Source organism: Neovison vison, chromosome 6 (genome assembly GCF_020171115.1).
Source record: "Neovison vison isolate M4711 chromosome 6, ASM_NN_V1, whole genome shotgun sequence".
NCBI classification, from domain to species: domain Eukaryota; kingdom Metazoa; phylum Chordata; class Mammalia; order Carnivora; family Mustelidae; genus Neogale; species Neogale vison.
Genome location: NC_058096.1, coordinates 214,923,878 through 214,991,375, shown reverse-complemented (window position 1 = coordinate 214,991,375; position 67,498 = coordinate 214,923,878). Strand labels below are relative to the sequence as shown.

The following is a 67,498-nucleotide window of genomic DNA, read 5'->3' as shown; positions in this document are numbered from 1 at the left end:
GTGTTCCAATAAAACTTTATTTACAAGCATAGGTGGGGGGCCAGTTTTGGCCCTAGAGCCATAGTTAGCCAGCCTCTGGTATATACCATGTTTTAATTGCTTCATCTGTTTCCTCTATCAAGTGTAACTACCTTGAGGGCAAGGGCAAGTTTTTCCATCTCTGTGTCTTCACCATCTGGTCCACTGCCTGTGCAAAATAAATGATTGTCCACAAAGAAATGAATGGGTAATTTAATTAATTACTTGCTCAGTTTGCACTTAAGTGAGAAGTGGGAGAAAAGCAAAGTTGAGTAGTAGCATTAGGGCATGGCAAAAGATGCAACCCCAACCCTATGCATACAACACCTTCGGGGAACCCCTATAACTATAGGGGTTCTGGTTATGGCATTCAGACTGTTTCCTGAGAGCAAGGTTTTCTTTTGGGGTGATAAAAATGTTCTGGAATTAGATAGAGGTGGTGGTTACACAACACTGTCAACGTCCTCAGTGCCATTGGATTTTTCATCTTTAACTGGTTTATTTTATGTTTTGTGAATTCTGGTTTTTTATTTTTAAAGCAAAAAAAAAAAAAAAAACCTACAAATTTGAAAACTTCGCTGTAAAGGAAAGACAAAGGCTCCCTCTGGCTGCTGTGTGGAGAATACACTCTACAACCAAGCCAGAGCAGAAATTGGACCCTTCTAGATCCTAGAGCGTCAATCATTTTACTTCTGTTATTTCTGAATTATTTCTTGGTTTGGTCTGGGTGTTACTGTGACTGCTTAGCTTCCTTGGTCTTGGGATCTGCCCAGCAATAAGGGTGCTGCCACTGGGCAAGTTGGTGGCGTCCCCTGTTTGAGGATCTGAGAGGCACTGCCTGAAGTTGGATGTTCGTGGCACTGGCTAACTCCCAACGAGGGCTTGCTCTGTACCAAGCACTGCCTAAACCCATTTCAACTTGACCGTACCACGAGCTGGTGGGCTGTTTCATCATTATCTCTGTTGCAGCAGACCCTCTGGTGACCCACGTCCCCTCCCCGAAGCCCCCTTGGCTTTCAGCGTAAGGGGACAGTTCCTACAAGCTCTGAGTCACCTCTTGGTGACAGTATCACATGTCAAGTCTACCCCACACGGATGCCCAGTTCCTACCACCCCTTCCAGCTCCACAGGGCAGCTTAAAAGTGGGGACTAAAGAAAGTGGGTGTACAGATTGCAGATCACATCGGCATAAAGCATGTCTCCTAGTAGGATACATTCAAGCAGACTGCTGTTCACCAGATGTGTCTCCCCAAAATGGGCCTGTTGAAAACTAACTCCCAACATAATGACAGAGGTGAGGGCTTTAGGAGGTGATTAGGTCAGGAGGGCAGAGCCCTCGAGCATGGGATTTGGGTCCTTGTATTTTAAAGACAAAAAAGTAGGCAGTGGATGCCAGAGGCTGGCAGTGGGGAGGGGACGGGGAATATGTGTTTCACAGGGACAGAGTTTCCATTGACAAGAGTCCTGGAGATGGATGGCGGGTACCACTGCATGACAGTGAGAATGCGCTTCATACGGCCAAACTGGACACTTAAAAATTGTTAAAACGGTTAATTTTATGTTATATCTATTTTATCGCAATTTTTAAAACTGATTTTCCAGGTATAAAACTAGGGTCCTATTTCTGCAAGCAGTTGTAGTAAAAAAAAAAAAAAAAGTGGGGGGGAGGGCACAACCTCAATATAATTGTGAGAAAAACATCAGGAGGGAAATTCCACAATATACATGGTCAGAACGCTTCAAAAATATTAAGATCAGTAAAGCCTGGAGGCATTCCATGGACCAGCAGAGACAAGCAGATGTGACAGCTAAGTGAAACGTGGTGTCCTGGGTGGGCTCCTGGACCAGATACAGGAGATAGAGGACACTAGTGGGAAAGCTAGCAAATTCTTAAGAAGGTCCCTAGTTTAGTTAGTCGCATTACCCCGGGGTAGATTTCTTGGTTTTGAGAAACATTCTCTGGTTACGTAAGATGTTAACACATGGGCAACTGGGTTAAAGAGTCTGCTGATCTCTCCGGACTTACCCCTGGACCTTTCCCATAAATGTAAAATTATTTCGGGCGCCTGGGTGGCTCAGTGGGTTAAGCCGCTGCCTTCGGCTCAGGTCATGATCTCAGGGTCCTGGGATCGAGTCCCACATCGGGCTCTCTGCTCAGCAGGGAGCCTGCTTCCTCCTCTGCCTCTCTGTCTGCTTGTGATCTCTGTCTGTCAAATAAATAAATAAAATCTTAAAAAAAAAAAAAAAAGTAAAATTATTTCAAAACAGGGAGTTTAAAAAGAAAGCCTCCAGGTTTCAACCCTCAACCAATGGAGAATGTGATCCAGTGGACAAAAGTCTGTGGCTCCTGTTTTCAAGTGTCTGCTTGAGCTCTCCCTATGGCTCTACTGTTGGGAGAAATCTTTGTCCTGTGACACACAGCAGTGACCCCAGTGGCACACCTTCTCTTGGCTTTTCCTCCTCCTTTTTTTTTTTTTTTTTTTAAGATTCTATTTATTTACTTGAGAGTGAGACAGAGAGAATGAGAGAAAAAGCATGAGAGGAGAGAGGTCAGCGGGAGAAGCAGACTCCCTGCCCAGCAGGGAGCCCGATGCAGGACCCGATCCCGGGACTCCAGGATCATGACCGAGCCGAAGGCAGTCACCCAAACAACTGAGCCACCCAGGCGCCCTGGCTTTTCCTTCTTGGTCAGTCTCCCAGCTCTCTTCCTCCTACTCCTTGGGGTTACGTCTGGCGAGGACCGCTCCCTTACCAAACTGTAGGGAGGTTTCTCGGAGCTCTCTTCCTGTCTAGGCCTCGTCCTTGTCCTGCTGAGCCCAATTTAGTAAGAATGCCCTGACCCTTGACACTTAACAGCGTTCCTCCTAGGAACTGTCCATCCACTGATTCCTCTACCTTGCCCATTGGCTATAAATCCCCAACTTCCCCTACTGTATCAGGAGTCAAGTTCAAATTTTTCCGCCCTCCCTGATTGCAGTCCTCTTGAATAGTCTTCTTTGCCTGTTTAACATTGCCCCCATGTGGGCGCCTGCATGGCTTTTTGGGTTAAGCCTCTGCCTTCAGCCCAGGTCATGATCTCAGGGTCCTGGGATTGAGCCCCGCATTGGGCTCTCTGCTTGGCAGGGAGCCTACCTCCCCCTCTCTCCTGCCTCTCTGCCTACTGTGATCTCTCTGTTAAATGAATATATAAAATCTTTTTTAAAAAATCGCCCCCATGGGACTTTTCTTTGGCACCCCATGAGGAAAACAAGGCACAGAGAAGTTAAGGAGCTCTCCCAAGGTCACACAGCCAGGAAATGGAAGAGATAAAGCATTGGCCAGGTGATGGCCCAGCACCAGAATGCGCCCTCCTGATGACCATACTAGCCCACCTCTAACAGTTAAAGGATTTTCCATTTTAAATTTCACCTACTTAGACCCAGTTTTATATCCCCATAGCTCCCTAATACAAACCCAAACAGTGTTCTTCTGCCAACTTATTTGAATAACGTGTGTAAAGCAGAGAAAAGTGACAGCTTGAAACGACTCTAATTTTACTTACAAATAATTGAGGTTGATTCATGCTGTTTTCTCCAAGACCTTCCCCCCACCTCCAAAAAAAAGAAGGAAACGGGTACTCTGATTGGTGTTACACAATGCCAACTCTGTCACATCTATCTGTTACAATTTCTACAATTCTCCCTCGAAAGCAACACTCAGAAGCAGTCAGTGGCAAAGCTAGAGTAGTAAATGAGGGATATTCCAAGAGAAGAGAAAGTTCACTTTCTAAAACAGATGGAGAAAGAAAGTTCTGTGTTCAGTGTTAAGAAGTTCAGTAACAAGCCAAGAAAGAAAGGAAGGGAGGGAGTGAGGGAGGAGAGAAGGAAGGAAAGAGAAACACTAAGTTGCTATAACCGACACCTCCGAAACAGGGCAGTTTAAAGAACACAGAAGTGGGTGGCTGGGTGGCTCAGTCGTTTGAGCATCTGCCTTTGGCTCAGGTCATTATTCCAGGGTCCTGGGATCGAGTCCCACATGGGACTCCCTGCTTGGCAGGGAGTCTGCTTCTCGCCTTACCCCTTACCCTGCTCATGATCTTTCTCTCTCTCTCTCTCTCTCTCTCTCTCTCTCTTTCTCACACTCTCTCACACAAATAAGTAAATAAAATCTTTAAAAAAACTGAAGAACATAGAAGTATCCATCTATGTCAGGTGATGGCCCTCAGATGTGTGAGGCAGGGGTGTGTGCTGTGCCCCTCTGGTCCCGTGGGGCCCATATTCTTTCCATCTCCTTGCTCTGCTACAGTGTTCAACTCCTAGGGCTTCTTTAACAGAGGGCCATGTACTAGATGGCTTAAAACATGAGGAATTTCTCTCACAGTTCTGGAGGCCAAGAGTCTGAAGTCAAGGTGTTGGCAGGGCCATGCTCCCTCCAAAAGCTCTAGGGGAGGATCCTTCCTGGGCTCTTTCCACTCCTGGTGGCCCCAGGGGTTCCCTCCACATCCACTCCAACCTCTACCTCCGGCTCCACATGGCCTTCTTCTCTCCATTTGTCTCCGGTCATATTGGACTAGAGCCCTCCCCTTAAAGACCTCATCTTAACTTGATGATATGTGCAAAGCCCCTATTTCCAAATAAGGTCACTTCCAAGGCGGGGGAGGGGGTTCCCACACCTACAACCAATTTTCTAATTCTTCGGACACCAACTGGGTGTCCAATGATTCAGATGAATTCTGACACTAACTACCCAGAATTTGCGTCAGACCCCATGAGTTAAGGGCTCAGTCCCACAAGACTGTCCCCACTTTGGATCCCAATCACAAGTCCCAAGTTTCCCATTCTTCTGAAAAACCGTCTAGAAATTAGGAGTTCCTGCAGTGCCCTTCTTGGGTCAGTAATTTGCTGGAACAGCTCATATGACTCGGGGAAAATGATTTAGTTACTATTACTGGTTGACTATAAAGGATATCATGGCTATAAATGAGCACAGATGAAGAGGTACACAGGGTGAATTCTGGAAGGGTTCCAAGGGCAGGGGCTATGTCCTGTGGAGTTAGGCGGCACCGCCGTCTTGGTACACACATGTGCTCACCAACCTGGGAGCTTTCCAAACCCCGTAATGTAGGGGGTTTTATGGAGGTTTCATGACGTAAGCATGAGGGATTAAATCACTGGCCATTGGTAAGGGCCTCAACCTCCTGCCCCTCCTCCTTCCCCAGAATTAAGAAGGATGAAGATGAAAGTTCCAACCCTCTCTCTTATCATGTGGCTGGTCTTTCTGGCAACCACCCCCCACCCTGAAGCTACCTAGGGCCCCCCGGCCCCCAGTCACCTCATTAAATTAAAAAAGACACTCGTCACTCTGGAAATTCCACCAGTCTTAGATGGGTCTCGTGTCAAGAACGAGGGACTAAAACCCAATATTCTAACAAGAGATGCTTCTATCACCGCTATCACTCAGGAAGTTGTAAGGGTTTTAAGAGCTCTGTGCCAGGGACGCCTGGGTGGCTCAGTTGGTTGGACGACTGCCTTCAGCTCAGATCATGGTCCCAGAGTTCCGGGATCGAGTCCCGCATCGGGATCCCAGCTCCACGGGGAGTCTGCTTCTCCCTCTGACCTTCTCCTTGCTCATGCTCTCTCTCACTGTCTCTCTCTCAAATAAATAAATAAAATCTTTAAAAAAAGAGAGAGAGAGGTCAAAAACAAAAACAAAAAATCTAACTCTGTGCCAGGAACCGGGGACATAAACCAAATATATATTTTTTAGATCACAAAATCACCGTCACATTCACGGGTACCAGGGATTAGGACTTCAGCATATCTTTTGGAGGGACACAATGCAACTCATAAAAGCTGTCACCAAGGGCACTGTCCCCACTGCAGGACTAGTGCTGGCCTGGGGGGATACCTGTGTTCTAGCTCCAGAAAAAGGAAAGAAAGCACAGAGGAGCATTATACCTGGTGTTTTGAAGGCCACAACCAGACGTGGCACATCTTACTCACCCCTGCTCATTTTCCACTGGAGAGACGGGTGTCCCACGGCCACCTACGAGGTAAGCAGCAACAGGTCCATCATTATGGAAGGAAAGCAAACAGAAACAAATTTTTGGAAGACAGCTGCCATCTTTGCCAAAAGGGGGGTAAGAGGCAATAATTGAATAAATTCAAACCTGTGTATAATTTTTTGTAAGATTTTATTTATTTGACAGGGAGAGATACAGCGACAGAGGGAACACAGCAGGGGGAACGGGAGAGGGAGAAGCAGGCTTCCCGTGGAGTAGGGGGCCTGATGCAGGGCTCGATCCCAGAACCCGGGGATCATGACCTGAGCAGAAGGCCGACTCTTTACAACTGAGCCACCCAGAAGCCCTCTGTGTATCACTTTTTTGAAAATTGTTACTTGGAATCACTTGATTTTCAGAAGAGTTGCTGCAGACTGTGAGGAGAGCCTCCTGCACTCTGTGGCAGTTCCTTAGCTTTTTTTCTTATTTTAAGATTGCTGGTAACAGGGGCCCCTGGGTGGCCCAGTCTGTTAGGCAACTGCCTTGAGCTCAGGTCATGATCTCGGATCCTGGGATCAAGGTCTGTGTCTGGCTCCCTGCTCAGTGGTGAGTCTGCTTCTCCCTTTGCCCTTCCCCACTGCTCCCTGCTCCTATGCTCTCTCTTCTCTCTCTCTCTCTCAAATAAATAAAATCTAAAAAAAAAAAAAGATTATTTGTGATATATTTTGTAGAATATGAATACCTCAAATTGGTTTGTCTGATGTTTGTATCAGTTTTTATAATAGTATTTTAATTTTATTTCCTGTAACATTAACAGTCGCTTGCTTGCAACAGATTAAATGATAGACATGGTTTCCACATATTTTTCTAATAGGAATAAGGTGTTGACACTAAGATTTCAACACTCTTGCCTCTTTTCCCTCTAGCTATATGCTTTTGTGCAACTGCCTGGAATAAGAGTGTATTTGTGAAGGAACAGGTAAAATATTTTAACCATAGCTAAGGGTAAGGTGGTGCAGGGATCACAAGTTCTGAGCACTGTGCTCTGAGTTTCACATGTTTCTCCCCATTTACCCTCACTGTACCCTGTGAAGAGTGGGTATGTGAGCCATTTTGCAGATTAGAAAAACTGATGCTGAGTGGTGATATAATTTGGGATCAACACAGTCAGTCAGTAAGTGGCACAGGCAAGGTTTAAATCCCAGCTTCTCCACTATGCAGTGCTGCTTATCAATTATAACAGGACCCTTCCTCCTCAACCAAAAGCCAAGCACAAAATATGTCTGCTGTGTTTCTTCAAAAAACACGATGACCCAGTCTTCATCTTCAAGGGGCTTACAATGGCGAACTGTACCCCCCAATTCACTATCTCTTTATTCCATTTAGTAATAGAACTTCCTGGATTTTAGATTGGGGGATGCATGAGCCCCAGCTGGAAAGAACATTTCCCAGGAACCCTTGCAGCCCGGTGTGACTACGTAACTATGTTTGAGTCAATGTGATCCCAGCAAACACATGAGAAAGTTGGAGGTCATCTCCTTAAACACAAGCTATTTGCCCTAACTTCCTCCTCTCCTTTCTGTTGGTTTGAACTTGGAAATAGAGGCAAACAAGCTTTTACCATGTAGATGAGGACAACCCCTAGGGGACAGAGGAACAATAAGATGAAAGGAATCTGAGGCCCCAGAAGACCTGGTAGAGCTGAGAAAGAGAATTAATACCCACCCCTTTGTACTGTGTTTGCTTTTAACGGAAGATTTGGGTCCACATGAAACCTGTGACATGTATTAAATGGAATGACATTTAAAAAGGTTGTTATAAGCATTCCGTAAAGCCTGAAGCCATGCAACTGGTTACTGTTAAATTATGTGCAGCAAGGCACATACAGAAACTTCCCAACTTAATGCAAACAGAAAAAGGTACCCACTCTAAGACACCAGCTAGAAGGTGCACTGTCCTCCAGCTTGGGAGACATAGCTACTCTGGATTTCAGCCCCTGAAATCCTGACGGATTCCCGTTCTCTCAGCCAGACACAGCCCTCAGTCAGGTTGCCCACAGCTAACCATATACAGTGGCTTATGTCTAAATGCAAAAAGCGGGGTGGGGGGGGCGAAGAGGAGGGAGAAGTCTTGTATCTAAATGAATTTTATATAAAGTGAGTAGTTGTCAGGCACTGAGGACGTTTTCTATTTAAAGAAATTCTGCTATGAACTTCTTTGCAGAGACTGCTTTCCTAATGGAGTTAGTCACCACTGAGTCATTTCTGCAAAATTCAGATTCGTGATTTGGTCTAAGCACGATCTGGCCGGAGAAGTCAGATAAATTATAGATGCCGTAAATAAATTATAGAGTACTCAAAGGCAGAAAAGGAAAGAAAAAGTGACATGTGAAGGTGAATGGGATGGACTCTGGAAGTTCTTAAAGTGGTCTCCACCTGCACCTAATCCTGGCCGGGATCCGCCCCCCTGGTTATCATTTAATTAGCTGCAGATGCTCCTGGGGATAGGAAATCAACCTTTGCCCAGTTGGAAGTGAATGAACGAAGGGACGATGAACAACTGGAAGAAGTTTCACAGAATTTAGGCAAAAGACCGACCATTAACGAACCAAATGGACTCAGTGGCTTTTTGGCCCCGCCCCGGTTGCCCGGACAACCGGGTCCGACGCCAGGGCTGAGCCTCAGGCGCGCGCGCATGCGCCTTGGACCCAGCCACGGGCCCCTAGCTCCCAGCCAGGCTGTCCCCGCCCCCGCCGCCGGGAGTCTAGCCCAGCGGGGAAGTGGGATTGCAGGGCCCCGGGAGGGAGAAGCTCGTCTACCCCCCCAACCTTGGTGCTGAGCGCCTTTCGGAGAGCTCTGGAGAAGAACTCCCCGCCTTCCAGCCTGGCCCCTTCCCTCAAAGATAGGAGAAAGTGCTCCAGTTCGGTAACCCCTCCCCCAGCCTCAGTTTCCCCATTTGTAGAACGTGGGTTCACAGCCCCTATCTCAGAAGCTGAAGATTTAGAAAATTGAGAGCAAGGCCGCCTCCGTGGGGAGCGCTCGTGAGGCTTTTGTAGTGGGAGCGATGGGGTGAAGTCCTCTCCTAAAACAGCCCTAAGAGGTGGGTGTTATCATTCTCCCCATTTTACAGGGAAGGAAACTGAGGCCTAGAAAAGTGAAGGGGCCCACCCAAGGGATTCAGCTAGTGCTTTGCAGGACTAGGAGGGGAAGATGGGGGTGGGGTGAGCCTTTGTGGTTTGGCAGGGGTGGGGAGAAGGAGAGCAGGAAAAAGCAGCCCGGAATGACTGGACACCATCTGGACCATTATCAGGATGGGGACAGGGTTGGATTTAGGAGCCCAAAGATGCTAACCTTTGAAACAGTGCCTTTGCTGTTAAATTCTTCAGCCCACTTGGCATCCCCCACCATGGTCAAGGCAGCCTACCCAGTCTTCCAACCCGAGCTTCCATTCTGGGTTTCATGCCTCTACTGCAGAGTTTCTCAACATCAGTACTAGCGGCATTTAAGGCCAGATCATTCTTTGGGGGGCAGGAGTGGGGCTGTCCTGTGCACTGTTTGTGTTTAGGAGTTTATCCAGCCTCTACTCACTAGATGCCATGAGCACTACAACCCTCAAATGTCACAACCAACCCAAAGTATCTCCAGACACTGCCAGATGTCGCCGGCGGGGGGGGGGGGGGGGGGGGGGGGGGGGGTGGGGGGGCAAGAACCCAGTTGAGAACCCCTGACCAGAGCCAAAAATCAAAAGATGTATTTGTCAGTTTTCACCAAATAGATTTTAAATTCTCTCCCCATTGTTCTGTGCTCCGAAATACAAGCTATATTAATTCTCTCTAAATGATAGGCAGATTCTTAAAATAGCCAGATTTTCTGGAAACTAGTTGTCCAATTAGAGTTTATGAAACAGTGGACGGACAGTTCAACTGAGCAGACCAAGCATTGGCCAAGACAGGAAACCTTGGGTCTGTCCTTATTTCTGCCATTACAGGCCCCATGGCTTTGTCATTTAACCTCCTTGGACTCATTTTTTTCCCCTCTGTCAGATGAAAATAGTGAGATGATTTCTAAGGACCTGGAAGCGCTCAGATTCTTTTTTTTTTTTTTTTCCTTTCTTAAAATTTTATCTATTAGAGAGAGCATGTCCAAGCTGGGGGGTGGGGGCAGGAGGGCAGAGAGACAAGCAGACTCCCTACTGAGCGCAGAGCCTGACCCTTAGCTCAATCCCAGGACCCAAGACTATGACCTAAACTGAAATCAAGAGTCGGAACCTGGGCGCCTGGGTGGCTCAGTGGGTTAAGCCACTGCCTTCGGCTCAGGTCATGATCTCAGGGTCCTGGGATCGAGGCCCACATCGGGCTCTCTGCTCAGCAGGGAGCCTGCTTCCTCCTCTCTCTCTGCCTGCCTCTCTGCCTGCTTGTGATCTCTCTCTCTGTCAAATAAATAAATAAATAAATAAAATCTTTAAAAAAAAAAAAATAAAAAAGAGTCGGAACCTTAACCCATGAAGCCACCCAGGCGCCCCTTGAAGTGCTCAGATTCTGACAAGATCTTCCCCTCCCCTCCCACCCCTTGGAGTTATTAAGGTCACCCCCCCCCCAGTGTCCTCTTCACCCTCGAATGTCTTTTGTTACTTCTCTCAGCCTCCAGGCTTGGACCCTCAGACACAGCTTTCAGAGTCAGTTTTTCCAGGTTGTTGTTACCACTCAGACAAGTTTAGTATTATTCCTGATTCTAACAAGTAAATTATGGTGGTGTTTAACACGCCAGTGGCAGGGGCTTGTTGGTGGGAAATTGTGGTATTTAAGCACGAGACACCCTGGTGTTTCCGTGAGGAAAAATAAAATGAAATTAAACACTGGCCTTGTACAATGGTCCATGATGTGCTGCTAAATTATAGGGAATCTTGCATGATACCGCTACACCAGCGGCGCGCTGCTAAATTATAGGAATGTCCCAAGCATCCACATAAATTATTCTGACCTACAGAAGAGGATTCGTACAAAAAGACATAGATCAGCCCTTTAGTTAATTCTCTTCAGCACCCACCTGCCTTTCTATGTACTCTGCAGTGGCAGGGTTGGGGTAATAGCTCAGAAAATTCTATGTCCACTCCGCAAAGAAAAGGAACTTGAAATAATGAATTGAGATCCTATTCCTAGAGAATGGTCTGCCCCGGACAATCCAACCTGAAGCCACCAGAATGTAAACTCAGGAGAAAAAAAAAAAAAAAGATGGATTTGCATACCGCTTCATCCCCAGTGCTTAGAACAATGTTAGATACCTAGTAACACTCAATAAATACTTGTCAAATGAATGAAGGAACGAAGAGTACCTGGTTTGTTTGGGTAAGTAATGAATAAAGACGATCTAAACATTTTTGCTTGGAGTTTGAGACTATGTTCTACAAAGTATTGGTGAAGGCACCTGGGTTGTTTAGTGTCTGCCTTGGGTTCCGGTCATGATCCCAGGGCTCCCTGCTCTACGGGAAGCCTGCTTCTCTCCCACTCCCCTCTGCTTGTATTCCTGCTCTCTCTCTCGCTCTCTCTCTCTTTCTGTCAAATAGTAAACAAAATCTTTAAAATCTTAAAAAGAAAGAGAGAGAGAAGGAGGAAAGGAAAGAAGAAAGAATCGGTGTACAGACATTTCCCTCTCTTTTTGCCCCTTCCCCTCATTTCACACCTTTTTTCTCTTATCCTCACCAGGACTCATTTGACAAAGCATCTCCTGCCTCATTGGATCCGCTCTGTGTAAGCAGTGCCTTTCTGGAGGGCTGTATTTACATGTGCTGTTGTTGGCCAGAGACAACACCTGGCCAGAGACACCAGAGACACCCGTTGGTGTCCTTATTACACAGGACAGAGGGTGGAGGTGGAGGTAGGGGCATTTCTGTGTTCCCCAAACCTGATTCCTGCACACCGCCCTTGCCATGTTGCCCCTGGTCTTATCCCAGAAGTTTGCTCCCAATGCTTGCGTTTGCTGTTTGGAAACATCACCTTAACACACACAATGCCAAACAGGTGGATGCAATGAAGAAATGTCATTCGGGAATGGAAATTCACAAGCAAACTTCGTGCCGATGCCTTCTATCCCAAGGGGTCAGATCCTGTTTCTTAGCATCTTTATGTGTGTTTTCACTAGAATCCATCACAGAAGCAACAAAGGGACAGACTTCCTCTTAAAACATGTCAATAGTACTCATTTCTTTTGGACAATTACTTCTTTTTTTAAAGATTTTATTTATTTAACAGAGAGAGAGAGAGAGAGATATCACAAGCAGGCAGAGAGGCAGCCAGAGAAAGGGGGAAGCAGGCTCCCCACTGAGCAGAGAGCCCAATGCAGGGGCTCAATCCCAGGACCCTAAGATTATGATCCGAGCCGAAGGCAGATGTTTAACCCACTGAGCCACCCAGGCACCCCTGGACAATGATTCCTTAAGGTGAAGAATCATCTGTAGTAAAAATCTGTATTTGTCCCAGAGGGTGATACAGGTAGGGGAACTCCAACCCTTTCATATTTCAGTTATCTGAATATAACAGTTATATCAAACCTAACTCCCACACATTTTCAAAAGATTTTAATTTGTCCTAATCATGGTCTTAAAGGTGACATCCTGGATACAATTCTTTTCTTTGGGGCCATTTCTCCTACAGAACAATGTTTACTATTAGGAATGGAAACAGTAACTCAACCTCAAGGTGTCCTCAATGCAGAAGACCAAAAGTTAAAAGTACTGGTTTTCTGGGGCACCTGGGTGACTCAGTGGGTTAAAGCCTCTGCCTCCAGCTCAGGTCATGATCCCAGGGTCCTGGGACTGCCCCCCCAGCCCCCGCATTGGGCTCTCTGCTCAGCAGGGAGCCTGCTTCCTTTCCTCTCTCTCTGCCTGCCTCTCTGCCTACTTGTGATCCCTGTCAAATAAATAAATAAAATCTTTCTTTTTTAAAGTACTGGTTTTCTCATTTAAACTTTGATAAACATCAATTAATTTATACAGTGTAAGGGGCACCTGGTTGGCTCAGTCGGTTAAGCGTCTGCTTTCAGCTCAGGTCGTGATCCTGGGATCTTGGGATCCAGACCCACGTCAGGCTCTCTGCTCACTGGGGAGTCTCCTTCTCCTTCTGCCCCTTCCCCTGCTTGTGCTCTCTATCACTCTCAAAGAAATAAATACAAATTTTTTTAAATATTTAATTTACACAATGCAAAAGTCAGGGGGGAGCCTATTTGCTAAGCCAATTCACCACACACAGAATCTAGAAGGACCAGGCATCATGCTAAGTGCCTTCCCAACATTATCCTGTGAAACCTCTCCAACAAATTAAGGGTCATTATTTCCATCTTTAGCTAATGAAATTGAGCCATACAGTAGTTAATGACTTGCCCCAAGTCCCCAAACTAAGAGGCCCTTGACCTTAGAAATAGGATCCGTGTGTGTGCCAATAGCAGGGATATGGGCTTCAACTTTATGTCAAGAACTTCCTGAAGCATAGATCCTGCCTCCTCCTTAATCATTCTGCCCTTATCCCCAAAAGCTGCACCATGATTCTGGAATGCCCTTCCCAGCCCACAGCATTCTCTTTTCTTACTCAAAATGTTTTACAAATACATTTATGGCATTCATTGCATTCATTCCCATGAGCAGAGCCAAGATATTCCACTTTATGTTTGAGCAAACAGAGTTGAGGTCCCCAGAGTTAGAATTCAGCTCCCTTCCTGCCACTTTCCCAGACTGGCTGATTACCCACCCTCCTCTTTCCTTGGCCCTACAGGACATCCCTTGGCCCGAGTTTGACATCTTTATAGAACAGTCTCTTCGTATCTCAGGCTGATGTTTGCGTTTCATCACCTGCCTTGTGTGTGAGTGATAAAAGAGGTTGCACTTGTCCTTTGACAGCCAAAGATTCTCATATCTCCCCTCCTCTAAATGGTACAAGGTGGAATTTTATGGCTTTTCCAACACTATTTCTTCATTCAGGTTCAGGACAAGGATTCAAGGAAAATGCAGATGTGGGGGATGCCTAGGTGGTTCAGTCAGTTAAGCATCTGCCTTTGGTTCAGGTCATGATCCCAGGGTTCTGGGATTAAGACCCATGTTGGGTTCCTTGCTCAGCGGGGACCCTGCTTCTCCCTCTTCCTCCTGCTCCCCCTGCTTGTGTGATCTCTTTCTGACAAATAAATAAAATAAAATCTTTTTTAAAAATCCAGATGTGGTAGGCAAGATTTCTGGGATTGAACACAGCTCTGCAGCTCCATCTTGTCCATCAGGATCTGTGAACATTACTCTGCCCCATTGTCCCTTCTCTGATTCATTCCTTTTCATCCAGCTCAGGAGTCACCATTCCCAGCGGTCTCGTCTCATGCCTGTCCGCTCCCAAACACTCCACTCTTGTTAAAGATTCTTCCGAGTTCCCATGGCCCTTAGGTTTAGGGCATACAACCCAAAGGAGCATAGCTCAGAGGTTAAAGGAACAAAGTGTAGCATCAGCAGATGGAGATCAAATCCTCCACCCCTTGGGGCGCCTGGGTGGCTCAGTGGGTTCACCCTCTGCCTTCGGTTCAGGTCCTGATCTCAGGGTCCTGGGATCGAGCCCTGCATCAGGCTCTCAGCTCAACAGGGAGCCTGCTTCCCCCTCTCTCTGCCTGCCTCTCTGCCTACTTGCGATCTCTGCGTGTATGTGTGTGTGTGTGTGGTCAAATAAGTAAATAAAATCTTTTAAAAAGAAAATCCTCCACCCCTCACTAGCTGTGTGGCTTTGGGCTAGTTACCTAACTGTTCTGGGCCTGTCCCCTCATCTGTAAAATATGACAGATAGAGTATCCATTTTCTAGGAGCAGCATTACCCGAGATGATAGCTGTAAGTGAGTGGTGAGTGTGATGAAAGATGCCTGGAGAGTTACCAGCACTTAATAGGCTGCACCATCATCACGTAAGAGCTGGCTTGTGTTGACTTTACAACAGGGCCTAGCAGCGAACAATATAGTAGCAGTGGTAGTAGTGTTGTCAGCATTTCTCACACTGCCTTGATAAATTGCCATTTAAAGTGTCTGCCTCATCAGAGGTAAGAGGGTGTCATTGGCTTTCTGAATATCATACACTAGGCACCTAGTAAACGGCTGCTGAATGACCAAATGAAGAAACATTCTGTTGGGCCCTACTGGGCATGAAAGTAAACTCAAAAGCCACTTCTCGGGCGCCTGGGTGGCTCAGTGGGTTAAAGCCTCTGCCTTCAGCTCAGGTCATGATCCCAGGTTCCTGGGATCAAGTCCCGCATCAGGCTCTCTGCTCAGCAGGGAGCCTGCTTCCCTCTCTCTGCCTGCCTCTCTGCCTACTTGTGATCTCTGTGTCAAATAAATAAGTAAAATCTTTAAAAAAAAAAAAAAAAAAAAAGCAAGCCAGTCCTCTATGCAGAAGGCACCTCCAAGATGGTCTGAAGACTCAAAGGCAAGGGCCAATCCACTTCCTCTGCAAAGCACCAGAGAGTAAATTTTTGAGGCTGTGTGGGTCACACGCTCTCTATTGCAACTATTCAACTCTGCTCTTGTAATGGGAAAGCAGGCGTGGACAACTGAATAAAATAATGGGCAGGGCTGTCTTCCAGTAGTACTTTATTTATGGGCACTAAAATGTGAACTTCGTAGTATTTTCAAAATCACAAAAGGTAATTCTTTTGATTTTTTTTCCCACAACCATTTAAAAATGGAAAAATAAGGGCATCTGGGTGGTTCAGTCAGTTAAGCGTGGGGACTACTGATTTAAGCTTAGGTACCCATCCCAGGGTGGTGAGATCGAGCACCGCTTGGGGCTCTGTGCGCAGCGCAGAGTCTGCTTGTCCTTCTCCCTTCCCCCGATTTGTGTTCCCTCTCTCCCAAATATAAAATGGGAAAATAATTCTTGGATCTCTAGCCGTCCAAGGGCAGGAAGCATGTATGACTTGGCCTGCCGGCCGCAAGCGACCCAACGTCAGGCTACCGCTCGCCAACCCCACTGCACTCCCGGGAAGCCTCGCCTCGCATTGGGCCAGGCAGAGTGGGCGGGGCCTGAGAAGCATCGCGACGCCCCACAATTGGAAAGCGAAAGCCCGGATTGGTCCACTCCTTTTGGCATTCAGCCAGTCAAATCAGAGCGGCGGTGAGACTTAGCCCCGCCTCGCGCCAGCGTCCGCGTTACGCGGGTAGTGCGCCACGCCCCCTTGCGCGCCCGGCACTCACTTCCGGGCGCTGGCACGGCGTGACGTCAGGAGGAGGGCAGGTAAGTACGCGCGGGCGGAGGGGCGGTCGGGTCCGGGGAAGGCCCGGGGTCTGGTCGTTGCTTCCCGCGACCTCGGAGCTGTCCGATGGGGGACGAGTGCCCTGGGAGCCGTGGGGCTCTGCGGTTATGGGCCCATCTCCGGAGCCCCATGTCCGCGGGCCATGTCCCAGCCGCGACCCCCTACTGAAATCCCCGGGCCCTGGCCGCGACCTCAGTCCCATACCCGGGCATATTATGCCTGAAGGCCCTTGGGTTTTCTTAACTGAAAAATGGGGCCAGTGAGCCCCTATCTCACTGGGTTATGGTGAAGATTTTGATGCTTGTAAAACGGTTTGGCATGAGAAATAATCGGATGTACCAACATTTAACTCCGCATCTGGCGCTGGACTAAGTACTTCAACTCACTGAGTTTTGACAGCAACCTTATCAGGTTGACTCTTTTGTAAGCCCTCTTTATAGATGAGAGAACTGAGGCTCAGAGAGGAATGCTTTGCCAAAAGTCAAAATGCTAGCCAGCAGAGTCCGGATCCAAGCCCAAGTACTGTGCCCTAAGCCAGTGGGGTTTATGATTACTACTGACACCAAGGACTAGCAATTTCTATACATTCATCCCATAGCCCCACCTGTGCCAGTTCCTGGGGTGGTAAAACCCCCGTAAGAGCCCCAGCTCCTAAAAATGGGGTACCATGCAAACACTTCCCAGTGTCTTACTTCATCGAACCCCAGAAAGTCCTGTCACCATCATAGACTCTTTACAGATGAGGAAGTATGAGTTCAGAGACCCTCAGACGCTGAAGTCACCCAGTTAGGAAGGAGTGGAGCTGGGATGCAGGTTCGGGGAACTGTGCCCCGGAGCCTGAGTGGGCACTTTTCTGTTTGGTTGACAAAAGCATTTTTAGGTTGGAAATAACCTTGGGAAAATCTGGTCCAGGGACACACTTTACAGATGGAGGATCTGAGGTGAAGAGATGTTCAGGGTCGTAATGGAACAGTTTACATCTAGAACTTTGCACTCCAGCTTCGCCTCTGAGCCTGGGCAAGTTACTTAAGCCCCCATGCCCTCGTTCCTCAACTACAGATAATAGTGACATAATACAGACGAAACAAGGCAGTGATATCAGACTTGATAGAGCGGCTGGCATGCAGTAACTGGTAGAGGGTGCACAGCTAAGTGGCAGAAACAATTAGATACTTCCTGACTCTAGCACAGGGAGCCAAATAACTACACCCACAGGCCAAAACCAGGCCACGGCCTGATTTTGTATAGCCTGACAGCTAAGCATGGTTTTGACTTCATAAGTAGTTGGGAAAAATCAAAAGGAAGTATAATATTTTGTGACAGGTGACAGCCATGTGAAATTCAAAATTCAGTGTTCATAAATAGAGTTTTGATGAAATGCAGCCAACACCCATTTACCTATTGTCTACAGCCGCTTTCTGCTATGACGGCAGAGTTGAGTCATTGGGACAGAGGCAGTTGGGTCCGCAGAGCCAGAAATATTTACTGTCTGGTCCTTGATAGAGAAAATTTGCCAATCTGCATTCTAGAATACACTTCAGTCCCTTGTAGCATCTCTCTTTGGTGTCAAGTAGAACTTTGTTTTATTTTACCTAAAAGTCTCTCCTGCAAATATACAGGAGGAGGGTGGTCACCCACCCCCAGTGCAAGGAACCTAACATCTGTCATGTGTCACCTGCACTAATTCTTTGGAAACGTCAATCAACTGTGAGTGGTTCGTGCTGTCAGTGTTTAGCAGGGGCTAGGCACTGTCCCAGGTGCTGGAGATACACACAGTGCAACCTGGCAGAGGAGACAGACTGCATAGACAGGGCCATGTGATAGGAACCCCAAGGAAGAAGTGACTTTAGATCATCAGAGATGATGTTTGAGCTGAGATCTGTGACAGAGAACAGACAGCCTGTGGAAGAGCATTCAAGCCAGTTGGCCTGCACCTGCTGAGCCTTCAAAGGCAGCCAGGGAGCCAGTGCGACTGCAACAGAGGGAGGGAGAGGGGTGGGTAAGAGGCACGCTTGGAGAGCCAGGCAGGGGCTCCAAAGGGTATGGGAAGGGTTTGGACTTGATTCTCAAACCGATGGTGATCACTGGAGGGGTTCAAACAGAAGAACAATATTTCAGATTTAGATTTTAAGGTCTCTTTCTGGTCCCTGTGGGCAAAACAGACTGTGGCAGTCAAAGGCAGAGCCAGGAGACCAGGGAGGAGGCAGCTGCAGTTCGGGTAAGCCACGGTGGGGGCTGCAGAAGGTGCCAGGTGTGAAATATATGTTGGTGGAGAGTGAAGAGGACACGGTCTTTCTAAACAGAAAACACCGCTCTCTGGAGGATCGTCTAAGCCGCTGCTGCCACACAGCCCACGGCATCTTCGGCAGGAAGACTTGGCCCCTCCACCAGGCTCCCTGGGAGGGCAGCGCTGGGCAGGGGGTTGACCCTGCACAATCCGTGTCTCGTCGTCTTTTCAGATCAGCCGTGCTGAGCGTGAGGACCGGTAGGCAGTTGCCAAGATGGTGAGTGGACAGCCTTGTGCTTGTTGGGTTTCACTTCTGGTCTTTGTCAGGCCCCCCAAGTGGCCCTTTCCCTTCCCCTCCCCAAGCTATAAGGGGGTATTTCCAAACTCCGGATCGTGATCTTTTTGGTACAGTGGTTCTCAAACTTTGCCATGCACTAAAATCACCCAAGAAGGTTTTTTTTCTTTTCTTTTTTTTTGGGGGGGCTTTTGTTTTTTTAAGGAGGTAAAATTCATGAACTGTTTTAGTGGCTTTTAGTATTTCATGCCAGAGCATTTCCATCTCCCCCAAAAAGGAAATCCTGTCCTCATGAGCAGTCACTCCCCAGATCCCCTCCCCCAGCCTGTGGCAGCCACCAGCCCACTTCCTGCCTACATGGATTCGTCTGTTTGGGACAGTCCATGTAAGTGGAATCATACAATATGTGGCCTTTCACGAGTGGCTTCTTTCACTGAACATAGTGTTTTTGAGTTCCTCCACATCGTAGCAAGAATCAGAACTTCATTCCGTGTTACCGCTGAGCAATGTTCCCCCGTTTGGATCAGCCGTATTCTGTGTATCCGTTCATCCACCGATGAACGTTTGACTTGTTTCCACCATTGGGCTGTTGTGATTAGGGCTGCCGTAAGCACCCGTGCACAAGGATTTGTCCAAACACCTGCTTTGCAGGATGCTTTTTTAAAAGCCCCCTGTCCGAGCGTCACACCTCAAAGCAGCCCCTGTCAGGAGAACTTTAGGGGCTGGGGCCAGGCATCAGTATTTTAGAAACTCCTCAGGGGGGAGTTCAGCCCATTTTGAGACCCACTCCTTTGGTGGGTGACGAGGTCAGTTTATGGGGCGGCTGCCAGCATTGAAAAAGCAAGACCCTCACAGCGGGGGTAAGCGTTCTTTCACAAAACCTGCCCTGGGCTTCACTGGGTTATGTGCGTGTGCACAGTGGCAGTGTTAAATGCGTCTGGCTGTCAGTCATGGTCCCCAAAACACTGAGCACCCTTGCTTTAGGAGAGTCTGATTCTGGTGGAATTTTCCACGGTGACAGCGGTGGTTCGCTAGTCCCCACGTCACAGTCTCCGTGGAGCCCCTCAGAGCCCAGGGCTTCTCTAGGATGTCCCTCGGTCTCCCTCATCTGGGCCCTGCCTCTTGAGGCTGCGCGACAAGGTCTCCTCCAGATCACCCTCTCTGAGTCCCATCTCTCTTCTGCTTCCCAGGGTGAAAGGAAAGGTGTAAACAAGTACTACCCTCCGGATTTCAATCCTGAAAAGGTAAGGGTGGGTTCCCTTCCCCTTGTCCACACGAGCAAAGAGACTGCATAGAGCAGGGGGCCCATGGCCCATCATCCGCTCCTGGAGTCAGAGCCACGGCTGCAGAGTGTGGGTGGCCTCTGAGGGCTCGCTGCTGTGCATGTGTCACCGGGGGCTCAGGGCAGCCTTCGTTCCCAGTGGTAAATGTGGCGGTGACGTCAGTAACCTTTTACCAGCTTGGTGTGTTTCCAGCGAAGGTCGGGAGGTCTGATGCACTTTGTCAGATCCCCTTGCTCTCCCAGCTCTGGCTCCTCTGGCTTCCTCTTCGTTCCCTCAGCTGTTCCCTCTGCTTGGAATCTCTTCTGTCCACAGGCTCCCTCCCTTCCTTCAGGTCTCTCCCCACAGAGGGCCTCCCTGACCACCTTCTCCTTTTCTGTGCATCACCTAGTACTTTATTTCTCTTTGTGCCCTTATAGCTCCCTGATGCGCTATCCATTCATTTGGGTATTGTGCCATCTCCCCCTTCTAGAACGTCTGCCTGAGGGTAGAGATGTTCATCCGTCTTGTCTCATTCACAGCTGTGGTCCCACATTGTAGACACTCTGTAAGGGCCTGGGAACGAATTGTCCCAGCTACGTGATCCGGGGCAGTAACTGGCCTCACTGTGCCAGTTTCCCCATATGCCAAAAGGAGGAAATAGAAAAATAGCCCAACGTCACCGGATCCCTGGCTCAGTTGGTAGAGCTGTGACTCTTGATCCCGGAGTTGTGAGTTTGAGCCCCATATTGGGCATAAAGATGACTTAAAAGTAAAATTTTAAGTAACCTTTTTAAAAATAAACAAAAAACCCAAGATGAGGCACGTGGAGTGGCCAGTAAGCGCTGACCAGCGCTGTCCCCTCGCCTCATCCTCCCTGCAGTACCAGAGGCCAGGACAGTCACCACCCCGGTCGACAGTTGGGGGAAACAGAGGTTGGCAGACAAAAGGCAACATCACTCCCCAGGGTTACGCAGGTCTTTCATCTCCTAAATGGAAGAGCAAAGATTCAATCTCCTGTATTCCTGATCCAGCCCTGCTTGCTTCCCCAAGCCTTCAGTGCCCCCACAGTTTGCCTTTAGCACCGGCCGCAGGACATGAGCAGGCGGCCTCTCTCGGCCCGGTAGAGCCCCGTGGCTGTGCTAACCTGCCCCCTTGTCCTCTCCACGCAGCATGGCTCCCTCAACCGGTACCACAACAGCCACCCGCTCCGGGAGCGGGCTCGGAAGCTGTCACAAGGCATCCTCATCATCAGGTAAGGCCCCGGCCCCACCTGGGGACCCCTGTACTTTGTACCACCCGGCATCAGGCTCTGGGAGAATTTGGCGCCCTTGATTTTGCCCCGTGTCACGGGGTCTCAATTCCAGGAAGCAGGAAGTCGGCCTGTCGGTCCGCTGTTGCCACATCATCAAATGATAAGCATGTATCATATGTTGCTCGCGGTTCTGCAGCTCAGCTGGCTGCCTCTGCTGGCCTTCCCTGGCCTTGGCTGACGCGGGCTGGGCTCTCTCACCTGTTCGGGGGTGACCTGCCTGCAGACTGGCCGGGCCAGCACAACTTGGCTCTGCCCCACATGTGTCTCCTCCTCCAGTCGGCTGGCCTGGGCTGGTTCACATGGCAGCGCCCAGGTTCCAGAAGGGAGTGAGCACAGGTATACAAGGACTCTTGAGGCCAAGCCCCAGACTGGGCACACTGTCCCTTCTGTCTCATCGATTGCCCAAAGCCAGTCATGATGTGGGGGTGGGGATCGTTCATTTCATCTCTTGATAGGAAGCATTGTAGAGTCATGTCGCAAAGGATACGGGTAGGGGGAGGATAAATAATCCCAGCCATGGCCGCATCAAGCCAGGACAGTGGCCCTTCTCTCAGGGCTCTTTGGTCTGTGGCCCACACCCCAGTGGGTCAGCGGCGACAGGAAACAGAAGCCAGCTTGTGTTGCTTTAGAAGGACGAGCCCTTCTCTGCGTCGTGGACACTGACCTCGGTCTCTGTGGTACACCTTGGGCCTGAGCAGAGGATCCAGCGACAGTAGTGAGAGGCAGGAATGTCAACGGAAAAAGAATCAAGATCCAAGTGCCATCATGGCCTTGGGAAGCACCAAGATGAAGGTCACCTCGAAACACCCCTCCCCACCCCTCCAGCCCCAGAGCCCACCCCGATCGGCCGCCTCGGGCTTCTTGACTTCGCCTTGTCATTCATCACTTCGTGGTATTTTGAAACACAATTTCTGTCACTCCTGCACATGGATGGCCAGATCATGTGTTGCAGATAGAACCACAGAAAAATCCAGGGACCATACAGCGACTCTGCTCAGCTCTGGTTGGACCACTGCCCCCCTCCAGTTGGGTTCACTCCTGGGGCAAGTTGTGAAGATAGGGCCGCAGCGGCGGGTCCTCACCCAGACGGGCTGAGCGAGTGGGAGAGCAGAATGACCGGCCTGCCTTGAGGGATGCCTTCCGCGCTCTGTCCTCTTGCACGTGCCCTCTGCCTCGCTGCTGTGGCGGGAGGCACGGGCACGCACACTCAGGCAGGACCCAAGCAGACAGGCGCTGATGAGCCATTTTCTACTCACACAGGTTTGAGATGCCCTATAACATCTGGTGTGACGGCTGCAAGAACCACATCGGCATGGGTGAGCTTCGCCTGCTCCCACTCCTCGCCCCACCCCCAACCGTCCTACCCCGCAGGCGGCGAGCCCCTTCCCGCCTGGCCCATCCGCACCGGGGACCCCGATCAGGAATACGAGAGGAGAGAGGCATTCCAGTGACCAGCGGCTTGTGGGCGCCTCGCTGCAGAGCAGTGAGGAGGCCCGGCTCTGCCACTTCCTAGCTGGGGGACCCTCAGCAAGTGACTTAGTCTCTGTGGGCCTCAGTTTACCCAGCCATAAATTCAGGTGGTATGGGCGCCCCAAGTATGTGGCTTACAAAATAGATAGCACACAGCACACGTGAGGGCTCGTGAACTCAAACTGCCGCTGCCCTAGCTCTGAACCCCATCCATGCCACAGGTGGATGGGCAGACAGACAGGCACAGCTCCATGGTCCCAAGGGCGGCTCTGAGACCACGGGGCGGTGACTTGACCCGCCTGGCTTCCGTTCCCAGCTCTGTGACTCAGGGACCCTCAGCTCCTCGCGCAGTGCCTGGCCCAGGGCAGCAGCTTGCTTTGTAAGCAAGTGTGGTCGTGGCTCTTGGCACGAGGGTCCACCCCCTCTCACGGGGGCCATGGAAGAGCAGAAGGAGGGGCTGGGCCACCCCACTGCTGAGGAGGAGGAGTGACACCCCCCTCCCTTGCCAGTAGGTCCCCCTGATCAGACCCAGCCCAGGGGCAGCTGCAGTGAAGGCCACCAGTGCTCAGGGGACAGAAACAGGATGTAGCCTGATGCTAGAGGCAGGTCACCCTCAGGGCCGTGAACTGAAGCCGCCGCCGGGAAGGGAGAACTCAGGCCACACCACCCACCAGCCCAAGCTCTGTTTTTGTAGTTGAAGCTGTTTTCACGGCATGAGCAAGATTAAACAGATCAGGACTATATGTCATCTAATTAGTGAAAAAAACAAAAAAACACAGACATTAATAATAAAAGCCAACACTTCTTGAGCACTTGTCACGTCCCAGGCCCTGTGCTAAGTGATCCGTGTGTACTGTTAGCTCCTGGGGTTCTCATAACAGCACTGCGCCGTAGGCGTTATAGTCTTCCTTGTTGTACAGATGGGGAAACTGAGGCCCAGAGGGCCAAAGTAGCCGGCCTAAGGTTGTCCGGCTAGAATGCGGTGGAGTCGGGATTTGAACCCGGGCCCTCCTGCTACCACCCACCCTCCTCTGTGACTTGAGCACCTGTTGTAGAGCCTGGACATGGCTCTTTCGCACCTTGAATTTTAAGGTCCTCCAGAGGTGTGTCTGGAGGAGCTCCGCCCCTTTCTGCCCCCCTACCCCGGGAAAAGATGCTGAGCCTTTCTTCTCTCCCTCTCCTCCCAGGGGTTCGCTACAATGCCGAAAAGAAGAAGGTTGGCAATTACTACACAACCCCGATCTACAGGTACAGGCAGCCCGGCCGGCATCTCCGAGGGACGCATCCGATAGCTGCAGGGCGAGGGGCCTCCAGAGGAATCTGAGTCAGAGGGTGGCCATTCCATGATGGCCATTCCCAGCAGTCCTATCCTGGACACTGTCCCGGTCTGTCAGGGCATATCCCTCTGCCTAGAATTCCCCATGGTTCCCATCTTCCTCAGAGTAAAAGCCTGAGCCCTCCCCATGGCCCTACCCGATCGCTCTGCCCGATCCCCTCCCTACCCTCATCTCGTCTCACTGTCCCCCTTGAGGTCCCTCACACACCCCAGGAAGGCCCCCACCTGGAAGCCTTCAGCCTGGAACGCTCTTCCCCAGTCGCCTACAAGGCTCCCTCCTCTTGCGTTTCTGCCCCAACACTGCCTCTCGGGCCTTTTCCAGAGTAGCACCCACCACCAGACACTGGTTGCTCATGCATTTGCTGCCTCTGTGGCCTCTGCTAGAAGGTCAGTCCCTCCAAGAGCAGGCTGGTGTCCCTCACTGCTGTGTCCCCAGCAGCTGCCACTCAGCGTGCCACAGAGCAGCCTAACTCAGGAAGGTGTGTTGGATACATGAGTGAACAAGTGAGCAGATGCCAGACAGCCCCTCAGTCTGTCTGACCCGTGGCTCTCACCCCAGATGCAGAGCTTGGTGGGTAGGTGCTCAGTGAACACTTGTCACGTGACACATGACAGAGGGAAGCAGGCAGGGGTGACGGGTGACTTGGGGCCGCTGCAGTGTCCTGACTTCCACCCTCTGCCCACCCAGGTTCCGGATGAAATGCCACCTCTGCGTCAACTACATCGAGATGCAGACAGACCCCGCCAACTGCGACTACGTGATTGTGAGCGGCGCCCAGCGCAAGGAGGAGCGCTGGGACATGGCGGACAACGAGCAGGTGCTGACGACAGGTGAGCGCAGGGGGCGGGCCCTGAGGCCAGCCCGGAGCCTGAGCAGGAGCCTCAAGGCCCTGTTGCCTTCTGGCCGCCCGCTGCAGAGCACGAGAAGAAGCAGAAGCTGGAGACGGATGCCATGTTCCGCCTGGAGCACGGCGAGGCAGACCGGAGCACACTCAAGAAAGCCCTCCCCACCCTGAGCCACATCCAGGAGGCCCAGAGCGCCTGGAAGGATGACTTCGCACTCAACAGCATGCTCCGGAAGAGATTCCGGGTGAGCAGGGGCGGGGGCCCCTGAGAGGCGGGCGGGGGGCACTGATACTGGAAGGGAGAGAACGCAGGGGCAGCCTTCGCCCCACCACATCTTAGCTACAGGTGGGTCATTTAGCCCTCTGAGCCTCAGTTTCCCCATCTGACCACATCCCCACCTCCGGGCACCCATGAGGAGCCCCGGTTTGCCAGGCGCACACCTGTGGCTCAGCTCATAACACATATTTCATGGGTTCACTCAGCTATCCCCACACAGAGTCCGTAGATCATCAACCCACCCCCGCATAATTGCCAGAGTCCTCTCGTCAGTGTCTGGTGGTTAAAAAAAAATTTTTTTTAAGGGAAGGTCACCTACAATGAAATGTAATCGTGCATATTTCAGTACACGAATGCTTGGCCAAGACCCCTGTCCTGGTGTGGCGAGTCGCTGAGGGTGCAGGGGCCAACGACCGGGACACAGTCCTGCCTCCAGGACACCCCAGGGCCCTGCTGGCAGTGACCACAGTGACTTCTGAAGTTGTACGAAAGATACTGGCTGGAGCCCCATCACAGGGAGTCGGGGCCCAGGGTCCGATGGTACCATGAATGGGTTTTTCACCCTCTGGGGCATCCGGCGGGCCACTGGAGAATCCTGTAGGATGCGAGAACCTTCCCTCTTCCCTCCCTCTATGGGCTGCCTTGTGCCCCCCAGGCAGGCAGGAGCTCCCCCAATAACCTCCATGGGGCTCCAGCTGTCACCGTCCTCCAGCTCTTGTTCCTTCCTGCTTCCTTTCCTTATCATTCTGTGGTCATTATTAGGAGTAAAACTGCTAGTTTTCTTACTAATTATTTGTTAATGAAAACATGTGCTTCCCACCATCCTGTGCCCTGAGCTATGTGTCCCCTGCCTTTGGGGCGTCTCCCCATGAGGTGTCTAAGGACCCCCAGACATAACACCCCAACAAGCCCCCATCTGTCCCTGAGCCACCCACCCACAGCAATAGAGGCATCTCTGTCCTTCCAGGGATTCAGGCCCTGAAACCTGGAGTCGACCTTGACTCCCCCTCACTTCTGTCTCCTGTTGGCAAATTTTTCAGGGTCCGACCCCTCCCACAGCCCCATCATCTCCAGCGTGGACCAGCACAGTCTCTCTGCCCTGGTCTCTAGGCTCCTGACCACCCCCCCACCCCCACCAACACACACGCAGTATTTGTTCCCCACATGGCCACCAGGAGGCACCTGTGAATACTCATCTCTCTGCTTAGAACTCTCCAAGGCTCCCACTTAAAATAGAAGCCAAAGTCCTCCCCATAGCCCATAGCCTGAATGATCTCATTTCCCCTCCCCACTTTCCCACCTTCCCCTCACTCACTTTGTTCCGACCACACTGGCCTCCTCACTGTTCCTCCAAGCACACTTCTGCTTCTGGGCCTTGGCACAGGCTGTTCCCCCTACCTTGGAACACTTTTCCCCCAGTATGCATATGACTCCTTCATTCACATGTTTTTTCTCAAATGTGACCTTCTCGGGGAGACCTTGCCTGACCCTTCCCTCCCTCCTGCACCACATTTACAGTTGAACCCTCGCTCCCTGCCCCCTTCCCAGTGTTCTTTTTATCCTCGCCACCTTGTGTCTGTCTCCCACTAGATTGTCCGCCCCCCGAGGGCAAGGGTTTGTGTCTGCTCACTGCTGCGCTCACTAGAGAGTGCCTAGAACAAGACCTGGTACAAGCTGGCCATTCTGTAAATTTTCATGGAAGGAATGAGCAGAGGACTGAACAGTGCGTGTGTTAATGACGCTCACAGCTCGCGCTTGTTGGGTGACTTCTGTGTCCCGGGCCCTGTGGGAGGCCCTTTCCTCAAATGAGCTTGAAGCAGAGGAAGCTGAGTAGAGGAACACAGCCCACGTCAGCGGGCAAGGCAGAGACAGGTCTTTGACAACTTTCCCTCACCCTGTCCCCCCCCCCACAGGAAAAGAAAAAAGCCATGCAGGAGGAGGAAGAGAGGGACCAGGCGCTGCAGGCTAAGGCGAGCCTGGCCATTCCACTGGTGCCCGAGACAGAGGACGACCGCAGGCTGGCCGCCCTGCTCAAGTTCCACACCCTGGACTGTGCGTGGGGAGCCAGCGGGCCTGGGGGACTGGGCGGGCAGAGATGGGGGTCCTCAGCCACGAGTGGGCCGTGGCAGGCCAGGGCAGAGGGCAGCTTTGGACCTCCTTCCCTCTCTTCCCTCCCAACCCCCAGCCTACGAGGACAAGCAGAAACTCAAACGGACAGAGATCATCAGCCGCTCCTGGTTCCCCTCCGCCCCAGGACCCACCACCAGCAGCCTCAAAGCCGGCAGTGTCCTGAAGAAGCTGGCCCAGAACCGCAGATCAGCACCGGCCTGCTCCCCGATCACTGTAGGGAACCTGGGCATCGTGCGGCGGCGGTCCCGGGAGGTCTCAGAGAGCCCCCACCACACAACGGAGGCCCCCAGGTCTGGGGAGCCATGGGTGCCAGAGAGGAACACCCAGGATGGGCCCCCATCCCCCCGAGACTGCTCACAGCTCGCAGAGACGGCCGAGACCCCCAAGAGCAGGGGGCCTCGGGAGCAGGAGGGGAAATGTCAGGACAGGCCCCAGTCCCCACCAGGCTCCTCTCAGGAGGACACGCCACACCTGTGCACCCTCAGCTCCTCTCTTGTGGCTGATTACTCCGATTCAGAGAGTGAGTGAGCGGTTCTTGGGACCAGACCCGCTCCAGAGGCTACGATTCGCCCAGGAGGCCCGTGGGACTGCAGCCCTGCTTGACCACCAGCCCCCGGAGCGCTCCGATACTGCCCCTCCCCAGACCTCGCTTTCCCGCAGCGGTGGAGTTAATTTATTTGGTCCTGGAGAGGGTGTTTGTGCCTTGTGGGACGTCATCCCAACATTAAAGACCTGCTTCTTTGTCCCTGCCTCAGGTTCCTAGCCAGGCCCAGGGGCTGTCCACAACCCCCAGCCAACTGAACTCCGGGGACTCTCACCAGCCAGTGTGATGCTGCCGCCACAACTGTGGCCTCAGCCATGACCCCCACCTGGCATGACTCAAGGTGGTGGCTCCAGCTGGTCTGCAGTCAGGGCAGACTTCCCAGAGGAGGCAGCACAGTGCGAAGGGTGGGAAGGGAACCAGGCTGTGGGAACCACACAGGGAAGGCCAGGGCTGGGAACACGGGCGGAGCCTGAAGCAGCTGGGCCTGGGGTATGCAGGTGTGGGGTTTCTGTTATCCCCAGCCTGTGGGGATGCCTTGGAAGGTCCTGAAAGACCTCCCCCACTTCCCTACCATGATGCATCTTTTTTTTTTTTTTTTTCATTTTTTAAGATTTTATTTGTTTATTTGAGAGAGAGCATGAGATGGAAGGTCAGGGGGAGAAGCAGACTCCCCATGGAGCTGGGAGCCCGATGTGGGACTCGATCCCAGGACTCCGGGATCATGACCTGAGCCGAAGGCAGTTGCTTAATCAACTGAGCCACCCGGGTGCCCCATAATGCATCTTTTGAAGGTATCTGGTAAACTGAGCAGAAAACGGCTCAGAAACAGCAGGCCAGCCGCGCCAGCCTGCCACCTTCTCCCAAACCGTGGAAAAGGAAGATCATTTAACAAAAATTGATGGGCTATTTACAGTGTGCTGGCCACTAACCTAGGCCCTGGGGATACAGTGGGATACCAGACTTTCAGGGCTGAGGTTCTGGCCAGATTCTTATTGGCCTTGTCCCTCAGGGGAGATGGTGGCCCCAGTGGCTGTCCCCAGTCCACCAGCCTTTGCTCCCTGCTGGGATGGGAGGTTTCAGGGCAACATTAAGACCCCTTGGTCTTTGGAATAATCCCCCAATTCGGGCCTTTCTCTACTTGAGACCTCCTTCAGCACTCGCTCTGGCCGAAGTCAGGCGCCTCTGGGTGACTTGGGGGATCATGCTATGATTCTGGCTGGCTGAACACAGGGCCCAAAATCCAGGAGCTGCCCCATAAAAGGTGCCATCGGTGCTTTTCAGGACGCGGCTAACTCCCCAGAGTCCACCGGGCAAGTAGGAAAGGGTTAGTCACGTGGACGGAGGGTCCCGTAGGTTTGCTGTGCGCTTGCGCCTCCTAGGGGGCGGGGCGTTGGCCCCGCCCCGTCTTCCAGGCTCGTCTCGCGTGCGCGGGTCGCCTTCACTGATTCTTGAGCGGCGGTGAGCGAGGCGGTGATACCATGTCTCTGGAGGCGATTCGCTACTCTCGGGGCTCCCTGGAGATCCTCGACCAGCTGCTCCTGCCCCAGCACAGCCGCTACGAGGCAGTGGGCTCGGTGCGCCAGGCCTGGGAGGCCATCCGCGCCATGAAGGTGGGGCCGTACGGCGGAGCTGCGGGGCGGGGGTGGGAGGTGGCGACCCCGCTTGACGCCAGGATCCCCCCTCCAGGTGCGGGGTGCCCCGGCCATCGCGCTCGTGGGCTGCCTCAGCCTCGCCGTGGAGCTGCAGGCGGGCGCGGGGGGACCGGGACTCGCCGCCCTGGTGGCTTTCGTGCGCGACGCGCTGAGCTTCCTGGTCACCGCCCGGCCCACCGCCGTCAACATGGCCCGCGCTGCCCGCCACCTGGTCGAGACCGCAGCCCTGGAGGCTGAACGCGAGGGCGCCACGGAGGAGGCGGTCCGGGAGAGGTAGGGGGACCCTGTGGCAGGCGCTGCTCTGCGTAGAGGCTATTAACTCATTTCTTCGAGACCGACCCGTTTTACATTAGGGAAACTGAGGAACGGCACATCAGTCCACGGCCACACAAGCAGGACCAAGAGCCCACCCCAGGTGGCTGGGACCCAAGATCTTTGCTTTCAATCCCTTGACTCTGCCTCACCAGAACACGCCCAGCCCCTTCTGCCTTAAAGGTCCTTTTCAGAGCCATTTCATTCTCCTGGTTTCTGCTTTTGAGGAATTTTGTTTCCAGTTCTGATCTCTTCCCTGCCCTTTTGTTTTTCCATTCTGCTCTGCTCAAGCTAAGTGATTACCTTCGTGTTCCTTGACCCCACCAAGCTTACTTCTGTCTCAGGGCCTTTGCACGTGCTGTCTCTGCAGGCTGGCTATCCACAGAACCAACTCCATCAGGTTTCTGATTTCTGTCTTCCCCAAGCCCTCATGTAACACAGCTCACCACCCCTGCTCTGTCCCCTGATTCTCCTGCTTTCTCCTTCACTTCATTAACTGTTAACCACCTGACTTCCCCACCCTACTGTGAGCTCCACAGGGGCAGAGATTTTTATCCTGTTCATTGCTGTGCTGTCCCACACACAGATAAATGTGTTGTGTGGTGGGCAAATGGTGTGACAGGTGACAATGGCAGAAGAGTGTAGGCCCCACAGCCTGGACATAGCCTGGAGAGGCTTTAAGCCAGAGGGCTCCTGCACAGTAGCATTGGCCAGGAGGAGGGACTTACCTGGGCCCCAAGGCCTGGTGGCTGATACTGAGAGCCCCTTGTCGGCCCCAGAGTGATCCGCTGTGCCGAGGACATGCTGGAGAAAGACCTCAAGGACAATCGGAGCATCGGGGACCTAGGAGCCCACCATCTCCTGGAGCGGGCAGCTCCTGGGGGTGGCAAGGTGACCGTGCTGACCCACTGTAACACTGGCGCACTGGCCACTGCTGGCTATGGCACAGCTCTGGGTGAGTGGGCATCCATGGGAGTGGGGATGGGCCCTTTTTGGATGCTAGAGAAAGAAACCCTAACCACTTTACCCAGCAAAACGATGTGAATTTACTCTTGTATACAGGTGCTTAGGGCCTTAGCTTTAGGTATGGCTGGGTCCAGGGGTCAAAGAGTGGCATCAGGATCCATCTGTCCCTGTACCTAAATTCTGCCCTCCAGGGCGGCATCATTCTTATGCTCCACAGGTCAGCCGGAAGGTTGCTGGGATTCAGATCATGAAAAGCCAAGGCTCTTTATGCCGACAGTGCAGAAAAGGCTCCTCATATCTCAGGAGCTTTGATGGGGTCATTTGCCTTTCTAGGATCAATCAGTCCAGCCCAAGCCATGTGCCTAGAGAATGGGAGGATGCAAGGGCTGAGAAGGGAGGGGTCCCCCAAAAGAAAGATTGGGTTAGCCCTGCCTTTGTGCCTGGGGACTGAGGCCTTGATGGCAAGACACTGATTTTTTCACTCAGCAAACGTCAGTGAAGAACCAGGGTGCCCCACCATTCCGGCAGACATGCAGGAATTCCTCCATTCATTCAGCACTTAGTAAGCACCTACTGTGTGCCAGGCACAGTTCTGGGCACCAGGGACCCACCAGTGGACACAGTAGACAAAATCTCTGCCCCGAGGAATAGGAAAGTAGGAGGAACAAACACAACCAGTCAATAAATGTGTGTACTATGTCCACAGGTGATAAGTACTAAAGAGAAAGAGCCGGGAAGGGGTCAGAGGTGTGGGGTTTGCTGTGGGAGAGTGAGGTATCAGGGAAGGCCTCACCAAGATGTTCTCTGAGCACCCATGTACTTGGCAGAGGGAACAGCTACTGCAGGCGCATGGGGATGGGGCTGCGCCTGGTGAGCCTTTGGCGAACCGTGCTGATATTTTATTTATTTATTCTGAGAGAGAGACAGCAGGGAGGCAGAGGGAGAGAGAATCAACACAGGGCTCGATCCCACAACCCTGAGATCACAACCTGATCCCAGGTGCCCCTGTGTGGTGCTTCTAAACAACGAGCCACCCCACCCGTGTGTCGCGCTCCGTCTCATCCTGATGTCCTGGTGGGCTGGGCCCCACAGGTGTGATCCGCTCACTGCATACCCTGGGCCGTCTGGATCATGCCTTCTGCACAGAGACCCGGCCCTACAACCAGGGAGCCCGGCTGACTGCCTTCGAGCTGGTGTACGAGCAGATCCCCGCCACCCTCATTGCCGACAGCATGGCAGCAGCTGCCATGGCCCACCGGGGCGTGTCAGGTCAGTAGGCACGGCGCCAGTGGGCAGGGCTCCAAGTGTCCCGGGCCAGGTTATGACCCCCAGCATGTTGCTCCCTAGCTGTCGTCGTGGGAGCCGACCGGGTGGTTGCCAATGGTGACACAGCCAACAAGGTGGGCACCTACCAGCTGGCCATCGCTGCCAAGCACCACGGCATCCCCTTCTACGTGGCTGCCCCCAGCTCCTCGTGCGACCTCCATCTGGAGTCGGGCAGGGAAATCGTCATTGAGGAGCGCCCGGGGCAGGAGCTGACTGATGTCAACGGGGTCAGGATTGCAGCCCCTGGTAAGCTCTCCCTTTATAGGGGGTCACACAGCACCTGGACACCTCGCCTTAGGCACTGTGGCCCCTTCACGGGGTCTGGTGGATCTAGGTAGAATCAGCCTTCTGGGGCCTAAAGCTCTCCTTCCAGCCATTTCTTAGAACAGAAACATCTTGAAGGTCAGACTCAAGGTCAGAGTGTAAAACTAGTGAGTTAGGAGACTGAGGGCAAGTTGTCCATCTGGGCTTCCTCCCTTGAAGAAGTAAGAATATTGTCTCACCTAGTGCCTACGGAGAGACACTGATGTTCTCAGCTTCCCCGTGCCACCCACCTGCCATGCGCAGGATGCCTGACTTCTGTCATCCCCCAGGGCCTCAGTGTTCACATCTATAAAATGAGCTCTTTTTCTTTTTTTTTTTTCTTGAGATTTCATTTATTTATTTGACAGACAGAGATCACAAGTAGGCATAGAAGCAGGCAGAGAGAGAGGTGGAAGCAGGCTCCCCGCTGAGCAGAGAGCCCGATGCGTGGCTCGATCCCAGGACCCTGGGATCATGACCTGAGCCGAAGGCAGAGGCTTTAACCCACTGAGCCACCCAGGCGCCCCTGTAAGATGAGCTCTTACCACCACCCAGCTCACAAAGCCCGGGGCTGTCAGTGAGTTCATCCACGTGACGTGGAGGACAGTGCCTGACCCTTGCTTAGCACTCATTAGATAGTAACAATTATGACGAAAAATACTTTTATAAAAAGGACCAGTTAAGATCCTCAAGTGCTGAAAATACCGTGGAGCTGCCACCCGACTCCCAAGTATGTATGGAGCAACAGCAAAAATCCCAGTATACAACTAAGTGGAGGGAAGTCCTAACATCCTGTTGTTTTGTGCTCCCAATTTCTTAACAGCGTTTTAAAAACAGATCTATTAATTCTATAAATTTTTTTCCTTCATTTTGTTTTTGGTGCCCCTGCTTTCCTGGAGGCATATGAGCACTGGCCAAAATCACTGTGAGCAGAGAAAACAGGCCACCAGTTTGCAGCCTGTTGTGTAGAAGGTTGGTACTCACTCAGCAAATATTTTTGAGTACCTGGCTGAGGTGTGCTAGGGCGCTGGGGATACGGGAGTGAAAAAGATGGAAATGCCTCTGCACTCGCAGAGCTGACAATCCAGTGGGGGTTAGGGTTAGGGTTAAACAAACAAGATAAATAACAAAACCGCTGTGTATGTTAGAAGTAGGTATGAGCGCAGGAGAAATGAACAAGGCAAGGATGGGCATGGGAAGTGTCCATGCGGGGAGATTTAGACAGTGATTGGAGAAGTCCTCTCTGGGAAGGGGACATTTGAGCAAAGACCTAAAGGAAATGAAACCGTGAGTCACGTCCCTACTGGAGGCAAAGGGGACTACCTGTGCAAAGGCTCTGAGGTGGGTTCTTAGAGCTTCTTACAAAGATCGCTGGAGCCGGCAAAAGTGGGATAGATGTCTCTAAGCGTTCCAAGCCTTCTTGGACAGTGATGGCCCAGGAATGGTGGGGAGCAGGGTCTGAACTGGATAGTAGGGACTAAAGCCCCATGTAATGCCTTCATGCAGTTGGAGAATGAGCCATCCCAGATTCTCAAGGATTCCCCAACTCATGAACCACCATGGAGGAGACAGATGACAAGAGCTTGAGAACTTCTCACACAGCCACATACCTGCCTTCTTGCCTCCCCATTCTCCTGCAGGCATTGGGGTTTGGAATCCTGCCTTCGATGTCACCCCCCACGAGCTCATCACCGGTGGCATCATCACAGAGCTGGGGGTCTTCGCTCCCGAGGAGCTCCGGGCGGCCCTAAGTACCACCGTCTCCTGAGGGTAGGGACCCTAGATGGACCCCAGAAGCAATCAACCTCACTCTCCATATCCTGCCCCAATTCCCTTAGGTTTTATAATAAACTTATTGAATGGCTTGCCCCTAAACTGACCTTCTTCCCACAACCACCCTTCTTCCTAGAGCAGGGAGAGCACACAGGACCTTTGCATGACTCTTAAGAGCACTGTAACTGGATCCAGCCTGCCTCAAGTTCAAAACCTGCCTCAGCCGCTTTCTCTACAGTGTGATCATGGCCAGGTCACTTCACCTCTCCATGCCTTGGTATTCTCATTTATAAAATGGGGACAGTACTGCACTGCCCTCTTAGGTTGCTCCAGGGCCAGAACTAGGGCAGTGCTTGGGGTACGGAATTTTAGAGGGGACACTAAAAAGCCCAGTAATCAAGATAATAGCTTCGTGAAATACTTTTTATTTTATTTTTTCTAGAGAAGAGTGAAAGCACAAGTGGGGGTGGGGACAGAGAGAGAGGGAGAGAAGCAGAATCCATGGTCAGCATGGGGGTCTAGATCTCAGACCCTGAGATCATGACCTGAGCTGAAATCAAGAGTTGTATGCTTAACCAACTAGCCACTCAGGTACCTCCGATTCTATTTCTTTAATACTAAATTTTTGGGGCGCCTGGGTGGCTGAGTGGGTTAAAGCCTCTGCCTTCAGCTCAGGTCATGATCCCAGGGGCCTGGGATCCAGCCCCTTGTCGGGCACTCTGCTTGGCAGGGAGCCTGCTTCCCCCTCTCTCTCTGCCTGCCTCTCTGCCTGCTTGTGATCTCTGTCTATCAAATAAATAAATAAAATCTTTAAAAAATATATGTATACTAAAAATTTTTTTAAAGTAATCTCTACACCCAAAATTGTGACTCAAACTGACAACCCCAAGATCAAGAGTCCTGTGCTCCACTGAGGCAGCCAGGCACCCTTAAAATTGTATTTTTCTTAAAGATTTTTTTAAATTTTTATCTATTTTTTTTAAAAGATTTTATTTATTTATTTGACAAACAGATCACAAGTAGGCAGAGAGGCAGGCAGAGAGAGAGGGGAAGCAGGCTCATTGCTGAGCAGAGAGCCTGATGCGGGACTCCATCCCAGGACCCTGAGATCATGACCTGAGCCGAAGGCAGAGGCTTCGGCCCACTGAGCCACCTGGGTGCCCCCACAGATTTTATTTTTTTAAAGATTTTTAAAAATTTATTTGACAGAGATACACAGAGGGAGCACAGGCAGAGTGGGAGAGGGAGAAGCAGATTCCCGGCTGAGTAGGGAGCCAGACATGGGACGCCATCCTGATCATGACCTGAGCGACCCAGGCGCTCCTAAAATTTTTTTTTTTTTTTTTTTTTTTAGATTTTATTTTATTTATTTATTTGTAAGAGAAAGAGCGCACAAGCAGCCAGAGTGGCAGGCAGAGGCAGAGAGACGGAGGCTCCTCTCCAAGCAAGGAGCTGGATGCGAGACTCGATTCCAGGACCCTGGGATCATGACCTGAGTCGAAGGCAGCGGTTTAACTGACTGAGCCACCCAGACGTCCCCTAAAATTTTATTTTTAAATGTTGAGAAAACTATATCAATTACTGAATTTTAGGCACCCTTAAAAGTATGCACCAGTGACTGCCTCAGTCGCCTCACCCTAGTCCTAAATTTTGTGTACGAAGGGCATAAAACTACGCTTTACAAAACAAACGAGCTCTTCGTAAATGTTATCTTATTATAACCTTGACTTGGAAGTTTTTGCGAAGGTTTGCGTTATCGGCTCCTATGGGTGCTTATCCCCAGTAATGCTTTGCCACGTTGTGTCCCGTGAGCCTTTGCGCCCCGCGTCCCCACTGTATCCCATCGTGCCCTGCGCATTCCGGCTGCGATTGCGTACAGCCCCGCCTTTTCCGGCGCATCCTAAATCATGGCGCAGGGACAGCGCAAGTTCCAGGCACGGAAGCCGGCGAAGAGCAAAGCAGCTGCAGCGGCCTCCGAGCGCAGCCGGGGTCCGAGGAAGGGTGGTGAGGAACTGTCAGGGGTCTGGGGGGCGAGGAGGGCCTAGGGCTCCCCAGCCTTACGCGACTGCGTCTCTTCTTAGGTCGTGTGATCGCCCCGAAGAAGGCGCGCATCGTGCAGCAGCAAAAGCTCAAAAAGGTGAGTGGGGGTGCGCGAGCGGCCAGGGAAGGAGCCTGGAGGCGGTGCACCGAGACTGCACCCGGTGGAGGAGCCTGGAGAACTCAGGTCTCCGAGTCTCAGTTTTGACCCCTGTGTCATGGGTACATCACATACCACATTCAGCGGGCATCAGAGGAGCAAGGCCCGCAGAAAGTCTAAACGCACGTTAGCACCTGTCGCTCTTGTCGTTGTTTAAAAGAAGTCCGGACGGGAGGTGGCGTGGCAAAGTCGAAACCCCATCTTTGCAGAAACGCAGTGCTGCGTGCGGTGGAAGTCCTATCAACAGCTAGTATTTGTTTTTGCTTTTGTTTTTAAGATGTTATTTATTTATTTGACAGCGAAAGAGGGAAGAACACAAGCAGGGGAAGGGAGGGAGATGCAGGCCTCCCGCTGAGCAGGGAGCCGGATATGGGGCTGGATCCCAGGACCCCGGGATCATGACCCGAGCAGAAGGCAGACGCCCAATGACTGAGCCACCCAGGCGCCCCAACAGCTATTATTTCTTCACCCTGAGTCTCTTAACCTGTAAAATGGTCATAGTAATAACACCTTTCTCCCACAGTTGTAAGGATTTAATGCCATGGGGCACTTGTAAAGCGCCAAGAACAGCACAGGACACAAATGAACGTTACCTGCGTTGGTTGTCATTTTTGTGGTTGTGTTTAAATGCAGCTACTTTACATAGGTGGGTAGGGTTGACTTTATAAAGAAGTTTAAGGAGATTTGAAACTGGTTTTACTGGAGTCAGATTTGAGTTCAAATTGTACTCCACCCTACCTAATATGTACTCTTGAGCAAATTCTTAAGTTTCTCCCAGAGCCTTGGTTTTCTGAGACCTGGGTACCCAGAAATCTGCTTACCTCCATTTGGCTGCGAGAGGTGGGCTGAGCATCTTCAAAATGAAGCTCCTGATCCCTCTCCTTCCCTGACATGACCCTGCCACAGTCTTGATTCAGGAAGATTCTGTCCTCCGAGATCATCCAAGATTCTCTCCTTCTCTAACCTCTGTGTATCATCTCATCCTTTTTGTGTTTGGTATTAATCTAGAATCCACCCATTTACCGCCTACCTTGTCCCACCCCATCAACTACCACCTGGACCAATGTGGGGACATCCTCCCTGAGCCCCTGCCTCCTCCCACAGCTGCCAAAGGGCGCCAGTGAGCACCCAGGTCCAGTTCTCTTCTCAACCAGCTGAGCCACTCAGGTGCCCCCGGTCCTCTTCTCAGAGCCTTCAATGTCTCCCACCTCAAGAAAAGCCCAAATCCTCTCCGTGGCCCACAAGGCCCTGCATGATCTGCCCTTGTCACCTCCCTGCCCTCCTCCCGATCTTCCCCTTGCTCACTGGTCCCTTAACAGTTCTTATCCCACCTCAGCACTTTGGTACCAGCTGTTTCCTCTTCCCAGATTCTTCCAGAAATCCACACGGCTCCCTTTCTCAGTCTAGTCTGACTGCAGGCAATGCTTCTGAGCAGCTGTCCCCAGTAACTCGCACCCCTCACTCGTTATCCTGTGTTCTTTCTTGGCTAGCAGCGCTTACCTCCACTTTAACCTAGCAAATCATGGGCATGTATGTCGTCTCACACACACTGAGTGCCAGTTTCCAGAGGGCAGAGATTTTTCTGTCTTGTTTGTTTGCTGTTGTGTTTCCTACACCCAGTTATGTGACCGTCATGGTGGTCATAGTTGTGGGAACTCATAGGCAGGACAGGGAGGTTTGGGAAATATGATTAAACTACCACTTTTGGACCCAAACCCCTGTGCCTTTGCTTGTTCACATCTTTGTGTCTCAGAGCCCCAGTCCGCCATCTGCCAGGCAGAGATGACATGGGCCAGCAGGGACTACTGCCTGGAAGCTGAGACCGAAGGCTCTGGGCATGTTCCATCTCCCATCCCTCACCTGTTTGGGGAGGCCTGGGTAAATGCCTCCTCACTACAGGAACCTGTTTCTCCATCTGTAAAATGGGGCTGAGCGGAGGTTTAGAAGCTGAGGTCCAGAGAGAACAGGATTTTTTCTGTGTAACGCCCCCAAAGAGTGCTGGGCAGAAGCAGGACTTAAACCCCAGACCCTCAGACACTGTTTCGGGGGGAGTTGCTCATCCAGCCCCCTGTGCACTCTCAGCATAGAGAGCATGGCGCGTTAGGCGCTCCCCTCCCCCCACCTCAGATCCCAGTCTCAGTGCCCTGTGGTTGCCCCCCTCAGGACCTGGAGGTCGGGATCCGGAAGAAGATTGAACATGATGTGGTAATGAAAGCCTGCAGCAGCCTGCCCAAGAGGCTGGCACTGGTGAAGGCCTCTGCCATGAAGGAGGCAGCCTCTTCCTCCTCCACCAAGACGCCTTCCTAAGGACATCAGCCCATTGGAGGCCGTCGACACAGCCTCCATGCTCAGCCCTATGCAGGGGACCCAACAGTTGGCACCGCAAGGAGGAGCTGGGTTCCCCGGAGCCGTGGGTCACATGTACCTCAAGTTTCATTTGGGGTCCAGCCCGTGAGCAGGTGATCAGCAGACCTGGAGTGGACTGGTCAGCTTCCCGGGGTGCCAGGGGCTGCAGAAGGAAAGGAAATGTTCACCAACTTCCTGCATCCCCCTCCTCCGGTCTTGTATCCACTGGTTTAACCCAGAGCAATAAACCAGTGATTCCTTCTGCGTTCCCGTGCTCCTGGGAGTGGGCCAGTGCTGGGGCTGGGGACCCAGGTGCCCCAGTTAGGTGAGCCCCATCAGTTCCCACCAGAGACCAGCCATGGGCCCAGGGAGGGACCAGTGGGCTTCTGCACCTTTGCCCCTCCGGTCTTGGGTGACTGCGCCAACCTCCTCACTTGAGTGCACACCCATCAGCAGGCATGCGTGGGTCACCACCTCTACCTGAGATAAGCCAGGCGTCTTAGGGAGCCACTCTCCCATCCATAGCACAGATGCTGAAGCCACCTGGTAGGGTCTCAGTGCCAGTCTAACCAGGATGTACCTGGGAACTGCTTGGGGCCACCTTGATCTTGAAAGCCCTAACAGCTTGTGTTCATGTAGTACCACCAGTAGTCCAGGCACTGTTCAAGCGTTTTCCACGCCACCTCAGCCCTTGTGATGCCCTGGTTAGGTCGTGTCGTCGACAGTACAGAGCAGAGATTTGCACAGCCACCAGCAGGGTCCCTGCTCCCCGCCGGCCAGCCGCTGTCTCTTCCCAGACCAAGATTCTGTCCTGCTTCTCCTAGGCCCCTCCATCATTGCTTGGTGGTGGTCTGCCGGAGTGAAATGTGCCTGAGATCAGCGAAGAAGCTGACCGCCTTCCTGCCCCAACCCCTGCTGGGGTGTGGGGAGTGGGTCACGGCTCAGGAATTAGGCCACAGTCAGGGTGACACTGAGCTGCTGCCTTGGGGGAGGTGGCGGCAACTGGGAGCGGCTGGCCCCCGGCCAGTGAACCCACCACAGACGGCTCTTCTGGTCCCACATGGCAGTGGTCAAAGACTTCTGAACTACCAACATTTTTCTACAAGGTCGGGGATAACCACTCTGGAAAGCGCTTAGCCTAGAATTAACCGCCTGCCCCGGCTGTTCCACTCCGAGGCACATGCCCAGAAGCGTTGAGAGCAGGGACTTGGCCAACAGCTGGTACGGGCATGTTCACAGCAGTGTCAGTCACGGTCACCTAAAACTAGGAGCAACCCAGGTAGCCCTCAACAACGCAGGGGGCGAGTAGCATGCGTATCTGCACTGGGACTATGCTTCCTCCGTAAAGAGGTAGGAAGCTCTAACGTGCTACAATATGGATGCCCCCCAAAGATGTGCTGAATGAAAAGTCGGCCCCAAGGCCATTGGCTGTAGGATTCCATTGATGTGAAGTGTCCAGGCAAATCAACAGAGAGCAGACCTGACCTGGGGTGGTGGGGGGGTGTCCATGATTCATGCAATTGCTAATGGGTACTGGAGTCATGTTTTGGGTTTTTGGTTGGTTTTTTTGTTTTTTTTTAAGATTTTTATTTATTTATTTATTTGACAGAGTAAGAGAGGGAGAAGCAGGCTCCCCACTGAGCCTCTGTTTTCCCCTCAGGTCATGATCTCAGGGTCCTGGGTTTGGCCCCCTATCGGGCTCTCTGCTCAGCAGGGAGCCTGCTTCCCCCTCTCTTTGTGCCTGCTTGTGATCTCTCTGTCAAAAAGAAAAAAAAATTGGTTTTATACATACAGTGAGTAAATGCACACAATACAGATTTACATTTTGAAATACCAGAACTTTCAGCAGCTGTGCCCAAACTGATGGAGACTGTCCTGGAGTTTCCCCGGACCCAATGCTCAGGTTTCAGCTGGGGTGGGCTTGGGGAAAGGAGCTGCAGCACTGGAGGGCAGGGCTGCGTTCAGGCGTGTGTCCTGCACACCCGCACACCCTTCCTTTAGCCCCACTCAGGCCACCACAGTGCCTGTGCCATCTGCCCACAGCGCAGCAGCATCCCCCCTAAGCAGGCAGTGAGTAGCTTCTGCCTTTTGAGATGGACCCCCTCTGCCCACTGAGCAGATTGATTGTACACCTGTTCCGTGCCAGCCTCAGCAAGGGAGAGCTGAGGACTGGCATCCTAGTAGGGAAAACAGAAAACTGGGAAAGCCAGCCAAGGCTGCCCCCTGCAAACCCCCCCACCCCCCACCCCGCTTCTCTGTCTTGCCTCGTGCTATGGTTCCCTCCCCCTCCCGGATGTCCCCTCAGAGACCCTTCCTCTGCCCTCCTGCACCTCCACCCCTGGCAGTGGTAACTCCGCATGGCTCTAGGCTTTTCTCTGGGTCTTTGTCCACTGCTGTGTCCCCAACACCTAGGACGGTGCAGGAGGTGCTTAATGAACAGGTGTTCATTGAATGAAGGAAGTTAAGAATTCTTTCCCTTTTTTTTTTTTTTTTTTTTTTTTTGGCGAGGAAAATTGTGCATTTCAATGAATCAATTCTGATTATTCAGTGCATCATCTCTATACAACACACCCTTCCGGGTTATCTGATTCATAGCATTGTCTTTGAACTCTCAGTTCTGTAAATTGTAAGCAACTGATAGCAATATAAAACCACTTATCTGTAGACATGCAAATTCCATTCTGGCCAGCAGAGGTTTCCGTTGACAACCCTCCTCACTACAGAAAAAAACAATTTGCCCCCATCTGCACGTTTATTTGCGCAAATAGTCTGATAATGTGAAGTGCCTGCTCTCCAGACTCTCTTTGAGCCGTATAACATCTGCCTCCTTCCCACGTGAGTTCAATAAAAATGTTAACCTGTGTCCATCTTTATGTGCCTATGAGAAACATGATTATTCCCTCTTCTGGAAATTATTTGTTAACCTTTATCTGGAATCTCAGAAGAGTGAGCACTGGGACACGGTGAGCTCCAACTGTCTTCTGGTGCCTTCCTGGGCCACCAGGAGGCACAAGGAAACCAGGCCAACCCCACCGAGGCCAGTGGTGCCCAAGTGGGCCAGGGACACCTGTAAACCACCTCCCTTTGTCCCTCTGACCCTCCGGACGACTTTTGAGGAGGACCCCAGGGGCGAGGAAGGGCATTCAGGCGCAACAGGTATGAGGTCTGGAATGTCAACCCACTTGTTCCCCCTTTTCCCCACCCCCTCGGTCTCCCCAAATAGCCTCATTGCCCTGCATGACTTTTCCCTCTATGCTTGTTCCTTCCACCTGTCCATAGAAGCCCAGCACTGATCTGAAACCAAGAGCCCCAGACTCTGAAAAATACCTACACCTTGAGTGCAGTGCCAGTTTTGGCCCCTTCCTGGGTGTGTGATCTTCAGCAAGTCCTGTCAACTCTCTGAACTTCTGTTTGCCCATCTGTAAAAGGGGGACCCTAACACCCCTTGCTCAGTGTGGAGACTTCTGGAGCCTGAGGGCTGTGAGAGCTGCCTTTGTCCAGAGAGTGGAGAGCAAGACTAGCCACTCAGCCTGTCCTTTCTGGCCTGTCACACTGGCCCTGCCCACCGGGCCAGAGAAGTCACTAGATGTGGCTTTTTCAGCCTTTCCTCTCCTCCTTCTGCCATCCCCCTCCGCCTGAATGCCCACTTCTCCCAACGAGGCCCTGACGCTTAGCCCATGAACCTGTGTTCCAAAAGGGAAGAGAAGAAACGAAAGAAGTAAATCTTGCCAGTTGGGCAGGCCAGAGGGGCTGCATCAGAACCAGGAAGCGAAACTGCCCGGGCTGGTTTCCTGCCTGAGTCAGCAAGGGCAGGGGTTGTGTGGGGGGCTGGCCAAAGACAGGGACCCCGGAAAGTTAGGGTGGGATGGCACCAAAGCTGCCGGGGGGGGGGGCGGCTGATCCCCTCCAACTGAGTCTCCAGGGCCACCCCATTTCCCATGCTTCTCAAGGACATGTGGGTTTGGGATCCGGAGCCTTGGATGCCTAGACAGTGAGCTCACAGAGGCCTGGCGGGGTAAACGTGGCTTCCATCTGCCTGCAGCCCAAGCTCTTTGGCTGCAGGGAGAAGGCAGGACATGTGGATGACTGGAATCCTGCTCCCAATCTCTCCTAACTAAAAGTGTTGTTAGGAGGAGATCTGGCCGAGAGAGACTCCCAGGGTCCTCTCTGACCTCATATATTCTCCGGAGATCACTGTGTGGCCCTGGGCAACTTTCTGACCTTCTCTGGGCCTCATTCCCCTCATCCATAAAATCAGGAAAATGGAACAGAATGTTGGGGTTTCCCAAACTCTGTGCGTTTGATCCCTAGCCAATGTGACAGAACCAGCCCACCCACAGGGCCTGAATGCTGGCCCTATCTTTCCCCTGCTGGGGGCCTCGGGCATGTCACCTGACATTTCTGGGCCTGTTTTTTTCATCCCGGAGATGGGGATGTTGACAACGTTAACATCTATTGTTAGACAATAAACATCCTCACTCAGTGAAAGCCCAGTCCTGGTTCCTCCTAGAGTAGACAACAGACCAGAGCAGCCTCCAGTGACTTCTCTGATTCAACATCTTAAGACATCCACTGAAGCACTCTCGGGAACTGGGACCCAGGCTTAGAGGATAACAGCCACGCACCAGATGCTGAAGAGGACTGCTGGTAAGGGCAGCCCCGGGGTCCTGTTTGCAAGGGGAGCAGCTGACATGGGGGCTTTGCTGAAGTCCTCCCTACCTTTCCCCACACCCCAGTGACGCCTTCCCTATCAGTCCATCTTTGCCGCCAATCCTTTGTAAGAAAGGCACAGGGCAGTAAGTCTAGGGCTTCCTGGTCTGGGGGACTTCAAGCAAGCACTTCCCCTCCAAGCCTCAGTTTCCTCGTCTGATGAATGGAGCCCGGGCTCTCCACTTTGCAGTGCTGGTGGAAGACTGAATCGCAATAACACCCAGGAGCAGCAAGGGCACCACCGAAGCAGTCAGACGCCATTGCCATTATCCAAGTCCTTTCTGTCGCTGTCACTGTGGCGGGCTGTGTGGCAGGCTGTGCCTCAAGACCGCGCTGTCCAATAGAAGTTACAATGCAAGTCACATATACAGCTTTAAATGTCCTGATACCACATAAAATATAAAACATAAAAGGAAACAGGTGGAATTAATTTGAATAATGTATTTTATTTACCCAAACTTACCTAAAATATTATCTTTTTGATATGTAATCAATATAAAATTGTTTTCAATATAAAAAATGCTTAATGAGCTATTTTACTTTTTTTTTTCTTTTTGCCTACTTAGTCCTTGAAAATTCCATTTATAGCATAACCCAATTCGGCCCAGCTCCATTTCAAGGACTCAGAGGCCACCTGTGGTTAGTGGTGACCCCCCCCCACCCCCCCCCCCCCGGACAGCACAGGTTGGAGGGAGTTTCCCGAATGGGGAGCTGGAGACCGGCCAGAAAGTGCGGCTGGAAATTCCTGGAAGGAAAAAGCCAGAGTTTCCATAGGCGGTGGGGATACTGGGGGCAGCGATCAGGCCACACTTAGGGACCGCTTCCTAGACGTTTCAGCGGAATGGAGCAGATTATGAGTTGGTTCAGTAGGTAAATTCACATGGAGTCACTGCTGTATGCCCGGTGCTGTTCGGGTGCTGGCGGCGTAGCAATGCACCAATTACACTTACTCCTACCACTGGGGGTCTCGGTGGAGAGGGAAGAGACAGAAATCAAGCAAGTGCAGAACTAGGTAAAGAAATGTAGCGACCGCGGAGAAAAGTATGGCTAAGGGGAAATGTAGGGTTTTCTAAGGACAGGGGGAGAGGAAGGATGGCGTGGGCCGCGGGGCGGGGCTGGCGATCAAGACCACGGGCGGCTTCCGGCAAGAGAGGGTGGCCAGGACGATCGGATGTGACAAGTATTAGTTGAACCTTTTGAAACTGCCGTCTTAGTAGGTCGAAAATCAACCATTTCATATGACTCAACGTAATATTCAGGGCACAGAATGGATTGAGGGTTCTTAGCTTGGGGCATGGGTTGGGCTCTATTTCTAGAGAACAGGTCTGTGGCCCCCAAGAGCTGAACCGAGGGGCCTGTGATCCCCTCCACCCACCTACCCCAATCCCACAAATATCAAAACTTGACTCCGCGCCCAGAGAGGCTGAGAGAGTTTCTTGCCTCGCACAGCCCAGAGGGAGGAGGGGCTGAGAGGCTGGCTTGGAATCCCGCCGCTCAGTCTCGCTCCCCGGCCGAGTCGTGTTGATTGTCCCCTTGCGGAGCCCGGAAGCGACCCTCAGTAAACAAAGCCGTGTGTGGGCGCAGCCCCAGCTGCCCGGGGCGCGCTGTCCAGCCAGAGGGGGGCGGGAGAGGAATGTTGTGAATGAACCGAGGGTCCGCCCCGAAACTCCGCATAAGGCCGGGTCCGCGGGGGGTCCTCCCACTATGATTGGCCGCCGGCGCCCCATGATTGACAGCACAGCCCTATGAGCGTTCTGATTGGGCTTCCTCGAAAGGACAAGCAGCACATCTAACGAATGAGCAGCGAGAACTTGAGGACAAGTCTGGCGGTGCAGCCAATAGCGGAGGAGAGCCACGGAGGCTGAGGGGGGGGCCAATGGGGACGGGCGGCGGGGGCGGGACGACGGCGGAGGATAAAGCGGCGACTGAGGCAGCTTCATTGTTGTGAAGAGTCTTAAAGGGGCCGCATCACCCGGCCGGCCCGGCGCTGGGCGGGGGTGGGTGCGGCTGGGGTCCCGGGGCGGCCGAGCGCCGAAGACGAACTGGAAGGCGGGTAGAGGGCGCGGGAGCCGGCGACGCAAAGCGGGCATCGGACTGACCCCCCAACAGGCCCCGCCCCGGCCCCGGCCCGGTCGATGGACCCCCCCGCGGCCAAACGGAGCCGGGGCTGCCCCGCGGGACCCGAGGAGCGCGATGCCGGGACCGGGGCCGTGCGCGGCCGGGGCCGGCCCGAGGCGCTGCTGGACCTCAGTGCCAAGCGAGTAGCCGAGACCTGGGCCTTCGAGCAGGTGACGAGGGGTGGGGGGAGGGACGCACCCCCAACCCCTTCTCCGACTAGCCTTCTCCTCCCCTGCCCAACCCCCAGCCTCCGGACCTGCCCGCATACGAGACACTCCCAGAGATCCCCTCCAGGTTTCTTAAGTCCGCCCCGAAACACCCTCTCATCCTCCCATTTCACTCCTTCAAGCCCTGTGACCCACCCCCATTCCTCCTGCTATCGCAGCCCTCCAGCCCACAGGACACAGGGAAGTCCTCAGCGCCCTAGATCCTAGCTCAGGACACTTCCTTCTCCTCCTGCCCCGGGGTCCTCGCACAACCCTGGGTACCCTCTTTTCCCACCTCAACCTCAGCTCTCAGTTAGGACACCCCATTCAATCTTCACTCCTCTTTCCAACTCCTACAAGCCACCCTGACTTGGAGGACACCCCCCATCTCATCCCCCCATCTTCACCTCCAGTGAAGAACTCCCCCATTTCTACAGACCCCAGCCCCAAGATACTCTTTTCTGTCCCCGATCTGTGCTCCAGAACCCTTGTCCCCTGGGGAACCCCCCTCCTCCTCCAGATCCCTCCCTGGAGTCCTGCTTCCCTCCCTCAGTACTTTTGGGACTACCTCCCGCCTGGGGCTGCCCAGCCCCTCCAGTGTCAGGGTACCCTCCCACATTCGCCTATTTCCCCAGTGTTCACCCTCCCTCTGTCCCCCAGCCATTCTAGTCCTTCCATAGTTCAGCAGCAAGGGCAAGGCCTGGGTCATAGTATCTGTATAGGTGCACCTAGACCTCTGTTAGTTTCTGGGGTTTCTACCACGATGCCCCAGGGCTGGGGCGGTTAGAGTCCCCTTTTCCAGCCTCAGAATGAGCCTCTGAAGAGTGGAGATGTGGCCGGGCTCTGAGCAAGCCCTCTGCGGTCCCATAGGCTCTGTTCTCTATCTGGCTTTGGGGGGTGTTCTTTGCTCCCTGGCCTGTCCAGAGTTAGGAAGTCTGCCGGGACTGATGAGTCTGAGCCAAGTGTGGATGGGGCAGGCTCTGATTCATGGCCTGGAAAATCCCTCCTTAGTCATCTGCCAACCGTCCCTGAGACCTGAGCTAGTCACTGGTCCTCCCACTTCCCCCAGAAACCCAGGACTGGGAGCTCTGGGAGGTCGCAGCCCCTTTATCGTGCATGAGATACCCAGCATAATCCTGAAACCATCTCTGGTGGTTCCCATGTGCCTGCCCTGACCAGGCCTGGTGCTAGGAAAGCTCTTGCCCCTCAGAAGCTCCTGGAATCCTCTGCAGCCCTTTGGAGTTGTTGTTCTCCCTCCCACTTTGAGGAAATTGGAGCACAGAGAGGTTGAGAAACTTGCCTAAGGTCACTCAGCCAGGGAGTAGCAAGCCCAGATTGGAACATTGGTTCAACCAGCTTGATTCGCTGCCCCAAGCCCACAGGGGTGGTGAGGACACCCCTCCCTTCCTGCAGGCCCTTGGAAGCTGAGAACGGAGCCTATCTTGGGACTCAGAGCTCGCCAGCTGCAAGACCGAGCAGGTGCATTCACCCCACTTCTGAGCCTCCGAATGTCCAGGCTGCAAAATGGGATGAGAACTAGTATTACTGAGATGTTTCCATGAAAATTATGGGGAATCACATACACAAAGCATTTAGCATAGTGTAGGCTGAGAATATGGAGGCCTGATCTCTATTCTTATCACTATTGTCTCCCTTCCTCCTGCCCCTTCAAAGCCTGGGAGGGGAGATTACATTACATCAGGACCTGGGTTCTGACATGGGGTGGGGGGAAGTAGCAGAAAGCTCTAGAGCACTAAGTACAGGCCAGGTGTTATTGCAAGCTTGATACTCAGGAGGTGGGTGCTGTTAACATCCCGACCTTGCACTTGAGAAAGAAAACAAGCTCAGAGAGGCCAAGTGACTTGCCCAGAGTCACACTGCTTGTAAGTGGCAAAGCCAGGATTCAAGCTGGGTTTCTAACCCACCACCCTTCCCGCAGGTGGAGGAGCGGTTTTCCAGGGTGCCAGAGCCGGTCCAGAAGCGCATTGTGTTCTGGTCATTCCCACGCAGCGAACGGGAGATCTGTATGTACTCGTCCCTGGGCTACCAGCCCCCAGAGGGCGAGCACGACGCCCGCGTGCCCTTCACCCGTGGGCTGCACCTGCTGCAGAGTGGGGCCGTAGACCGCGTGCTGCAAGTGGGTGAGTGCTCGCCCCCACCCCCCTGCCAGGGAGGCCAGGGCGTCCAGCACAGGCAGGGAGGGAAAGGGAGAGAGAGGGGCCTGGGCCGAGGCAAGGGGACATTCCAGATCACTGGCTTTGATGCCCAGAGAGAGTTTTACAAGATATTCTGAGCTTAGGGTCAGAGATCTGCCTAGACCCCCGGTAGGGGGCTTAGACGGGGCTGGGGGGAAGGATGGAGGGCGGAGGGGAGGACTCAGAATTTAGGCAGCAGGGACCAGCTAAGGAGGGAGCACTGAGGCTACTTCCAGATCCTAGGTGGAGGACCTCTGTGCGGGTTGGATCCGGATTCTGAGCTAAAGACAAAGGTGGTCCTCAGCTTGACTGGTGGGCGGGAGAAGAGGGGACACAGGGAGGAAGGCTGGTCTGGGGCAATGCTGAGGAGCCATTTGCAAACCAGAAGTGAGACCAGGTTTCAGACCTCAGGCAGAGGGACCCAGTGATGCTGTGGGGCTGAGGTTTCAAGCCTGAGGTGAGAAGTAGTCTAGACCTCAGGCAGAAGGACTAGACTACTAGAAATTGGGATCAGACGTTTAGGGATGGTCCTACATCTAAGACAATGAGGCTTAGGTGGGAGCCTTGAGTAGAAGTTTAAGATCAGCTGTGAGGGGTGGTCTTAGACCTCAGGCAGTGGAGTCCAGTGAGGGAGGGTAGGGGCCAGAAGTTTGGAACTAGAGGTGGAAGAAGATTCTAGACCTCAGGGAGTGGGGCTCAGAAGGGGGCAAGTAGAGGTTGAGCCCAAAAGCGAGTAAGCCCAGGAACACTTCACCTCCTAGCTGGAGGCAGGGGCTTGGCTAAGATGACCCTCCCTGAACCTGTCAGCCTGGGGCCCCCCTTGCCTGGACATGGCCCAGCCCGCCACAGGCTTGGCCATTTTCGGCCGGTATGAGGAAGCCGCCGTCTCTCTGCGTGACGCAGCCAGGGCCAGCTGGGGCCTGAGCTGCCCAACCAGTTGGATAAGCCTGGCATCTGGGCTCCCCAGGGGCCAGGGTGGGGCAGGGGGTGATGGGGTAGCCTGGCCCCCTCGGCTGCCACATCAGCCCCTCATCCCCAATTGTCACAGGCCTTGGGCATCTTCCCAGGAAGTTCCGGGGCTCCTGGAGCCCAGGCTGTAGCCACGGTAACCCAAGGGCTGAGAAAACCACCTTCAGCATTATCACTATAATGTTCTTCAGAATCAGAACAGGAGCAAGCATTTATTTAGGACTTACTGTATGCCTACAGGGTTCTAAGCACTTACCAAATATTAGCTCATTGAATCCTCTTCAAAACACATGAAGAGGAGGTCACTACCCGTTCCCACTGGACAGAGAGGTTAAGTGGCTTGCGCTAGTTACTCCATGGGACTGGCGCCTGGGTCTGGCTATGTGCCGTGGTCGAGCACTGCTATCCGGGGGTGACCCAGCGGCGGCTGGCCTGGCTTTGGTCTTAGGGTTCCATCTGAGCGGAAACATCCGGGAGCTGGGGGGCCCTGGAGAGCCCGAGCGCCTCTACCACGTCTCCATCAGCTTTGACCGCTGCAAGATCACGTCGGTGAGCTGCGGCTGTGACAACCGGGACCTCTTCTACTGTGCACACGTGGTGGCTCTGTCTCTGTACCGCATTCGACATGCGCGCCAGGTGGAGCTGCGGCTGCCCATCTCTGAGACACTGTCCCAGATGAACAGAGACCAGCTGCAGAAGTTCGTGCAGTACCTCATCAGCGCCCACCACACCGAGGTGCTGCCCACCGCCCAGCGCCTGGCTGACGAGATCCTCCTGCTGGGCTCTGAGATCAACCTGGTGCATGGTAAGGGCACCCCGGGGGCCCAAGGGGGGCAGCTTCCGTCTTGGAATCCTCAGGTCCCCTGGATCCTTGAGCTGGGCTAGGGAGAGCACCACGGCCTGAAGTCAAGGTCACACACCTACTAAGTGGCAGATCCTGGATCTGACCTGGCCCCGGGAACTGGGAGCTTCAGCCCCAAGGTGGGGGTGCCCCAAGAGCACAGGAGTCGCCTGAGTGTGGGTGGGTGGAGGGCATGAAGGGTATGTGTGGACGTTGGTGAGGGTCGGGTGGGGGATGGGTGGGGGATGGACCTGGAGGTGCTGTGAGCTCCGGGGAGGGTTTGGAGAGAAGAGGGGCTGTGGGAAGATGGAGGGTTGGGGGGATGGATGAGGGGATGGATAATAGGATATGGGGTGACCTGCTGGTGTGAAAAAGCGGATGGGGTGAGCGGATAGACGGTGAAGTAGGATGGTAGGTGAATGCGGAGCTGCCGGGACGGACAGACCCCCACGGGGTCAGGTGGGAGGGGCTTTGACTGGGATCAGGGTGGACCGATGGGGGTGGGCAGAGGGTGTAGAGGGAGATTGGAAACCCCAGCCTCACTGTCCCACCCTCCTCGCAGGTGCCCCAGACCCCACCGCGGGTGCAGGCATCGAGGATGCCAACTGCTGGCACCTGGACGAGGAGCAGATCCAGGAGCAGGTGAAGCAGCTGCTGTCCAACGGCGGCTACTACGGCGCCAGCCAGCAGCTGCGCTCCATGTTCTGCAAGGTGCCGCGGGCGGGTGGGCGGGCAGGGGACCGAAGGCTCTGGCCCCTGCGCCCCGCCCTCTCCTCACCGCTGGTCCCTGCCCTCATCCTGGTACAGGTGCGGGAGATGCTGCGGATGCGGGACTCCAACGGGGCGCGCATGCTGATCCTCATGACGGAGCAGTTCCTGCAGGACCCGCGCCTGGCCCTGTGGCGGCAGCAGGGCGCAGGCATGACCGACAAATGCCGGCAGCTGTGGGACGAGCTGGGTAAGGCCCGGGGTGCACAGCGGGGCTTCAGAGCCCCAGCGGGCTCCCCCCGCCATTAGCATGCGGCCCCTGAATCCCTTCCGTGTTCACTAGCACCTGTGATGCGGGAGGCACTGTACGGGTGCGGGTGTGGGGCTGGGCGGGAAACAAGGAGTTGAACCCCTGCACTCCTGAAGCTGACACCTGTTGGGGAGACAGACAAAGAAATACTGTAGACGCATTAGTCCTTTTCCTCTTTTTTTTATTTTTTAAGATTTCATTTAGGGGCTCCTGGGTGACTCAGCCGGTTGAGCATCTGCCTTCAGCTTGGGTCATGATCCTGGGGTCCTAGGACTGGATCATGCCCCACATTGGGCTCTCTGCTTAGTGGGGAGCCTGCTTCTCCCTTTGCCTGCCTCTCCCCCTGTTCATGCTCTCCCTCTCTCTCTCTCTCTCTCTAATAAATATTAAAACAATAATAAAAAAGATTTTATTTGAGAAAGAGTGAGAGGCACAAGCAGCGGGGAGAGGGAGAAGCAGGCTCCCCACTGAGCAGGAAGCCCGACATGGGGCTTGATCCCAGGACCCCAGGGATCATGACCTGAGCCTGTTGCAGACCTTTAGTTGACTGAGCCACCCAGGCGCCTGGCATTAGTCCTTTTCCATAAGGGCCGGCAGCCAGTCACTTTGGCTTTGTAGGCCATTGGTCTCTGTCACAGCTTCTCGATCCTGCCCATTGCCATGGAAGAGCAGCCGCAGACAGGCCACCAGCTGGGCACGGCAGCACCCCATACAGTTTTACTTACAGACACTATTGATGGGAAGTTCATCTAATTTTCACAAGTCACAAAATATTCCTCTGATGTATTTCCCCCCACCATTTAGAAATGGAAGAGTAAATCTTAGCTTGCAGGCCATTCAAAACCAGGTGGCAACAGCAAGCGGAGTCTGATGGACTGGGTTCAAATCCTGACTTCCCACTTCACAGCTGTGTGACGTTGAGCAACTGCTTCTACCTCTCTGTGCTATAATGGGAAGAGATTATCAGTTGCAATCTCAGAGGCTCGAGATGAGGGCTAAGCAGAGACCAGTGCCCAGCACACAGTAGGCTACTGTTGGCATGAGTGTCTAGCCTCCCTCATGCCCACGTTTACCGGCTGCCCTCTGTCCCTAGGGGCCCTGTGGGTGTGTGTTGTCCTGAGCCCCCACTGCAAACCAGAGGAGCGGGTGAGCTGGCTCCAGCTGCTTGGCAAGTGGGACAAGCTGGACGTGTGCCCGCTGGAAGAGGGCAACTACTCCTTCGACGGGCCCAGCCTGCAGCCCAGCGTGGCCCTCAGCCCAGGTAGGAGAGGGGACCCCAGCCCTTGTCTGTCCTCCCCACCAGGACGGAGTGAGGGCCCAGGCAGGGGCGGCGGGCAGTCGGAGGCACATGAAGTGAAATGCTTAAGACGCCAGCGGTTCTGGGCTGGTCTCCCGACTTGGCCTCCTCCTGGCCAGGGAGGTCGGGGGCAGGGCTGACTGAGCGAAAAGGAAGAAGATACTGAGAAGAGAGAGGCAGAGATGGAGGGAGGGGGGAGAGGAGTGAGAGATGGGGTCGGGGGAGAGAGGGAGGGGCAGGGTGGGCAGACATGGACAGTCCGTCAACCTCCATAGTCCATTGGCATGAAGGGATTTAATAGTTTCCCCGGCACATGCACGCACGCACACACACATATAACACACACACACATATAACACACACACGTTCAAAGGGCTGTTTAAAGGATTTGGGGAGTATCGCCTGGGTGGCTCAGTCGGTTAGGCATTTGCCTTCGGCTTGGGTCATGATTCCGGGATCCTGAGATGGTGCCCCGTGTCAGACTCCCTGCTCGGGGGGTGGGAACCTGCTTCTCCCTCTCCCTCTGTCTGCCGCTCCCCCGCTTGTGCTCTCCCTCCCTCTCTCTGTCAAATAGGTGAATGAAATCTAAAAAATTAATTAATTAATTAAAAAATAAAGGATTTGGGGAGATGACACACCCCCATTACTGTGCCCAGAATCTAGTACCAAGCTGGCCTCAGCCCGAATGCCAGGGCCCCCCTTACCAGGCCATGTGGGGGCCCCTCCTGCAGGTCCAGAGGAGGAGGAGGAAGAGGAGGAGGTGATGGCCGCAGGTTCCCGCCACACCGTCTTTGGCCGCGCCCTCCAGGCCGGGTCACTGCACTGGAGTGACACCCACCTGCAGAGGATCCTGGCCAGTGACTCCTACGGCCCCAGCCTCACAGGCACCATGGGCAGTGAAAAGCCAACCTTTGACCCCCAGGGCCGCCCACTCTGGCTGGGCGAGCCCTTCCCCACGGCCTGTGCCCGAGTGGACACCCTGCGTGCCCACGGATACCCCCGCCAGGCCCTGCGGCTGGCAGGTGCCATCGTCAACACGCTCCGGCTGCAGCGGCGGCATCAACTCGAGAGCTATAAGCAGCAGAAAAAAGGTGGGTGCCACGACCGCCCTATCCCCCGGGGCCATAGACACAGACGCTGACTGCTAGGAACCATGGCACCCCTAACATCTGTGGGTTCCAATAGGGGTCCCACCACCTGGGAAAGCCAGGCCACCTGGAGGAATCTTGAGCAAAAAGAATTTAATACAGGAGATTAAGGGTTCATAAAAGTACCGCAAGGGCTGCGGGATTGAAAATCGGGGATGCCATTGCTCAAGAACCTGAACTTCAAAAGCATAGGGATTGCAGCAAACTGCTGACCGTGAGCTCAGCAGCCTGTAGTCCCTGCTGGGGGCCGTTCCCAAGAGAGCACTCAGAACCTGCTGGCAAAGCCTCCTGTCTCTGCCCTGTGGACAGCTGCACACCTGCTCATGGGGGCTACAGGAGAATCCCCTACAGGGGCTACAGGGCTTCTTCCTGTCCTTGCCTCCGCCTCACCCAAAGGAGCCTGGGACTTGTAGTTTCTAAGCTTCCAGCTTCTGTGCTATGGAGCTGGTGCCAGTTACAAGTCTTTCAGGAACAGGGACCCAGTGTGGCCAGATCTTCCCATTTTTTAGGACAGGCCAGAAATCTGCATTATGTGATGTGCAATTTATTGATTTTTAAACATGGAAAACAAATTCAAATTTGCATTGGGGGAAAAAAAAAGCCATGCTGGATGGGCTAAAAAAAAAGAACATGTTTGTTGACGAGCTATGGGGAGGCAGGAGAGAGGCCACCAGTTTTGTTGTCTGGGTAATGGGTCTGTTATCAGGAAATTGAACCCCAGGTGTCAGGGAACTCTGGGGGACCTGTGGCCCCAGAAGAGTCCTGCCCCAGCGTAGAGGCACAGGGAAAGCTTCACAGAGCAGGTGAGAGCTATGCTGAGATCTTACAGATGTATAGGAGTTTCCAGGAGGAGGGGAGAGAGGAACAGTGTTCTAGGTAGAAGGAACAGCAGGGGCAGGAGCCCAGAGGCAGGAGAGAGCTAGGCTCATGGGAGGAGATTGAAGAATGGGGCTTTCAGATGGGGCAGGTGGCCACATGGGGGCCTGAAAGCCAGCTAGGCTCAAGAGAGGTGGGAGCTAGGAGAAAGACGGTGGATGTTTTTGAAAGCGCCCAGTTTCACCCATGTGTCCCTGCCAGGCTGGGGTCTGGCTGTGGGACAGGAGGCCAAGGCTGTGCAGGTGAGGGCTGCTACAGAGCTCATGGGCAGACAGGATGGCTCACGGTTGGCCAGGTAGTGGGCGGGCACTGGGAGGCTGGGCTGGGGGTTCGAGAGAAGGCCCCTACCTGGACTTGTGGAGGGTCGGCATTGAGCCCCTCGTACTGCCTGCAGAGCTGCTGCAGAAAGGTAACACCTGCATCACCAACACGGAAGGATGGGTGGGCCACCCACTGGACCCCATCGGCTGCCTCTGCAGGGCACTTCTGGAAGCCTGCCGCCTGGAGGAGGAGACACTTGCCCTTTACCCAGGTACCCACAGTGGGGCCCCTGGGAAGAAATGGGACATTTCCCCTTTCCCCTCCCCAGCCCAGTACCCCAAGAAAGTGGGGCCACACTCTTATCCTTGGTCAGGTCTCTACACTTGGCCACATGCCCTGGCCAGTGCCAGGAGCCAACAGACTTCGCTTCTCCTGAAAGCGAGGCCACCGCAGACCCACCTATCTGCTGGTAGAAGGTGTCTGGTCAGTGCTGGGATCTGCTGGGTTCCCCCACATAAGCCCAACCCCCCCAGTCTCCATGTTTGAGTTGAAGAGCTCCTGGGGTCCCCAGAAGGGGGGCACCCCCCTCCAGCAGCCCTGGTACCCACTTCCCACAGACTCTGGCCCCGAGAAGCGGAAGGCGGCCTACCAGCACGTGCCGGTGCCCGGGAGCCCCGGGGAGTCTTACTTGGCCTTGGCCCTTGAGGTGGCACTGCTGGGCCTGGGGCAGCAGCGGGCCCTGCCGGAGGGACTGTACGCCCAAGACAAGGTGGTGCGCAGCGAGGAGCAGCTGCTGGCCTTGCTGGAGGAGGTGGAACTGGACGAGCGGCTGGTGCAGGTGCTGCGCAAGCAGGCGGGGCTGCTGCTGGAAGGTGAGGCCCCGCCCCCAGACGGGGAGGGGAGGGGCCCTGCGCCCCCCCGCCCCCACGCCGTTCTCCAGTGGCTCCACTGCTGCTGGATCAGGAGGCCTGGTCTCCTGGCCCTTACAGTTCGCTGCTACCTTAGCGGTACCTAAAAGGTGACACCAGCCCTTAGCTCAGCTCCCTGGAAAGTGCCGGCCTGGGGAGGAGCCCCCCCCTTCCCCCCAACTGGCCACTGGCGTCAAGGGGCCGGTCCTTGTGAGGCCCCACCCCTGGAGCAGGTGTAGCCCTACCTCCACCTTCCGGCCCCGCCTTGTTTCTGCGTCCTGCCTCCCACCACGGGGTTCCCGGGTCTCCTCCTCAGATTTTGCCCCTCTCTTCTGTCTCAGCCCTGCACTACCTCCCGCACCCCGCCAACCCCTAGCCCCAGCGGCTCTCTCCCGAGAAGTCCCTCTCCTCCTCAGACCCTGGGAGGTGAGGAGACCTGGGGATGGGGTGGACATGAGCCCTTGCCTGGGGTCTGAGCTCAGGATGCCCCTGCAGGGGGTCCCTTCAGCGGCTTCGGAGAGGTGCTGTTCCGGGAGAGCGTGCCCATGCACACCTGTGCCCGCTACCTGTTCACGGCGCTGCTGCCCCACGACCCCGACCTGGCCTACCGCCTCGCGCTGAGGGCCATGAGGTGAGAATGGGCTGCTGGGGACTCGGCCCAGGAGACTGGGCAGGATTGGAGGGTCTCCCTCAGAGCCCCCATCCTCCTGCCGGAAACTCACAAGCTCGTTAATTCCGTCTCCCTCAGGCTGGCGTCCCCGTTTGCCCTGTGCTTTTTTTTTTTTTTTTTTTTTTTGTATTAAGTATACATGTGTATTTTTATTTCAAATTTGAGAGAGATCCACAGGGAATTCAGAATTCTTCTCCAAACATTGTCCCCACTTACCAAATCTCTCTGGAGACAAGCCATGTCACCACTTTCTTCTTATCTATCCCACAAGAATCAAGATTTCTGCAAACCCATAATCTGGAAATTGAAGGCTGATCTTCCTTTTACATCCATGATGCGTCCCATGTCTGTTCCTTGCTCCTTATTTTCAGTGAACTTAGCATCTTAAAGGTTTGGTAAGGACTGCTGTAAGGAGGTATCATAAAAGAATTGATTTAGAGTCGATAGACAGTTGACATATTTCCCAAAAAGTGTTGCTGGGAATCACCTTATCATTTCTCATGTGTACCAACTGACCACAGAAGCAGAATTTTTAAAGGCCCTCTGGGTAGTACACTATGCCCAGCAAATAAGGTGAATTCTGTCCCGTCTTTGAGCCCATCATCTAGAGATGCTTATTAAGTATCAATTTAGCATGGATCTTTCCAGAATATTTGGAAAAAATAATCTGTGAAGGGCTGTGGTTTCTAAGCCAGGAAATAGCACGTGACAGCCCCTAGGCCAGATGTGGCCTGCCACGTGTTAAACTCATGAGTTCAGAATGGTTTTCACATTTTTAAGTGTTTGAAAATAAAAAGAATATTCTGTGACAGGTGGAAAGTAATATGAAACTCAGGTTTCAGTGTCGAGCAATAAAGTTTTATTGGCACACAGCCACGCTCATTCATTTAGGTATTGTGTGGGGCTACTTTTATGTGGCAATGGCAGAGTCAAATGGTTGTGACAGGGACCAAATGGCCCCCCATAGTGCCAAAAATATTGACTGTCTGAACCTGTGCAAAAACGAAAAAAAAAAAAAAAATGTTGCTGATCCCTGGTCCAAATCCATGACTCACATTACCTCATGTAATCTTTTTTCCCCCCCTAAGATTTTATTTATCTATTTATTTGAGTGAGAGAAACAGAGAGAGAGAGAGAGCATGAACAGGGCAGAGGCAGAGGGAGAAGCAGACTCCCCACGAGCAGGGAACCCGACTCAGGATTCAATCCCAGGACGCTGGGATCATGACCTGAGCTGAAGGCAGATGCTTAACTGACTGAGCCACCCAGGTGCCCCTGAAGAACTTTCTAGATACAAAATACATGCATAGAGATGCAATATACCCCTAGTGGGCAGGTCGTCATTCCAAAAACATTTGCTGTCCATCCACCTTCTGTGTACTGGACATTGTTCTGGCTGCTGGAGATGCAGCAATGAAGGGAATCAACAGAAATGCCTGCCCTCATGGAGCAGACGTTTCAGTGAGGGAGATAGAATAATACGTTATTTTAAATAAATATTAATTAATAGGTAAACTATGTTGTGTGTCAGGTGATGACGTACAGCAAAGAAGGCCTGGGAGAAGTTAGGAGTGGGAGTTTCACATGTAGGGATCTCAAGGAAGAACCCACTGAAAAATATTTGAGTAAAGACTTGAGGGAATTAAGGGGCGCCGCGGTAGCTCAGTTTGTTAAGTGTCTGCCTTCAGCTCAGGTCATGATCCCGGGTCCTGGGATAGAGTCTCGAATCAGGCCCCTTGCTTGGCAGGAAGTCTGCTTCTCCCTCTGTTGGCCTCTCCCCCTGCTTGTGCACACACATACACCCCCACCTATCCTGACAAATAAATAAATAAAATCTAAAAAAAAAAAGAGAGACGAAGGAGGTGAGGGAGAAGCGCAAGGATGTCTGGGGAAGAGTGTTCCTGACAGAGGGAACAGCATAGGCAAAGGTCCTGGGGTAGGACTGTGCTTGGTTGTATTTGAGCGGTATTGAGGGGAACAGTGGCTGGAGCAGAGTGAGAAAGGGAAGGGGGGTGACCGAAGGATTACCGGAGGCCTGCATCAGGACATGATCTCACATTTTTGTCAGCCCTTGGTGCATGACTAGAGCATTGTTTATTTAATCAACCCCAAGTGATGCGCACCAACAGGACTCCAGTGAACATCTGGCACCCACATCCTCCATCGTCCCGCGTGCCTGTGGCTTTGCTGGCCCAAGCAGGGAGGCTCCAGTAGAGGAAGGACGCCCTAGCCTCCTTTCACCATGGGCTTGCTTCTCCCCCTCTGCCCCCACCAGGCTGCCTGTGCTGGAGACAGCGTTTCCCGCCGGAGAACCGCACCCCAGCCCACTGGACTCCATCATGAGCAACCGCTTCCCCCGCTGGTTCATCCTCGGTCACCTGGAAACACGCCAGTGCGAGCTGGCTTCTGCCATGCTGACAGCCGCCAAGGGTGAGGACGGAGGCTGCCCCTGTCCCCCTGCCATCCTCCTCTGCCTTCTCTTTCCTCCTTTCCCTCATCCCTTCCCTCTACTTTTTATCCTTTCATCAAATTCTCAGTTTTCCTTGAGCACTTTCTAGACAGACCAGGCACTGTCCCAGGTGCTGAGGCGTGAACAATCCTGTTCCAGCGCCTTCGGTGTTCCATTGGAGGGGGAGGACAGATAGACCTTAAGCAAGGTCAAACACTTAGTGATGTCACACAATGAGCAAGAACAGAACCAGGGCCGTGGTGGGTGGGGAGAGGGCGGAGAGCTCTTGCCAGCATCTGGTGTCCTCGTCACCTTGAGCCACCATAACAGCACTGCAGACCAGGTGGCTTCAGCAACAACTCCGGAAGCTGGGAGTCCAAGGTCAGGGTGCCTCATCATGGCTTCCCAGGAAGGACTCTGTTCCTGGTTTGCACACGGGCCACCCTCCTGCCTGTGTCTTCACAAGGCAGAGAAAGAGAGTGCTCCTGATTTCTTCCTCTTCTCAGGAAGACACTCACGCCTTTATCCTGGGGATGAGGGCTTCCCCAGGAACCTGGGGAGGGCTGTGTCCAGGTTGAGGGATCATTCCAGGCAGAGGGAACAGCCAGTTCAAAGGCCCTGAGGCTGGACCATGCCTAGTATGTTTGAGGAACAGAGGAAGCCCGTGTGGCTGGAGCAAAGTGACCAAACTATAGCTTCTGGGCCAGCGATAATAGCAATAAAAGCTCACAGTTGTACAGCTCTTGTCCCGTAAAAGCCTTTCAGGTACGGGCTCACCGTGGCCCTGGGAGGCAGGTACCATTGCATCAGTGTAACCCATTTTACAGATGGGGTGGCCGAGGCACAGAGAAGTCAAGTGACTTGCTGGGCGTCACATAGCTAGTGAATGGCGAGGCGGGGATTGAACCCTGGTGTTCCGGGTCCAGAATCACTGCCCTTGACCATTATGGGTCCCTAGCTGGCTTGCTCCCGCTGGGTGGTGGGGAGAGGAGAGGAGAGAGGGAATGCCGAGAGTGGTCTGGATCTTCCCAGAGTCCTTGCTTCTGCCTCTGCCTCCTCACACGGGTACACCTGGGCGAACAGGTGGGCGAACAGGTTGGGCAGCAGCCAGGGCTGGTGTCCCGTGAGCCAACCCTGCCCTCTTCCCTCCCTCCACCCCAGGAGACCCCAAGTGGCTGCATGCCGTGCTGGGCTCCATCCAGCAGAACATCCACTCGCCAGCCCTGCTCTTCAAGCTGGCGCAGGACGCCTGCAAAACGGCCACCCCGGCCAGTGCGCCTCCCGACACCACGCTGCTGGGCATTGCGCTGGAACTGGGCCTACAGGTGAGGGTCAGCGGGGGCCGTGCTGCCTGAGGACAGGCCTGAACAGGTCCCAGGAATGAGGGATGGGGGTCGTCAGTGGGGGACTCCCAGGGCAGAGTCGGAAGAGGAGCAGCCCCTCCTGGGGGCGTGTCTGAGGAGAAGGACACCTGCCCGTGAGTGGGTGGGTCACAAGAAGAAGCTGGGCCTAGGGTGCTGGCCTTGGTATGGGGCTGGGGACTGCTGTGCCCACTGTTAGGGACCATGGTGGGGGCCAGGCCTGTGGGGACCAGCCTGGAAGGAAAGGTTGCTGCTGAGGGGTGGGGCCAGGGGAGGGTCCTGAAAGCCCATGAGGTCTGTGGTTGAAAGTCCTTGAGGCAGGACCTGCGAGCTGGGGCCATCCCCAGGGGCCGGGCAAGGGCTGTCCTGCTGGGGCAAGTCAGAGGCCGGCATGGGTGCTGCTTGTAGGTGAGGAGTCACCTGCAGAGTGTGGGACCCGGAGGGGCGGGGCCTCACACTGCGGCCAAGGTAAAGTAAGAATGGAGAACAGTTTGGGGCAGGCTTATGGGATGGGGTGGGGGTGGGGATACTTTCCCAGGGAGAACTGGCCAGCAGCGGGCCTGCAGAAGGCAGAATTAATCCCCAACAATCTCCTGTGGGGGAGTGGAACTATTGGAGGGGGCATGGCGAGGGGACCCACTCCTTAGGAGTTTGCTGAAGGCAGAGTCCACCAGACAGGACCTGGAGGGAGGCAAACAAGGAGGGTGCTTACTGGGGGTAGAAACCGAAGAAGGTAGGGGCCTGCAGGGCAAGTGCTTTGTTGGGGGCCGCAGAGGGGAATCTGCTGACATGAAGCAGGGAACTTTCCAGAGAGAAGGGACAGGTTGGACTGCTGTCTGGGGTAGGCACCGCAGGGCCTGAGGGTCACTGGCAACGACAGCAGGAACAGTAACAGCTGGCAGGGGCTGAGCGCTTTCAAGCCACAGATATTGTGTAAGATCTTTTTTTTTTAAAATACAACTTTATTATTTATTTATTTATTTTGAAAAGATGTGCTTACTAGAGAAAGCGAGCACGAGCGGGAGGGGCAGAGGGAGAAACAGATGCCCTGCTGAGCAGGGAGCCCAACACGGGGCTCGATCCCAAGGCTCTGAGACCATTACATGAGTTGAAGGCCACCGCTCAACCAACTGAGCCACCCAGGCGCCCCTGTGCAAAATCTTTACCTGAAAATTTGCACTGAATTCTCAGAAGAGCGCCCCGTCCGAGGTAGAGGTTTTAAATGCCCATTTTACAGAAGAGGAAACTGAAGGCCCGGGAGGTGAGGTCGCTTACCCAGATCACGTGGCTCACCGCCAAGTCAGCCCCCTCAGGATCCCTGATGCCCTCCGTAGGCCAGCTCGAGGTTTGGGTGATCCGCTTCTCTCTCCCCTCCTGTGCCACAGGTGATGCGGATGACCTTGAACACCATGACCTGGAGGCGCCGGGAGATGGTGCGGTGGCTGGTCAGCTGTGCCACAGAGATCGGTGAGTTCCCTAGCAAACCTGCCGCCTGCGTCCCTGTGGAGGGAGAAGCAGAGCCTTTTCCCTGGCCCCAGCCCCAACTCAGGGCTGTCCTGCTGGGCAGGCGAGCTGGGGATGGAGCTAAACAAAGGCCTGGGAGCTGGCCAAGCTGAAGCAGCTTGGAAAAGGGACAGGAGCGGGGAAGCATAGCCCCACTAGTGCTCTTCCTGCCCAGTCTGGCTGCCCCCTGCTTCCTTAGAAAGGCAGTTTCCTGCTTCCTTCGGAAGGACAGTTTCTGTCAAGCTCGGGAGCAGAACCAGAGGGATCGTGTCTTTAGCTCTGGCTGGTGGGGATGGCAGCGGGAGGGCAAACCCGTGCGCATGGGGGAGCGGTCCCTGTCCTTCCTGGCCAGCTTTGCCCTCTTGCATCCCCCAGGCCCACAAGCCCTGATGAATATCATGCAGAACTGGTATTCCTTATTCACACCGGTGGAGGCTGCCACCATCGTGGCGGTGACGGGCACCACGCACGCCACGCTGTCGCGGCTGCAGCTGGACGCACCCCGGAGGGAGGAGCTCTGGGCCTGTGCGCGCACCCTGGCCCTGCAGTGCGCCATGAAGGACCCGCAGAACTGCGCCCTGCCCGCGCTCACGCTGTGCGAGAAGAACCACGCGGCCTTCGAGGCGGCCTACCAGATAGTGCTGGACGCCGCGGCCGGCGGCCTGGGCCACGCCCACCTCTTCACGGTGGCCCGCTACATGGAGCACCGCGGCCTGCCGCTGCGGGCCTACAAGCTGGCCACGCTGGCCCTGGCGCAGCTCAGCATCGCCTTCAACCAGGATAGCCACCCGGCCGTCAATGATGTGCTCTGGGCCTGCTCGCTTAGCCACTCTCTGGGCCGGCACGAGCTCTCCGCCATCGTCCCCCTCATCATCCGCAGCATCCACTGCGCCCCCATGCTCTCCGACATCCTGCGCCGCTGGACCCTCTCAGCCCCCGGCCTGGGGCCGCTGGGGGCCCGCCGAGCCGCCAAGCCGCTGGGCGCCGACCGGGCGCCGCTCTGCCAGCTCCTGGATGCCGCGGTGGCCGCCTACATCGCCACCAGCCACTCCCGCCTCACGCATATCAGCCCGCGGCACTACGGCGACTTCATCGAGTTCCTGGGCCAGGCCCGTGAGACCTTCCTGCTGGCGCCTGACGGGCACCTGCAGTTTGCCCAATTCTTGGAGAACCTCAAACAGACCTACAAGGGCAAGAAGAAGCTCATGCTCTTGGTGCGGGAGCGCTTTGGCTGAGGGGCAGTGGGCAGCGCTGGGGACCCCCTCGGCCCCTGCTTCTGTGGCACTGGCTCTCCATCAGGGGCCTCAGCACTGGAGGCCCATGTGGCATTTCAGTATTAAGTCAGGGAAGGAGCCTGGCTGGAGCTAGGTGGTCTTGCCTGCCATCCCCTCAGGCCTTGCTGGAGGGAGGACATGGCAGGGGGCGGGGGGGGGGGGGGGGGGGGGGGAGGTGACGTCCTGCCACATGCGTGCCTAGGAGTCTTCAAGTGAGTGTTCGAGGCGCAAGGATCAGAAGCCATACCACCACCCAGAGGCCTGGAAGGGGGTGTGTGCTTGGGTAGCTGGTTTGACCCCACCTTGGGCACCCCAAAAGCAATAGGCAAGCTCTCCCTCCCTAAACTTGCAGGTCTGGCTTGGACTAGGGGTGGGGTTGGGGGCTGCAAGGCAGAACTTTTCCAGAAACTGGCTCTTAAAGTCAATGTAGCAGACCCCACACTCCACTCTGGGTGCCCAGGAGACTTGTGTTAGGATGTCTAAATCTCCTTTTATACCCTTCCCTCACTGCCTCAGGTGCCCCATTTCGCAGCCCTGTGCCCTGGCCAGGCTGCCCAGCTGGGACCGATGGCTCATCCCCACTGAAGGATTTAAAGAGGCCTCAGGCCTCAGCCACATACCTCACCCCCTGCCCGTCCAGCCAGGACTCCCATACCCGAGGATGCCAGGGTCCCAGGTTGGGCTCGAGGGGTCACTACTGTCCCTCCCCCTTCCTGCTAGTCACTGGACATACAACTCAGGAACTGAGCCATGCTCACGCTGTCCTCCAAACCTGGTGTTGGAGGGAGACAAGCCCAGGAGAGCCAGGGACCCCCCCACCCCCGATCTGGAAAGGAGAGAGGTTGGCATCTTGGCATTTTCTGGCTCTGGCTCTGCCTTTCTCCTCCTCCATGTCCCTGCTCCACCCCTTCATCTTACTCTCCCTTTCCATATTTCCCTCTATTTCGCCTTTCTGTTTGTGGCTCTGAATCTCTGCTGCTGTCTCTCTTGGGTCTCCCTTGCCCCACCTTGGCCCAGGGAGGAGGAGGGAGAGTGTCCCACCCCAATCACCCCCCCCCCCCCGTCTTCTCCTCTTGTAATTAAGGACAAAATCGTCATTTTGTAACTTTTTTCTATTTATTGAACCGTATATTGTATTTCCTTTTTCTTTTCTTTTCTTTTCTTTTTTTTTTTTTAAATACTGAACACTGCTTTTGAGACGGAGGGGTGTCCCCTCTCCCGCCCCCAGGCCAGGGCTCCCTGATCCCTCCACAGGAAATCTCCAGCCTTGCTTGCTCAGGGCACAACTTTAAGCTCGGGGTGGAAGGAGGGCAGACTGCTGGTTTCACCCAGGGGCTGGAATGTGGATACTATCAGGGCGAGCCCCCAAGAGGAGTGCTTTATACTGGTCACCTGTGACAACGCCTGTCCCAACGGCCCTATGAGTCGGGAGGAATATCCTTCCATTTTACACACGAGAAAACGGGGATTCCAAAGTTTAAGGAAAGGATACCCATTTTAGGAAGAGGCATAGCTTGATTAGGTACTATGCCGGCTGCCACTGACCCTGGCCACCTCAGGCTTCACGGCCCTTGCAGTGCTGGGAATGGCCACTAGAGGGTGCCCTGACTCCAGACACTGCTCCTGGGGTTACTTGTCTCCCAAGCTGCTGAGCACGGGGGCCGTGTCAGGTGCTGGGTGCACCTGGGTGGGGAAGACACACACCCCCCTCCTCCCACGCACATCCCCAACACACAAAGACGGGAATCCTGGGTATGGTGGGCGGGCTCCGGCGTTGCCGCGGTAGGAGGGTGGGCGTGGTCAGTGAGGGGCGCGGTCCGGGTGCGGCCCCGGATTCCTACACTGCGGAGGAGGCTTTCCAGTTCCCACCTAGAGGGAGTGGTGTGGCCTGGAAGACTGCAAAGAAGGCTCTTGGTTGCCTTCCTTCCCTGGCTCCCTGAGAAGCAGGACCTCCTTTCCGATCTGCCTGTCTTTGTAGAGTGACAGATGGGTGAACAAAGTGTGTCTGGGTCACTGTCAGGGCCGGGGCAGGCGAGGACAAGCTTCCCGGAGGGGCGGGGCACAGAGCGGTGCTTAGACGGGGCTGACCGCTAGAGGGCGACAAGGCCGCGCGTGCAGTCGTGGGCGGGGTAGCGACAATGCTGGACACAGCGATTGGCTCGTGGCGACGCCCTCCGCCAAAGAGGGCCAATTGGAGACGGACTCCTCTCTCGCCCCTCCCCGCTGTTCCCGCAGGTATGTGCTCGCGGACTCCCTCGGGCCGGCGTGCTTCTTTGCGCCGCCTGGAGGCCTGCTCGGGTAGAGGCGGCAGCCCCGGAGTGCTCGGCATTTCTTTCACCCTTTTAGTCCCAACTGCGGGCAGATGCCGCCCTCGGACTTGGCTCCCTCTCTAACTGTGCCCCTCAGCTCTCAAAGTTATCCGAAAATGTCCCTCTTGGTCCTGGGGATTTCTTCGTGACACATGCATGTCTCAAGCCCAGGTCCCCTGCCGGCATTCCCAGATACCAGCACCCCAGATCTTCCTGAGTTGTCCCTTATGTCTCAGCCACCCCCAAATATCACTAGCTCAAGATCCTCCGGTCCCAGTTATCTTTGAATGCCCAGTGTTTCCCTCAGAGGCACCGCTGGCTGCCACCAAAGATTGTGTCCAATCCCCCCTCCACTGGGGCCAGGCACATTCAGGTCAATGCCCCGGGCTTGGGGCATTCCTCATAATGACCCCATCTAGGTCCTTCCCAGAACAGTGCTGCCTATCATCACAACAGCTCTGAAAGTCAGTCTTTCCGCTCCAGGGTTTCCCTCAGGGTCACCCCTAATCCCAGGACACCCCTCAAGGTCACCTTTCCAGCCTTCTCTGCCCATGTGACTACACTGTGGCCTTCCTTGGAACAGGGACAGGGACAGGAATGGAGATCTGGGGAGGTCAGGAGCTCAGGGTGTGGGGGGCCACCAACCCTCCCCACCCAAATTCCAACCCTCCCCACCCAAAAAGCCAAAACTGCAGGGATGGAAGGAAGGAGTAAGCCCCAAACACAAACTATCAGACCTTCAGGAATGAGGCAGGGGGCAGCTTTTATTTAGCTGGACAACAGGAACCACACACAACACAGACCCTGCCCCTACCCTGGGCGGGACTGTGCGGGAACAGGCCAGGCCTGACACCTTAGGGGGCTTCTCTCTGGTTCCCCAGTCTCACTCCAAAAAGAGCCCTATCCCATCTGATTCTGGACAGTCTCCTCCACTCTTAGAACCCTGGCACCACCAGAGGACTGAAAAGTCCCAGTTATGTCCTTTCTGGGTTCACAGGCACCTTGCTCCCCTCCCCTCCCCTCCCCTCGTGCCAGGAGGGTGTCACGGCTCCTCCCTCCGAGTTTGGAAGCTGCAGGGTTCTGTGAGAAGGGGCCAGGCACACTCAGGTCAGGCCAGCCTGGTTCCGGAAGCTGGAGTTGGCATTTAACGGTCTGGGGGCCCAAGGCAGCTTCCTCTTGAGTAACAACTGGCTGCCGGGAAGGTACAGGCCTGGCCCATGCCCCACCAGGCTTGGGAGAGAAAGGCTCCAGGCTGGGAGTGTTGTTGGGGGTGGTGGGCGAGGTGCAGACACAACTTTTTCTTTATTCGTGGAAGGGCCAACCTCCCCAGGAGTGCAGGCCAGCTGTAGGTATGATTATGCAGGGGGGAGGCCCTCCCCAAGTATAGAGCTGGGGGAGGGGGCCAACAGACAGCTGGGTCCACCTAGCCCATTCCAGGCTACCTCCCTCCCCAAGTCCCTCCCCCAGACATAGGTCTGGGTCTCCCCCACCCCCCCACAGGCATCAGTCCACCCGAGGAAGGCAGGCGCCACAGACTCCAAGGGGGCTTGACTCCTGTTCCTGCTGAACTGAGCCAGTCTGCACAAATCAACTGTGTTTCAGCTCAGTAGGCACGGGAGGCAGAGCCCAGGGAGGCCCTGACAGCCAGCGGGACAGGCAGGCGCAGAGGCAGAGCCAGAGGAGGCGGGGTCCCGGGGGGCGGAACTTAGCCACTGTGAACACGACTTGCTGTGGACTCTGCTCACAAGCAGCTAAGCCCTGCTCCCCAGGCCAGACATGGACAACAGGAGCCTCTCCGCCACCCAGCCCCAGTCCCGTCCCCAGGGAGGGTCCTCAGCAGTGGTGGTGGTGGCGGCGGCGGTGGCAGCCCCAGAGGCAGGGCTCAGGGTCGGTTGGAAATCCCTGGCAATGTGATTTGAGACAGGCAGCAAATCCCATCCCCAGGAACCCCAGCCGGCCGTGGCACAGGGGTGGGGGGGCACCGGGTGGGGCCAGCGACTGACACCTGGGGGAGAGAGAGAGAGCAAAGGAGGTAATGAGATTTGAAGACGGCTGTCCTCCAGGGCCCCACCTGCTGCTGCCCACTGAGGGAAGCCCTTCTCCCCGCACGCAGCAGCAGCCGAAGGGAAAGCTATACCACAAGGCTGGGCACCCCCGCCGCAGCCATGCCCGCAGTCCCGGAGGGAGAAAGGCCCAAAGGGATCCTGGAGGATCCCAAGGAGGCTGCAGGGACTCCCAGAGCCAGGTTCCCCCCTTTTCCGTCCCCCCACCACCACCAGCAAGCCCTGGGCGGACTAAATGGGGCCATGAGGAGAGGAAGTCGAGGGGGTGGCAGGCAGGCGGGTGAGGAAGTGATCTCACCCCAGCTGGCGCCACTTCCTAGAAGCCTGAAGGGCAGGAGGAAACCACCAGGGCCTGCCCCCCCGCCCCGTGGCCCCGTCTCCTCAGTGGCCAGGCCTCAGCCCACACCCCACCAGAGCGGATGCCGGCAGTGGGTGTCCAGCTCTCGCCTTGGGCACACACATCCCCAAACGCACCAGATCCAGGCTCAAA

General features: G+C 54.1%; 4 protein-coding genes and 1 long non-coding RNA gene across 16 annotated transcripts in view; 4 read left to right on the top strand and 1 right to left on the bottom strand.

Moving 5' to 3' along the window:
* The first annotated feature begins 16,211 nt into the window (after window positions 1-16,211).
* On the top strand, window positions 16,212-28,156 carry YJU2B (YJU2 splicing factor homolog B). 5 transcript variants are annotated; one of them, XM_044254071.1, is made up of 11 exons: window positions 16,258-16,670; window positions 18,422-18,477; window positions 18,563-18,763; window positions 19,972-20,025; window positions 21,213-21,295; window positions 22,616-22,671; window positions 24,013-24,073; window positions 24,850-24,992; window positions 25,079-25,251; window positions 27,197-27,335; window positions 27,469-28,156. In XM_044254071.1, the coding sequence occupies exons 3-11, from the start codon at window positions 18,761-18,763 to the stop codon at window positions 27,939-27,941; spliced, it is 1,185 nt and encodes a 394-aa protein (XP_044110006.1). In that variant the 5' UTR covers window positions 16,258-16,670; window positions 18,422-18,477; window positions 18,563-18,760; the 3' UTR covers window positions 27,942-28,156. The 5 variants fall into 5 exon arrangements, with proteins under 5 accessions (XP_044110007.1, XP_044110006.1, XP_044110005.1 ...); XM_044254072.1 differs by lacking the exons at window positions 16,258-16,670; window positions 18,422-18,477 and adding an exon at window positions 16,212-16,240; XM_044254070.1 differs by lacking the exon at window positions 18,422-18,477.
* Window positions 28,157-29,352: 1,196 nt separating this feature from the next.
* Window positions 29,353-36,422, top strand: MRI1 (methylthioribose-1-phosphate isomerase 1). 6 transcript variants are annotated; one of them, XR_006385172.1, is made up of 7 exons: window positions 29,353-29,567; window positions 29,644-29,882; window positions 30,701-30,876; window positions 31,980-32,156; window positions 32,235-32,459; window positions 33,416-33,488; window positions 34,157-34,230. XR_006385172.1 is itself a non-coding variant. In XM_044254063.1 (7 exons), the coding sequence occupies exons 1-6, from the start codon at window positions 29,436-29,438 to the stop codon at window positions 34,282-34,284; spliced, it is 1,077 nt and encodes a 358-aa protein (XP_044109998.1). In that variant the 5' UTR covers window positions 29,353-29,435; the 3' UTR covers window positions 34,285-34,286; window positions 36,371-36,422. The 6 variants fall into 6 exon arrangements, 5 of the variants coding, with proteins under 5 accessions (XP_044109998.1, XP_044109999.1, XP_044109997.1 ...); XM_044254063.1 differs by lacking the exon at window positions 33,416-33,488 and adding an exon at window positions 36,371-36,422 and having other exon boundaries at window positions 34,157-34,286; XM_044254064.1 differs by lacking the exon at window positions 33,416-33,488 and adding an exon at window positions 34,431-34,685 and having other exon boundaries at window positions 34,157-34,286.
* C6H19orf53 (chromosome 6 C19orf53 homolog) lies at window positions 35,817-39,096 on the top strand. Its single transcript, XM_044254067.1, has 3 exons — window positions 35,817-36,293; window positions 36,371-36,426; window positions 38,650-39,096. Exons 1-3 carry the CDS (start codon window positions 36,197-36,199, stop codon window positions 38,791-38,793), a joined length of 297 nt encoding a protein of 98 aa, XP_044110002.1. The 5' UTR covers window positions 35,817-36,196; the 3' UTR covers window positions 38,794-39,096.
* Window positions 39,097-45,552: 6,456 nt separating this feature from the next.
* On the top strand, window positions 45,553-62,783 carry ZSWIM4 (zinc finger SWIM-type containing 4). 2 transcript variants are annotated; one of them, XM_044254059.1, is made up of 14 exons: window positions 45,553-45,830; window positions 47,806-48,007; window positions 49,479-49,835; window positions 50,434-50,582; window positions 50,679-50,829; window positions 51,983-52,150; window positions 52,918-53,277; window positions 54,605-54,742; window positions 55,089-55,343; window positions 55,875-56,010; window positions 58,325-58,479; window positions 59,660-59,823; window positions 61,245-61,326; window positions 61,738-62,783. In XM_044254059.1, exons 1-14 carry the CDS (start codon window positions 45,678-45,680, stop codon window positions 62,595-62,597), a joined length of 3,330 nt encoding a protein of 1,109 aa, XP_044109994.1. In that variant the 5' UTR covers window positions 45,553-45,677; the 3' UTR covers window positions 62,598-62,783. The 2 variants fall into 2 exon arrangements, with proteins under 2 accessions (XP_044109994.1, XP_044109995.1); XM_044254060.1 differs by lacking the exon at window positions 45,553-45,830 and adding an exon at window positions 47,305-47,345.
* A 2,908-nt stretch (window positions 62,784-65,691) lies between these two features.
* Window positions 65,692-67,498, bottom strand: part of LOC122909661 — a 6,270-nt gene continuing 4,463 nt past the window's right edge. For both annotated transcript variants that reach the window (XR_006385171.1, XR_006385170.1), the window contains one exon: window positions 65,692-66,950. This is a non-coding gene — a long non-coding RNA (uncharacterized LOC122909661). The remainder of the gene's footprint in view (window positions 66,951-67,498) is intronic.

Excerpts from the sequence above, each read along its gene's own strand:
- ZSWIM4 (XM_044254059.1), top strand. The coding sequence starts at position 45,678 with ATGGACCCCCCCGCGGCCAAACGGAGCCGGGGCTGCCCCGCGGGACCC. Across the intron at positions 50,830-51,982 it reads GCAGCTGTGGGACGAGCTGG|GGGCCCTGTGGGTGTGTGTT; the intron begins GTAAGGCCCGGG and ends CTCTGTCCCTAG. Across the intron at positions 61,327-61,737 it reads CAGCTGTGCCACAGAGATCG|GCCCACAAGCCCTGATGAAT; the intron begins GTGAGTTCCCTA and ends TGCATCCCCCAG.
- MRI1 (XM_044254063.1), top strand. The coding sequence starts at position 29,436 with ATGTCTCTGGAGGCGATTCGCTACTCTCGGGGCTCCCTGGAGATCCTC. Across the intron at positions 29,568-29,643 it reads AGGCCATCCGCGCCATGAAG|GTGCGGGGTGCCCCGGCCAT; the intron begins GTGGGGCCGTAC and ends TCCCCCCTCCAG. Across the intron at positions 32,157-32,234 it reads GGCCCACCGGGGCGTGTCAG|CTGTCGTCGTGGGAGCCGAC; the intron begins GTCAGTAGGCAC and ends GTTGCTCCCTAG.
- C6H19orf53 (XM_044254067.1), top strand. The coding sequence starts at position 36,197 with ATGGCGCAGGGACAGCGCAAGTTCCAGGCACGGAAGCCGGCGAAGAGC. Across the intron at positions 36,294-36,370 it reads CCGGGGTCCGAGGAAGGGTG|GTCGTGTGATCGCCCCGAAG; the intron begins GTGAGGAACTGT and ends GTCTCTTCTTAG. Across the intron at positions 36,427-38,649 it reads AGCAGCAAAAGCTCAAAAAG|GACCTGGAGGTCGGGATCCG; the intron begins GTGAGTGGGGGT and ends TGCCCCCCTCAG.
- YJU2B (XM_044254072.1), top strand. Across the intron at positions 22,672-24,012 it reads CAAGAACCACATCGGCATGG|GGGTTCGCTACAATGCCGAA; the intron begins GTGAGCTTCGCC and ends CTCTCCTCCCAG. Across the intron at positions 24,993-25,078 it reads CGAGCAGGTGCTGACGACAG|AGCACGAGAAGAAGCAGAAG; the intron begins GTGAGCGCAGGG and ends CGCCCGCTGCAG.